Genomic DNA, 72,089 nt, shown 5'->3' on the forward strand with positions numbered 1-72,089 from the left:
TAGCATAACAAAGAACCTAAAAAATTGAACAGTTTAGGGAATAACAGCTACTTAGTGTTCGTGAGCTTTTAAAACGAATAAGACGACAATGATAGACTTGCTTGAGAAAGGGCATCATCCTTGATTTTTTTAACACAACTTCTGAAACGGAATTGATATTTTACAGAAAGAAGCCACTTACCGACAAGTACATAAACCAGTATTGGAAAAGAATCCACTTACCGACAAGTACATAAACCAACATTGGAAAAGAAATCAGATAAACACATATGAAATAGTTGTAGATAATCTGAATAATAGTATATCGTTTGTACTTTCCTAAAGCTCTCAATATATTATCTACATCAATACTTTCAGCCATGTTGTACGGTAGGCCTGACATGAATTATCTACTAGTAGTGTATCTCTTGTACGTGGTCAGACATAATTAATTATTTGAAGTTACTAAATTTCGTGTCCTTTACTGTTGGATAGTTATTAAGCATTGAAATTAACACAGAAAGGCACTTGTTTTAAAAGTTAAGTAATTGATAAAATGAATAGCTATCCCAAATGACTTTTCAAAGCGTACAACTAGGTTCCTTTACGGAAACCTTGAATATCATAACAATAACTACTTTCTCATGTTTTGTTATGTTTTGTCTAGTGGTTATCATTAATAAGGAGCTGATAAACCACAGTAGTAAAAACATACAGGTCTGAGCTATGCCGCTTATCTATGGTGATGACACACAACAAAAGACTAAACGAAAGAAAGAATGTTCATCGGTCTAATGTTAATGATCCTGATTACAAAAATAAGAAGATCATGTGGTATGATTGCCAATGACACAACTCTCCACCAGAGACCATATATTCTCTATCGACCCTTTACCATTGTTTCTATGAAAGTCAGGATTGCAAAGACAATCTATCGTTCAACATATGACGCCAAATTAAGTACATCATATCAACAAATAGAAAATTTCTGTATTCAAGAATGGGGAACACCTGTTTCTTACGGATACAACACAATGAATGGTATAGGAATTTGTCAAGTTCCTAGGTGTAGTATTACCAACAAACTAGAATTATAACACCGCGGCCAGAAAAAGAGTCACGGTCATCACAAATATACACCAGCTGCAGTTCACAGCGCTTCGATGGATGGAATTTTTTTTATCTGTTTAAAAACCTTTCGGAATTTGCAATACTCGTATATAACAGTTTTTCATAATATTATCCAAGCTGAATTCGTTATTTCTAGAGACAAAAACACTTCCGTTATTGACACAAATTCTGTTAAGGTAGATGGGAGGTCTAAATTAAAATCCATAGAATTTTTTAATAATTTGTAAAAATGTAGTTTTTATCATGCTTTTTTCAAAAATATGATAAAAAAGTATTTTGTGTGATAAAAAGAAAACTACACCATAGAATTTTAAGATAAAATATGAGAAGATAGCTCTAATGATATACTTTCAAATAAGAAAAAGAAAAAACGGGGTCAGCGGACTCTTTTTCTTGCTACAAAATAAAATAGGTAAATTCACAACACATTCTATTGTAAAAGTTACTTTATCTGAGTTATGTCCCCTTATGTGGCAAAGTTGAAAAAAAAATAATCAAACAATAATATTCTGTTTTTTGTAAAAAAATTCATGTGTAAGAAAAACAGCCGTAAATATGATAAAACATATATCTTTCTATATTAACATGAAAAGTCTTACACATGAATTACATAAAACTCTCGAAATTTTCACATTTCATTAAAGATCTAGACCGATTGTTATCTGCTATTTCAAAATCCGAGATAGAGGAAGACACCCCAGCTACCTTAAGTACAGACTGCTGCAAGAATTATCAAAATTGCTCATCACAAACAATATTTTCCATTTAATGTCTGTACAGAAAACTCTACCGGATTACTTCAATGACAAAACTGCACCTGTCACCTCATACATATACAAACATCAATAACATCGAAGATTTTCAACCACACGATGGTATTATAGACCTTTAACCTCAAGGATATAACATTCAAACCTTCCGATTTCGTCACCTTCTTACAGATATATGTTTTGATGAAAATGAAAAAAGGGAATTTTAGGAATGTCCCAAAATATCGAGGTCCACAGACCATCAACTCAAGGTTTTCTGATGGATGCAGTGGAGAACTGTGTCAGAAAATGGGTTAAGCGCAAAGCCAGATGAACAAAAACTGTACTCTTTATCTAAATGGATCAAAGCTGTCCTGTAATGCATGTAAAAACTACGATGTATCATGAACACGCGAGTTTTTAACGCTTGCAATGAGCCAGACAGTCGGTATTTCTATCTGTACATTTGTGCATCCTTACTAGCCGACTTGTTGTTGTACTCATACGAAGCAGAGTTCATACAGAACCTTCGCAAATACAAAAGAAAAAGCATCTTTCCATATTCTATTTTTACTTTCAGATAAATGGCGGATGTCCCGTCACAACAACCCACATTTCAGTAAATTGCATCTTATATATCCCTGCGAACTTGAAATTAAGGATACTGCCGAAACTAGGTCTGCTTCACATCTTGATCTTTTCTTTGATGTTGACACAATTAGACGACTTCAAACTACATTTTTTTTTGCAAATGTGATGAGATAAGCTTTCAAATTGTCAACTTCCAATTGCATATATAGTAACATAGAATACATATCTCAAATATGTTACGCTTATGCATATTTACATTATACGGACTTCATTAACAGGGGCGTACTCCTGACACAAATAAATACTGCTACAACAGAGTAATGAGGAAAAAACTACTGAAATCGACACTTAAAAATTTTTACGGTCACTAACACAATTTTTTTGACCGATACGGTGTGCATGTCTCTCAACTAATTAGGACATGTTTTCGCGACCTTAAAACTTAAGATTACCAGAAAAGTCCTCTGATTTGTAAATTAACCTTTTGTGTCATATCCCTGATTGTGAATGAATAGCAGGAGATACCTACCGGAAGGACCCCATTTGGCTTTTTCTTGTGGAGTTCATGCGATTCCATCTGGTTTTGTTAATCTTGATAATTGATTGATTCTCTTTATTTCCTCCATTATACTGAAGATTTACATTTTTAAACACAAGTATACTAATTACAAGAAATGAACAACATATAATCACAAACTACAATTAAAGCACAATTATAAACCCATACATTTTACATATATCTGTATATATGTAGATCTGTCTGCTACATTTGTTTGATGCAAATATTTTAGTGTCCAAAATTAAAGCTATGCTCAGATAATTCGCCTTTAAATTTTCCGTACAGATGAAATATATGATCTGCCAAGCAGCACATCACGTTACTCCAGTTGTCAGAGTTTACAGATTGCATTAAATCTGTAATGCCATCAAGTAAGGCTACAACTATATAGCTATCATCCTGCTGAAAAAAGCGTACAGATTCCTGGACTGGTAAAACATCAACAATTCCGTAAAACATGTTATTTCTTGCATCCAAAAGTTTTTCACAGTATAAAATTAAGTGTTGAACGACATCAGTGGAATGACAACCGAATAAAGAGCACTGGCCATCCTTTATTGCTATTGAGCCCAGTTTTACCATGACTAATAATTTATAATTCAAATCGGATAGACAACGGCAAGACGTAAAAGTCTGTGAACAGTTAATCTGTATTGAATTTTGTAGTATCGACAAAGTTCTGGTCTATATAGACACAGAATAGATGATTTTCAAATATTTTCTTCTCGGATTTCAATTGATTGATTCACAATTTTGGACCATAATTTTTTATCCGGGATATACAGATCATCCATACAATTGAGAATGGAAATGGGGAATATGTCAAAGGGACAACAACCGAAGGCCACCAAAGGGTCCTCAACGCAGCGATAAAATCCCGCACCCGGAGGTGGTCCTCAGCGGGCCCCTAATTATACCCCACGCAAATTTTTTGCGAAGTGTATAATGTTTTTGACCCGTCCGTCCGTCATCGCAACTCCTCTCAAACCACACAACAGAATTTCATGAAACTTTGTAGATAATAAGGACATACTATGTAGATGTGCATATCGACAGGGAATTAAGATTCAATTTTTTTTCTAGGAGTTACGCCCCTTTGAACTTATTTGCTTTAATGTACTACTGCAACAGTTTGTCATCGCAATTACTCTGAAACCACACAACAGAATTTCATGAAACCTTTTTAGATAATAAGGACATACTATGTAGATGTGCATATCGACAGGGAATTAAGATTCATTTTTTTTTTGTTGGAGTTACGTCCCTTTGAACTTATTTGCTTCAATGTACTTCTGCAACAGTTTGTCATCGCAACTCCTCTGAAACCACACAACAGAATTTCATGAAACTTTGTAGATAATAAGGACATACTATGTAGATGTGCATATTGACAGGAAATTATGATTTAATTTTTTTTTCTTACACTTATTTTATTTCTCCAATGACAATGTGGGGACGTGGGGTATGCGAGCGCGCTCACTAAGGTTCTTTAATTAAATTGTGTACTAGTTCAGTGAAAATGGACGTCACACTAAACTCCAAAACATATAAATGAAAATTAAAAAACATACCAGACTTACAAAGGCCAGAGGCTCCTGACTTGGGACAGGCGCAAAAATACGGCTGGGTTCCATATACCTCTAGCCAATGTAGAATAAAGAAACACATAGCAATACGCACAGTAAAACTCAGTTTAAAAGAAGTCCGAGTCCGATGTCAGAATAGGTAACAAAAGAAACTAAGCAAAATGACAATGATACATAAATGAACAAAGGACTACTAGCAGTTACTGACATGCCAGCTCCAGACCTCAATTAAACTGATTGAAAGATTATGTTTTCATATGAAAATCAAGCACGATCCCTTCCGTTAGGGGTTTAGTATCATACCATCATAAAATGTATGAGAAGAACATAACCCGTATCATGCCAACAAATGGTTTTAGAATAAATGTGTTTATTTCCGATGCAAAGAACCTATGAGTGAATCAATATTAATACCAAAATATGCAATCCTTAATGACTTGACAACAGTATCGTAACTATATCCTTTCCGAACAAGTCTGTTTAAAGGTTTGGTTAGTTTTTGAGGTGAATGCCGACATTTTTGTGCTTTGTACAGAATATTACCATAAAATATTGGATGTGAAATACCTGAACGTATAAGATGTCTGCATGTTGATTTATATTTACGAATGATGTCCTTGTACCGATGATATAATTTAGTAAATGTTTTGACTAGTATGTGATATCGAAAACCCTGGTGTAATAATTTTTCAGTAATACAGAGATTTCTTTCGTTGAAATCAAATACGTTGTTACATACACGAGCGAATCGAACAAGTTGAGATATATAAACATCATAAGATGGCGATAAGGGAACGTCACTATCTAAAAATGGATACTTAACAATAGGAAATGAAAAATCATCTCTTTTATCATAAATTTTGGTATTAAGCTTCCCGTTAAAGATAAAGATATTAAGACTCAGGAAAGGGCAGTGTTCATTGTTAGTATTAGCTTTATTTAAAGTCAGTTCGGCAGGATACATCTCTGTAGTGTACATATATGTAAAAGTTTACACAAACATTTGATCACTTGATCACCGCCATATAGTATATGTTCGTTAGTAATACGATCCGGTCCCGGTGCTTTCCCACACTTAAGAGTATTTTATTTTTTCACGAATTTCTTCAAAGGTAACTTGTTTTTAGATGCTTTATCACTATTTTCAAAGTATGTTTGCACTTTCGACGAAATTTCCTGGAAAAAAGTTTCATTGAAACATTCAGTTGGTTGCTCAGAGTATAGATCGCGGAAATATTCACTCCATAATTCACATATACTATTATCGTTTGTAGTTTCAGTACCATTGTATGACAACTTTGTAGTTGATGGACCACTTTTTCGCATACGGCGTACACGTTGATAAAATTCACCAATATCCATTTCAGCAGCAAGTTTTATATCCTCGAATTTTTCCTCCTGCCAAAGTTTTTCAGCGATTCGTTTTCGCTTACGAAATTCTCGTTTTTTATTTTTATATTCGACATAGCTGAGATGAGTTTTTCTATTGTTTTATTGTTGTTTATCCATTTACGTCTTGCATATCTTTGCTCAAAATGACAGTTATTAAGATTTTGATTTTTCCAATAAGGTTTTAAGTACGGTCGGAATGTTCCAACTGGAATACAAGAATTTGCCGCCATATGTAGGGCGTTTATTAGTAGAGAAGAAAATCTTTCAACGTCACCTTTTGTTAAATTATCAGAGTGTGTCTCAAAGTTTAAAAGTTTGTCGATTTCGGTTTGATACATCTTAAGTTGAAAATCATCTGCTTTTGACCATTTCAATGTCTTTTTATTTATGTTGTATACGTTTGACGTCCTACTTATCAGATCAATATTCATCTGTACAAAGACTGGATAATGTTGGTAAGTCAATATTACAGTCACCACCTACAATAATAGTACAATCTTCAGAATATTTGTCATAGCATGTACATAACTCATCAATATAATTCATATAAACCTCCGAAGAAAAATTTGTGGAGGGTAAAAGTACACATATTAAGCAAATGTCATAATATTTATCTGAACAAAGTTTTACTCCACGCATTCTATCATTTGTAATATTAAGATTTTGTATTTTAAAATTTAATGATTTGGTACTAAAATAGCCGTTCCACCAGAACCTTTAACTGTGTTATTACATTTTATACCAATACTGTATATCAAATGGAAATTACCTGCAAAAGTGCTCAAAAATGAAATATTGTTTTCGTTTAACGAATGTTCTGTTAATAAACAAACTTCTGATTCATTTAAAACAGACTAAAAGTATGAGGTGCCATACATTGTACCTCTCATATTCCTTGTCGAAACCCGCAACATATAAGTAATTACAAAAAGTATAAATAATAGTTTAATTAGTTCCATTGTGAGTCTGTTTGGATGTTGTTAGGATTTGAGTTGTAGGGGACGTAATCCCACCATTTTCGCACATGTAGTTTCAGAGACGAACATTGATTGATATTTTTTTTTTTTTTTCTTAAAGGGAAAATTAACAATTAAACCAAAAGTTCGGTTCTGCGAAGTGGGTCTAATGAGATGACGGCGGGAGATTCGATTGCTTCTAGTTGGATAAGGGCAGATATTGCATCAGGTCACCTACAGACACCTCTCAGGGTGTTGCAAGGTACGATAACGTGCAGGGAGCGTGTCTTTCTCCCTACACGAGCTATAGGCTATTATGTTCCCATTCCGACTGGACGTTACTGTGTATTTATATATTTTACACAGGTAAACTGAGCGCCCTCTTGAACATGGGTTTTATTGCCGCGCGGAGGGGTCCTGGGAGGAACTTAATTCTATACCCAAAATAAAGACCAAGATTTCCATGTCAAAATATTAAATGATAAATGAAAAATTTAAAAGACAATTTTAAATTTGCTTGCTTTATGAAAAATTACGAATAAAAAAGTAAAATAAAAATACCGAACTCCAAGGTAAATTCAAAAAGGGGAATTCCATAAAAACTGACAAAATAAAACGTTCGACTTTATCAACCAATAGAACGAATGGAAAGACATTGTCATATTATTGCTAACCTGTTATTGGCATTTTCCAAAGAAAAAGCTGGTTAAACCTGGTTTTATAACTAGTTAAACCCTAAACTTGTATGACAGTTGTTAATAGGTCTGTTATATTGACAAAATTGGATGAGCAACACACACAGACATAATAGGTTAATGTGACAATAATTGGGATCCAGAAGCCAAAACTGAGTAAACATACACCACAGACATACAACACTACTGACTAAAAAAATCAAACAAACGCACAAATAAATGTAACAAAGACGCCAAAAAAACTTTTTTTTTTAGATGATAGTAAATTCGACAAACAAATAACTGGATGTGCCATTCCATTTGTCATGCATCTTTTCTTCCCCATTTAGTCATTATATTCGCTGTAACATTTAACTTATCATCGAGATTTTAATCCTCGTACACGTACATTTGCACAACTAATTAACGAAACAGAACTACATCATTGGTGTACAACTAATTAACAAGACCTACATCTTTACTGTACAATTACATCTTATGCTGTACAAGTATATGTTTTTATTGAATTAATGAAAATATTATTGTCGTTGCAATCTTGGACAAACTGAAAATAAATACAAATCATTACAGACAGGCTCTTGTCCAAGATTGAAATGACAGTAATATTTTCATTATTTTAATAACGGTAATTTTCCATTCATAGGCCGCGTACATGTAGGCAATTGAACTGTTTTTCATATGGGCTTCGCTCTGACCAGTTGTACACATATAAACTTACATTACATAGGTTTTATGATTTCTGCCCAGGTAACCGTATTGAAAGCACTGAGCACTATTTAATTCATTGCGTCCGTTACACGTACTATCGGATTACTCTTCTACTTGGTATTAAGATTCTGATTTGTCTAGATATAAATATAGCAATGTTGCGGGATCTATGTCCGAACTATCTGAGCAAAATTTTAATAGAAGGTAGTGACGATTTGTCTGCCAATGATACTAATTTAGATCTGACACCAAACATCTATTTTTAAATATTCTTTTAAGAACGATTTTAATTGGTAATTTCTTTCCTTAACTTAGTTTTACTTATTTAAGGTGTTCAAAGTCTTTTCAATGCGATTTAACAGTATTAGTAAAAAAAATTACACCTCTATCCCACTCTTCCACAAGGCAAGAAAGATCGAAATTTTAATTTTCGTACATATGCTCGCCTCCGGTACGTTTTCTGTCACAAAATCTAGTTATTTTCAACAAACTTGGACTTGAATGGTATGAAAAAAGACTAACCTTTTCGCCAATGTATTTGTTTTGTATCTACAATCTCCCAGATATCCAGAATATTTAGGTATTTATCACTTGTTCGGCTCATTTTGGCCCAAGTCCATTGCCACTAACGGAAGTCGGTTTTTCGCGCATTTTTGAATTTTCGCGCCGTTTCTACTTGAATTCCGAATGCAATTACACTTAGGATAACATACGAAGAATCCCGAAATTTTCCCGGACTTTCCTTTGGCGCAAAAATATAACCGCTAAAAGAAAGACGACAAAAAGGTGTTAACGCCGCCACATTCTTTATGAGCTTGTAGTTCAGTGTTGTCGTTGGTTCATGTCTGTCATATTTGTTTTTCCTAAATTGTTTTGTTATAAATTAGGCCGTTGGTTTTTTTCAGTTGAAATGTTTCATATTTTACATGTCAGGGCTTTTTATAGCCTACTATACGGTATGGGTTTTTCTCATTGTTAAAGGCTGTACAGTTGCCTTTAATTCCTTACAATCCTCTTCATTTGAACTTTGGTGGATAGTTGTCTCATTGGCAATCATACCACATCTCCTTTTTTCTATATTACTCAATGTAAGATAATAATTTTTTGTTTAATAATGAATACTTTTGTCAGTATTTTTAGTACTTTTAAAAGAAACTCGCATGTACTTGTTATTCAAATAGTGTGCGTATTTTTAGAAAAGAATCACATGGCAGAGTCTGTGTTCCTTGTAATATAAAAGGTGTTTCGGTTAAGGTCGTATGGACCTAGGCCTATCATCATCAGGTATACCTGGCCATAAGTTTTCGTTTTTGTAATATTTATAGAATTGAGAATAGAAACGGGGAATGTGTCAAAGAGACAACAACCCGACCAAAGAGCAGAAAACAGCCCAAGGCCACCAATGGGTCTTGAACGCTGCGAGAAAATCCCGCTCCCAGAGGTGGGCTTCAGCTGACCCCTTTACAATAATGTATACTAGTTCAGCTAAATGGACTCCACCGAAATTACGAAGTTTGTGGTTGAAGTTAGCAACGTCCATTGGGCAGCATTACAGAGATATAAAGGACGATGCTGTATATTTAATTATTCTTGATCTTTCCTGTATCCTTTCTCGTCTTTTTCATTAAGCCCATTAGGTTCTAAAGTATGGAGCTGGTGGATCCAAAAGTTTTCCTTTCTCCTTCACTTCTATGATTTGAAAAGTGACATTATCGAAAGGATGTTTTTTTGGGCGAAGATCTTTTTTTGGAAGGGGACAGTTTTTGTTGGTTTTGTACCATGATCGGTGATTATTTAGCCGAATATTAAATTTGTCTATTGTTTCTCCCACCTACTGAATGCCACAGGTGTTACATGTGAGTTCTCCGTTTTACAGCTGGAATTTGTGTAGATGGTATAACTCTGTTTGAGTTGGAGTAGGTTTGTAGTAACCAGGAGGTGGAGTATGTTTGTAGTAACCAGGAGGTGGAGTAGGTTTGTAGTAACCAGGAGGTGGAGTAGGTTTGTAGTAACCAGGAGGTTGAGTAGGTTTGTAGTAACAAGGAGGTGGAGTAGATTGCTTTGTTAAGGTAGTACGATACCAAATGGCATATCTCCCAATTTCTAAAATTTTTGGCACACTTGTACTTTGATTCGAGTTACATCGGAATATGAAATAAAAAATGGGGTCACCATTTTTGGTTGTTTTTTTTTGTAATTTTCATAAGAAAACGTCAATTTTGGCGACAAATTTACATAGCTGTATAGGGAAAATGCCCTTTTTTGTATTTTTTTTTTTAGGTTTTTCAATACATGGCTTTGCTCTTATATACGAAGAAATACTAAAAACTAACATAATATCCAGGATTCTATACTGAATCCATTCATGTATAGAAACACATATGTCACCATCCTTGTTTTTTAGATAAATTGTTTCAAAGTTGATCGATACGCTTAGAATTCGACAGAAAACGTTTGACGTTACTGAATACGAATACGATATCAAATCCAATTAATGGACCTGTTTCCGAGCAAATACTACTAAATATTCTGTAATCTTATATTATATTTCATTGAAAATAAAAGAATGGATAACAATCCTCAATACAAGACGGTGTTTAAAATAAGTAAATAGAATATTAACCTTTTGTAATACATAGAACATAATCTATATCACTACTGAATGTACATTTAGTATTTAAGAATGCAGAATCACGTTATTTTTACTCAGACACATATTGAAAAAATATGTAACGGGATCTGAATGGTGTTTGTTATTTTATTTTCATTTCCCTTGTAGGGTTTTGTAATTTTCCTATTAATTCAAAATAACATTCTACTGATTATTTATATTTCGTCCTGACCAGATGCTCATTTAGCTACTCAAATCTGAATCTTCAACTTAACCCTACACAACTAAACAAAGGTGATGTCACCGCAGCATCCATGCATGAATAAAGAGCTTAAAAATGATTAAGTAAACAGTGATGTTGAAGAACGATTCAATTGAATGATTGATGGTTGCTTAACGTCTAGTGGCAAATATTTCATGCATGTTCAGAACGATATACAATACAAATTGCAATAAATGTGTCTAAAAGACACATTTGATGCACCCGTCAAAAAAGGTTAAACATTCTGTTAGTTATGAAACTCATTAATAAAATCAATATCCTAATGAAATACACATTCTTAATGTAGTATTGTACTCTATATGGTGTAAACCGTAACGTGTGAGTTGTGTGCGTAGTTAGTCGGACAAACCTTGCAAACTGAATGCAAAATTTCACTTAAAAAGACCAAGTTCAACATTCTGTCATTCGTGGAAAACTATAAAAAAAAATGCTGTGAATATATATGCACCCCTTATATAAGTAAAATACTCTGTGCAATATAAAAGTTCAAGCTTGAAATTGTGCATGTAGGACTGAGGAGTGAGCCAGACTCCGTACTCTGCGTGCCTTTATATATTATCAAAATGCCAACCGGTCATTTAAAAAAAAATTCTGACCATATGCGCACCTTTATTATATGTACTAAAAACTAGGTACATAATTTAAAAACTGAAGCTTAAAAACTGTCGTCCTAAAAATTAGCCTAGTAAACCCTATATATCAAGTGCGGGACGGACAGTCGAAAAGACATGGGTAAAACAATATGCTCCCGGCATTTTATCGAGTGAAAAAATATATATTAGCATATATGATGATGTTCTATTTTATAAGGCATTTGGTGACAAAATTTCTTTTCGAATAAGCAGTTCATAGTGGAATGGTAATTGGGAGATCTCATATATATAGCAATGTAAGCAAGCTAACATCTACGTCATTTTGTCTTTGATGGAAAGTTGTCTCTTTAGCAATCATACCACAGCTTCTTATTTCATAAGGGTTTGAGTATTCTCTTGAAATACAAGAAGTTTAAAGATTTGAACAAATATGAACCAGGAGACTGAAATATGTTACTATTATAATTAAAATCTGACTATTATATTGTTGTGAACATAAATTATGCATAATTCTATAGAATTAACACTTGCTATACTAAATATACTAATTAACTTGCCAATTCAAGGGACCAACGAATCTGTTACTAATTAATTTACAAATTAGTAGTATAAAATACTCGTCTATCCTGCATTAGTCACGTGTTATCTAGATGTCTTTGGTTTTATGTGTTTAACATCTTATTGTATATCCCACATCTCCATTTATTCACACAAAGAAATACCAACACTTTTTTCATACATACTTGTATACTTGTTATAAAAACTCCTTATAAGACTGTGAATACCCTCGGGCTTTTTCCGACGCCTATGTGAGCAATATGTCCTTTTCACAAAAAGGCACCCGTGTTAGAATCATGTGCAAAACAGTGTAGCCGAGACCATTGATTGGCGCGCTAAAATATCCCATTGACTGGGTCAGATTAGGTGAACGTTCGTCTGTAACGCCCACAACTTACGACGTATTTATTATAGACATTTAAACTGTGGGGTCACCAAAGGGTCTCAACGCCTAAATAAAATAATTCGAAAAACTAATCAGGAATAACCTTTGTGTTTTGATTTATATTGAATACTTAAACGTTCTTTACTTGTGTTTTCGTTATGTTTTGATAATCAATTTTTATGATATCGCACGTTCTTTCAGCAAAAAAAAAAAGGATTTAACTGGCTTTAAAAGTTACAATGCATGTGTTGATTATTATCTTTTTTTTTTCGGACGTCAAAGCGATTTAACAATTGCGGTTGTCCAATTATGTCATCTTTTAACTTTTATCTGGTCTAAATTTTATTTTAGAACGAATGCATGATCAACTTTAAAAAGTGTGCGTACACAAAACATATAGACAAAATATACTTCTGTCCTGTCTTTTTCGTACTTGCAAGTTATTAGACAATAAAAAGGCTATTTGGATCAAGCCTTGTGGAATTTGCATTTACGTTTTTGAATAGGTAAAATGTATAGTTTGGTGAACTTTTCTGCTAACTACTATACTTGTGAAAAACCCTTGGCAACAGAAACATATTCAGCTTTTTTTTTAATCGACCCAATTTAGATAGTAATGGACGACTTCGTACTTTTATGATCGCAAATAAAATATGTATATAATATACTGTGCACTGTAGTTCGTATATATACTGAGACCCTTTGGCAACCCCACAGTTTAAATGTTTATAATAAATACGTCGTGAGTTGTGGGCGTTACAGACGAACGTTCACCTAACCTGACCCAGTCAATGGGATATTTTAGCGCGCCAATCAATGGTCTCGTCTACACTGTTTTGCACATGATTCTAATCGTCTGTGAATTGTTTTGTCTCCCCTCTTTGTGAAATTTGAAATGGTGCGTTTTTCATCATCTGTACTTATACATTATGTCCGACGCAATCCACCACAAATTCGACAGGAAGACTTAGTTTTGAAAAATATCTTTTTTCATAAGTCTTGTGAACATGCACACAAAAGAACCAATTTATATTTGGTAAAAGTCAATAAACTCATCATGGACACGTGGTCAGGTTTAAATTTTTGTACGTCAGGCGTTACGACTACAAAACATTAAAAAAGGCCAAATATAGAACAAAGTTTAGGAGCATTGAGGACCCAAAATTCCGAAAGGTTTTGCCAAATACAGCCAAGGTAATCTATTCCTCGGGTTATCCTTAGTATTTCGAAAATTTCATAAAGTTTATAATAGGACATTCACCCAAAAAGAAAGAAAACGATTAGAAAAGCAACTAGATGTCGGAGTACCTCAATGATGAGCATGCTTCAAAATCACCTACCACGTGTGAAATCAATGTTTACGCATGCACGTAGTTTTCTTGCGCAAGAAATAGTTAATGGCAAGCATACGCACTGATATTCTGGATAAGAATATGAATTTGAGTCATCACGTATATTTATTCTATAGATTCAAATCTAACGTTAGTTGAATTCAGGTGTCAAACCGCTTACCTCAAGTGATTTGACTCCGGATTCTTTGCCATTAAATCCGGAATTTGTGTCAACACAACACCAATATTGTTGTCAAACCAGATTTAAAATCCGACTTTATTGTGTCGTGTAAACAGGGTGTAATAATAAGTGATATTATGTAAATAAACGACAAGACGTTTGTACGATAGCTGGTCAACACAATGCATACAATTTTCAAAATCGCACAATCATTGCAAAGATTTAGATGCTATAAGTTTGAACTATTAAAAAAAAAGAAAAAAAAAAAAGAATTAAAATTCAATTAATATACATTCCTAACAGTTTAATAAATCTTTTCCAGAAATTTAAAACATACTATCAATAAACAAAAACGTCAAGTATTTACTTATGGCATTTTTTTTTATCAAATCAATCTCTTCTTCAATTCTAACTTTGTATTTTATTTCTATACAAAATATAAGCAGATAGTTTTCAAAACATACGTAAACGGTATAAAATTAGTAACGTGTATACGTAGTAATTATGATTATTGTAAAATATTATATATATAATTACGTTTATTGTGAAATACAAGGATTCAAAATTCTTCTGAATTATAACCATGCAACTATTTTTTTCATTCCCTACAGTTTAAACATTAGATACTAATTTATTTGTGTTCATTCCTGATAATTGGTACTGATTTTCATAAATGTATTCACTGTGTAATTTAAACCCTCGGGATGATAATATAACATTAATTATATTCTATTGATGATAAATTTAGTTTTATGTTAATCTTTAATCATTTAAATGAATGTTCCCTTGGTCTGTTAGTATCTATTAATGAAAATAACTATTTTAGACACAATACTGTTTAATAATCTTTCTGTTTTCCGACCTAGGATAAATATTTTTAACAGTAATATCATTTTGTTCATTTTCTTCTTGTATTCCGACATTTGCTCAGGCTATGGTGGAATTACAAATATGACATGTTAAACGTTCAGAAATAATCAGTTTATTCTGGGACATAATTTAATGTCAGTATAGTATTCCCATGTGTATTGTCACAATGGACAGTAGCACGTTGTAATACTACACAAACAATGCGTACAGGGACCGTCTCAAAACATAAATTAAATACACTTTCAAATAAAAACGCATATGCAGTCAAAAGCAAATAGGTTGTAATATATAAATGGCTTTCTTACTGCAATCTATTCTTTATTTTTTTATTTTCCGATCTACAAATGAACTTTAATTTGGTTGTCGAAATATTAATACAATGTCACGTGGTAACAAATCAATAGAGGGACTGTATGAAAGACATAGAAACTACCTCTATAAATGATTAAAAATTTCGAGACGTTCCGAGAATCTTGTTTTCGAGGATATCGAAGATCTCGTTGGTTTTTTTTCAGTTTGTTTCTGCCGTTTGAATAATATAGGTTAATGAAAATATCTCTTTATAATTTTTGCTTTCAAAGCGCTTCTTTGGATTCATCAAAGTACCGATCATTCATCTATTGTGGAGCCACGGTTTTTTAATGAATAATTTATTTCAGAATGGAATTGAAAAAAATAATAAATGGATAATGTGTCTATGGGCCACATATGCCCCCGCTTGTAAATATGCATGAGTCAGCTTCCAGATACAGATGGAGGATTCACGTAGTTAAGACCGTTTTGTGATTATAAGCATTGTGTATAAGTATCATAACATTTTGTTGAGGCAAACTAAAGCTAGAGAACGGAAACGACAGATTTAGCAATTTTTCCATTTATAAAGGGGCATAACTCATGAACAGTAAAAGTGACGCCACCCAATTTCAAACTTGATCTGTGTTTTGTGGTTATAAGCAGTGTGTATAAGTTTTATAACATTTGATTGAGGTAAACTAAAGTTTGGGGACGTACGGACGGACGGGACGGACAAATGTAACACTTAATGGCCCCTCCGCTACGACGGGGGCATAAATATAACGGGGTCTGAATAATTTAATTTTATTTCGTCCTAACCGAATACACATTTACTGTTGACATCCCATATTTTTAAGCCGTAGTTAACTTTCTCCTCGTTCCGATGTGGCTGTCCTGTGGAGACTGCGCTTATACGATTACAATACTGGCACTATATTTTTAACAAGCTTCCGAAACCATAACGGATTTTTTCTGTACAGTCCAATAAATTTCAGAGACTGTTTACACTCGGAACATAGGGAAAATTGTTATGCCAAATAACCAAATTCATCTATTCTTCTTAATTCTATGCCAACAAATCATTTTCTGTTCTAGTTCCAACGTCTGCTTGTACTGCGTTTTTTTTCTTCGCTAAATTATGTCCGTGATCTTTTCCAAATGAATTTCCTTTTTCTATTTTGCTATTGGCGTTTTTTCGGCGACCATTTAAAAACAAGAGCTGTCAAAATGACAGTAAACCGGATTCTTTAACATTTATTTGTGTTCTGGCATTAATCAATATCACAAGGACCAAAACTCCTAATAGGTAAAATTTATGATCATCAATATCAAACTTGACTTCCATGTTGTCAACAATAACAACATATAAACTAGATAGAAAATGACCCTCTAGCAGGACAAACTGTGTGCCCTTAATGCATAAAGTAAAAAAAAATTACTAAGTCCACCTACCTAGGATTTTGAAAATATCTAAAAAAAAAATGAATGAATTGTATGGTTTTTAAATGGAAAGGCAAAAATCAAGCTTGACCTGTTTGACCATCTAGTTATCATAAGTGACATCATTTTGAAATATTAGAGAGCATATAAGTACACACACGTTTGTTCAGCAGGGGTGGGTAGGCAGAAATCATGAAGTCAAACAAGGAAGAGATACGTTTATGAGACTTAAACCTTATAAAATATGAAAACATAGTATCTTGTGGTCACTCCAATAACTTTCTAGGCTCCCACTTTCAAACTGTTGTTGTCTTGTAATATAGGCATGGTCAATGGAAGAATGATTGTCTGTGGTTTCATCGATATGAGCTTGGCCTAAATTAAGTGCATGCATAGTACTCTGAAGTTTTTTCAACTGCGTAGTTTGTTTGAATTGGTCAATATTGATATCTCCAAGAAGAACTGTGTAATGATTGGGTGTCACAACAGAATGTATTGTATCACAAATGCTGTCCACATTGGTTGATGGATGACAGTATATTGATGTCAGACAATAGTGTTTTTCAGATAATGACACTATCAACTGTATTCCCTCTATCCCTTCTTCCTCAATGAATTCTATTGAATCAACCTGTAGTCCTTCTTTTACATATGCAAAGATGCCACAATGAGGTCTGTGTAAATGTATTGCGTGTGGGTAAAAGTCAATGAGATTAAAACCATTCAACATATAATGATCTAATGAATCTGACTTTTTAGCCCAAGTTTCTTGTATAAATATTACATCATTCTGATATATACGATCATCATTTCTATAGTCGTCTATGTATTTGTGTAATGATCTTGCATTATGGCATAAGATAGCAAGTTTTGGCTTTGCAAGTGGCAATTGACTGTAAACAATCTGTTTCTCATTTCTAAGTCGGGATATCTCAGTTTTGACATTCTTGTCAATTGTGATCTTGTCCTTGTTGAAGTCGAGAAGATGGAGACCCTGTAGTGAGGTAACTCGACTTAATGCCACATATACCATGTGACTTTGGATGCGTCCTTTGAAGGAAACAGCAGCATTAGAAAGTGAAATTCCTTGACATTTGTGTACTGTTGATGCTGCAGCTGGTTTCAATGGGAACTGTTTGCGAACGATTTGAACATTTTTGTATTTTCCTACTTGAAATTGTCTGGTTATGAAATGTATTGGTGTCCAATTAGGACTAATTGTTCCTTTGTATAGTGATTTGCTTTTTTTCCTTTGTGTCGCACCAATGTCTTTGTCCAGAAAAACAACCCACAAAAGTATCGGTTTATTGTTTGATATGTCAATATGCACAAGTTGGCAGGAAGCTCCATTGGTTAGACCATCTTTTATATCTACATTTTGAATCATCATGTAGTTTGCAGAAACTTTCAAAGGTAATTCTGAGAGCAAGTTTTGAGTTTTTTGTGGTGGAAGAGTCTTAGATATGTTTAATATAGAGTCTCTGACATTTGTTGTTACATCTCCAATTACATTATCAGAGGCCTGAGCAACATATAAATGACCCTCTATCTTTGATAATGATTATACATTGTGCTCATCAACAAGTGCATTAGAACTGAACAGATGTATGTAATTGTCTTTATTAGATTCCCTAGGTGATGAAACAAGTCTTGTGGATAATGTGAGAATGTCATTTTCTGTTTGTATCCCTTCTCGGACTCTATTGAGTATATGTGCAAATTGAGCATCATCTCTCTGACGCATAACAGTCTTCAGTTCATAAAATGTAACCAAATCTTGCCAAAAATTAGTTGCTAGTTGTCCATAATCTGCTGTTGACAATGAAAAAATCCACTGATCTAGAACAGGGCGTAACTGAAAAAGATCACCAACTAAAAGCAGTGATATACCACCAAAGGGCTCTTTTGATCCAAAGATATCTTGGAGTCGGTTACTTAGGAAATTAAACATTTGAATGCCAACCATGGACACCTCATCTATAATAAGGACTTTTAACTTAGCAAAATGACATCTCAGAGTGTTCAAAGTGCTGTGGTCTAATGGTATATAAGTTTTCAAAGACTGGCTAGCAGGAATGTGGAAAATCGAATGCAGCGTATTACCTTTAATGTTGTATGCAGCTTTGCCTGTTGGCGCTCCTATAACTACCTTTATCTCATCTGGATTTTCACCTGCAGTGTCAAAATATCGCAATAAGGCTTGATAAATAGCTTTCAACACATGACTTTTACCCACCCCTGCTCCGCCGGATAAGAAAACATAATAGGGTTCATCATTTGTTTTAGTTGTATTCAGAATGTAGTAAAAGAAACATTTTTGCTCTGGATTTAAAGAACGAACTAGTTCCAAATATTCTTGGTCTGATAGCTTATTTGCTATAACAATTTCAGTGGCTTTTTTTGCACTATTAGAGCACCCAATATCTTGTCCTATGTCATAATGTGTACAGGAACTATCTGCAGGCTGGAGTATAGATTTCCATGTCTTGTCTGAGCTGTTCTGAATCATCCTCTGTTTGTCTTGCATTTGGAGCAATATCATCTATTTCATCATTGACTATCTGTTGGTTGGCATCTTCGAAAATTTCTTCAATGCTTTCATCTGAGGTAAAGGCGTCAAACATTGCCTTAAATGAAATAATGTGAGCTTCGTGTATTTTAAACTCATCTTAATAAGTGGTACTTTGTCCTTTGAGAGCATTTTCCTCTCTCCATGGAAAAAAGAGCATTAATTGCTCTCGATAGTATAACTCTGGATCTTTTTTAAGACTATATCTCACTGAACGTATTACCTTTGGGACCCTTCTCTTGACCAGCCAACTTCCATCAGGCAAATGAATTTTCATACCTGCAACTATCTCCTCCACATTATTGTCTACTCCATCTATTTGATCAACTGTGTCAGAGATACCTTTTTTCCTGTCAACTTGTTTTTCAAAAGAAGATGCAAATTGTGACAATATAATATTTTCCATCGAAGGTGGACGTTCTGAGTACCTATCAAGGAGTCAAGCACAAATTACTTCTGTAGATTCATCAGGGAGTGTTTTGAGCACAGATGCTGGCTTCAAAATACCAATACGCTTCTCTGGTGTAGAGGTGTTAATGAAAATGACATCTCTAGAACTCTGTGTCAAAGGAAGTTGGAGCAGCAGATATATTGCTTCTTGTGCAGAAACTTCACAGTGATTCAAGAACTTGTTAGAAATAACTCTCATTTTCTCCCTTACACTGAAGTTTCCTCTTTTCACTTCATCCACTGCATTTTGCAAAAGCATACTCATACCTCTTTGAGATTTCATAATATAGCTAGCTATATATATGCACACAGCATACGGGTCAATAACAAACTGGAGATCTGTGTTTGCTTGCCATATTCTTAATACTTGAAGATTGTAAGAGTTAATTCTGACATCATTCACAGCTCTCTTCAAGAACACCTTTTTCTTTGACAATGATGAACGAATAGCATCTATATACTGTTGGTTATTTAATTTACATTTAGTAAGGAAAGTTTGAAAGGTCATATCCTCATCACCTGTCAGGGTTTCTAATACTAAACTAATTTTTTTGTAATTGCCCTTATGCTTGAGAATTTCTGTTTTTGAATGATCTGCAGGAAATGGTTCTAAAATCAAGGTTTCTGCCATGGGAGGAATAGGAAATCCAAAGCGACATACACGCTTGCCTTTCTTTTTGCATGATTTGGAATGTCGATGTTTTTGCAATTTTACAAACTGTTGATCTTCTTCTGAGACATTAGAACTAGAAGTTATGTGTGCGTCTATAAATTCAAGGATATCACTCATTTGGCTAGATCCATATATTGGTGAATTTTTAATCCAAAACAAGCAATGCAAGTGTGGAGAGCCTCGCTGTTGAAACTACACTCTTATGTAATAGTCCTGTAATTCTCCTAATGGGGAGTTTTTACATTTCAAAATATTGTTTAGAAATATCTGAGTTCTATAGTGAAAGTGTCTGGCACATGTTGTTGGGTGCTTTTGAATCAATTCACATCTCTGCATCCAATTCATTGCAATAGTTTCTTCCACAGAAATGTTCCGTTTATATTCTTTCTTAGCTAAGATACATAGTAAGTCTAACCATTGAGTCTCAGCTGCTGAAAAAGTAGCAAAGAAAGTTGGCAGGCCTAGCTGTCTCAATATTGCAAATAATTCCTTCTGCTTGTTTTGATAATAAGGTGGTGATAACCTTAGAGTCTTTAAAAATGTAAATCCCTGGTCATTTTGAAGTAAACTGTTTATATTTTCAGATGATTTCAATTGTCCAGCTGTATATGAATTATTGTTAGTTTTACGTAAAGCAGTAGTTTTAATGTCTTTGACTTGTAATGTTTGAAGTTTCTTAAGTTTAAAGAAAATATTGGGTACAGATGTTGAAAATCTAGTGTCTGCACTCCTCAACTCTGCCTTGCAGATTGTGCTGAAAGTTACTGGAATTGTTCTCTGATGATTTTCAATTTTTTTTTGTCCAGCAAATAGCACAGGGAATGACTTTTCCTCTGCATATTTGTCAAGGAATAAGCTTAGAGGATGGTTTTTTCACCAGGTGCAATTTGTAAGGCATGCCTACCATCATCTGTAAAGTCTAAATCTTGTAGTAAAGTGTCCTTGTTCCCTGAACCTGACACTTCTTCATCAGATTGTTCTACCCAGTTATCATCATTTTCATCTGAGATCAATTTATTCTTTTCTTGGTTCTGTTTACTGTGTGGTAAATTATTGCCTTGTGCTCTTTGATTTTTTGCAGACTGCATTTGCACTAATTTTTCATGGCTTTCGATCACTTCAATGTCAGTTTCTGATGCAAAGTTGATGATATTTGTATTTTCTGATGTCCAAGAGGTATCCAATTGTATTGCTTCCTCTTGATATAATGGACTATTTCCAATGAAATATTTAACTAATTCATAAATAACTTTTGGTCTCACAGTTTCATGGAGGATGGAGGATTTGTACTCAAGTTTTCTTTTAAATAACAGATGAATAGTAGCAGTGTCTTCAAATCTTCTAGGAAGCACAGATATAACATCAACGGATCCATTGGTACATTAACTGTATTGCCATATATCCCAAACTGCTTTCCTACTCCAAGTTATTTCAGTTGCATGAACGGTATGCGCAATGCTACAGTTCTCTCCTCAGTTTGAGTTGGAGACAAGTGATGTAAGTAGTCTGGTAAAGTGTTGTACTTAAATCCATTGTTGTAGGCCGTGGGTGGCATTTTTTTTTCCATTATATATTTATGGCATGTTTTGCACACCCATTCACTTTCTGAAACACTTTTAGTTCCTGTAAGAGTTTGATCCAATATTTCTTGTGGAATTCCTTTCTGCATATAATGTTCTTTAGAACAGGCATAAACACTATGCTGGTAAAATGTTTGCATACAACATGAGCAAATGAAATCATCACTTCTTTTGAGCAAATCTCTAAATATTTGAATTTGGATTTCAATGTCACTTTTCTTTTTTATCCTTGAATGTCTGTTGAGATGTGTTTCTTTTTTGTTCCTGTTATAGGTATGTCGCCATTTTTGTCTACTTGTTTTTTCCTTATCTCTAACTTCAGGTATACCTCGTCTATTTTGACGAGTTTTTCTTCTTTTAGCATTACCCTGATCTCTAACTTCAGGTAAACTGCGTCGTTTTTGACGTGTTATATTACTCCTAGCACTTTCTTGTTCTTTAACTTCAGGTATACTGCGTCGTTTTTGACGTGTTATATTACTCCTAGCACTTTCTTGTTCTTTAACTTCAGGTATACTGCGTCGTTTTTGACGTGTTATATTACTCCTAGCACTTTCTTGTTCTTTAACTTCAGGTATACTGCGTCGTTTTTGACGTGTTATATTACTCCTAGCACTTTCTTGTTCTCTAACTTCAGGTATACTGCGTCTATCTTTACGAGTGTTTTGTCTTTTAGCATTACCCTGATCTCTAACTTCAGGTATTTTGCGTCGTATTTGACGAGTTATATTTCTCCTCACACTTTCTTGTTCTCTAACTTCATTCATGCTTTGTCTATGTGAACGAGTTTCATTCCTTCTAGCTTTTTCCTGATCCTTAACCTCAGTCATGCTTCGTCTATGTGAACGAGTTTCATTCCTTCTTGCATTTTCCTGATCCTTAACCTCAGGTATGTTTCGTCGTTCTTTGCGAGTTAAATTCCTCTTCGCATTTTCTGTCTGTCTATTCTGAGGACACTGCCTTTTTTTTCGTCTAGATAAATTGTTTAGTTCTTGTTGTGTAAGTCCTTGAAGAGAGGCATTTAGATTTTTAGAATGTTTTGGACTGTATAAACTTTTCTTATGGATATTTCTCATGTCTTGATCATTTAAATATTCACAGAACCAATTCAGTTCTTTGGTTCTAGCAGGTTCTGTAGGAATATCTGTAGCAGAAGTGGTCGCAAACAAATTAGTATCCTGAGTTTTTCTCTTTTTCTGAAAAGATAAACAAAAACTCTTGTGATTCATTTAGTTGAGGGAACTGTAATGATAGACAATATATAGTACAACATAATTTTGTATACCCCGTCTATTTTTTTCTTTTTTTTCTTGTCGCATTAATTCTTTTGTTCATTTGTTTTATTAGTTTTTCTCTCTTTTTTTACTGCAGTATCTTTTCTGTCTTTTTGCCAATAAAGGGACCAGAGTAACAGACTATTGGTCATATTGTATTATATATGTTTATCATTACAAATTGCCTACTTCATTTGCTTTAATATTATATCAATCAACTAAATCAAAATCAATCATATTATGTACTTTGTTTAACCTATTTTAATTTACTTTACATTATGTTTGAAAATTATATTGTAATTATTCTGCTCATTTTGGGCGCCGTGATTGGCAAATAAAATATTTGTTTGTTTGTTTGTTTGTATTTTTGCCACTGTAATTCCAGGTTTAAATTGTATATAAATTGTACTAACCTTTTGACTGTCAATTTTAGAAGTTGTTGGCTGTTGAATTTGTGAGTTGGGATTGGCCACAGTAAATAGTTGTTGAGATGCTGGTCTTGGAATGTCAGTATCCTGATTTTTTCTCTTTTTCTGAAGAGATAAACAAAACAATCTTGTGATTCATTTAGTTGAGGGAACTGTAATGATAGACAATATATAGTACAACATAATTTTGTATACCCCCTCTATTTTTTACTTTTTTTTTCTTGTCGCATTTATTCTTTTGTTCATTTGTTTTAATAGTTTCTCTCTCTTTATTTACTGCAGTATCTTTTCTGTCTTTTTGTCACTGTAAGTCCAGGTTTAAATTGTATATGAACTGTACTAACCTTTTGACTGTCAATTTTAGAAGTTGTTGGCTGTTGAATTTGTGAGTTGGGATTGGTCACAGTAAATAGTTGTTGAGATGCTGGTCTTGGAATGTCAGTATCCTGAATTTTTCTCTTTTTCTGAAAAGATAAACAAAAAACTCTTGTGATTCATTTAGTTGAGGGAACTGTAATGATAGACAATATATAGTACAACATAATTTTGTATACCCCGTCTATTTTTTTCTTTTTTTTCTTGTCGCATTTATTCTTTTGTTCTTTTGTTTTATTAGTTTTTCTCTCTTTTTTTACTGCAGTATCTTTTCTGTCTTTTTGCCACTGTAAGTCCTGGTTTAAATTGTATATGAACTGTACTAACCTTTTGACTGTCAATTTTAGAAGTTGTTGGCTGTTGAATTTGTGAGTTGGGATTGGCCACAGTAAATAGTTGTTGAGATGCTGGTCTTGGAATGTCTTTGGATTCCTCTGTACCTAGTTTCTGTGAAAAGTGAAGAAAAATATAGCCTAAGCCAGATACAATGTCACATGATTAAGTATTATTAGTGAAAAATAAGAGAAAAAAATAGCCTAATGCCAGATGCAATGTCACAAGAATAAGTATAATTAGTTTCTGTCAGTTTAAAGAGAGAGAATTTGATTTTGATAAACAATTTCTGAATTAATAAAATTGAGAATGGAAATGGGGAATGTGTCAAAGAGACAACAACCGGACTATAGAGCAGACAACAGCAGAAGGTCACCAACAGGTCTTCAATGCAGCGAGGAATTCTCGCACCCGGAGGCGTCCTTCAGCTGGCCCCTAAACAAATATATATATGCCCCTATACTATATATATAATACATACATGACGTTCAAGCCTCTTCCGTAGCTTGTCTTCCCTATTCTTCTGACTGGGTGATTTTTTGTTCTGCTTAGGCATTTTGATGTGTTTCAATGTTGCATATCTAAAAAAAAAAAAAATTTATTACTTAAATTATACATAAGACAGTGAAAATAAATACAATTTAAATGTTAAATAAAATTTCTGTCCAAACAGTATACAAGAAAAAAAGATAATGATGATTCATAAAAAACATCAGATTTACATATATATGCATATACAACAATTAAATTAGTACAAAAAGTTTGTGATAATCAATTATTGTGAGTCTGTATTGGATGGTGGTTGTGCAGCAGCTGAATTATTTAAATCATCCATGTCTTCATCAAACGACATTGCATGAAGAACTTCCTGGCTAGAATCAAGGTCTCTCTTCAACTTTTTGCATTCATCTTGTGCCTCATATTTTTGGTCACGTCTTGCCTGAGAATTTTTTTTCCTTAAACTTAGGTTTTCATTCCTCAAACCCTCAATTTTCTTTTGAGCCTCCTTTAACTCTTCATCAGTTTTAGTTAAATTGGTTTTAACTGAATCAGCATTATGATTTACATCGTCCATCAAAGTTGTGATTTCATCTGTCAAATCACTGACAGTATTCATATGCTCTTCTGAAACTTTCCCATTTTTCTTTACTTTGAAAAGCATGCCTACTATTTGCAGTGATATCCCTTTTGCTTTGGTGGCAGACTTTTTAATATTATTCACCCTTTCCATTATCTGAATAAAGAAAAATGAATTAAAGTAATTTTATTTGAGTGCAACAACCCTGCTGTGATAGGGCCATCGGGGGCATACAAATTGCCTTATATAACTATAAACTACAAGAACCCTGAATTGCTCACATGGGAAATCACTATAATCAGGTATTGTAATAATTAATATTTTCTTATTCAATGTCTTTTAAGTGCTATTATTACATGGTTTGATTCAGAACTTGGTTGAAATTGACAAATCAGTTTAGGAAAGGAGATATAAATGTGAAATATTAACAGATGGATGTATACAAATGAACAAACATAAAACAGAGTCAAAGTGATGAAAAAAGCTTATACTAGTGATTGGCTAGGTGAGCCAAAATAACCAGCATCTGATGCCATGAAAAACCAGCTCACTAGAGCCATTAAAGTGTGTGTAATTTGCAGACTAATCCCTTCAGTATCTGCATTTGTAGAGGAATATACATCTGTATAACTCCAGTTATTATGATCCACTGTATAAAAGAAATAAACCATTATATTTGTCCATTTGCAGCAGGAACAATCTACATCTGTCAAGCTAATGTAATCAACAGTGTTACATTTATTAAAATTCAGAACCAGAATTTAATATATTTTATAATGATTATGCCAAGTGCATGACAATACATGTATTGCAAACAAAATATGTGAAAGTGCTAAATGAGAAACAGTATACATGTTCATATGTTACAATAAAATTTAAAGTATGATGATGGTTGAAATAAAGCATGGTTGGATGATATAAGCTTGACAGGTGAAGTGATGTCATTCATTTCTAAACAGGTAAGAAATAAAAAAAAATGTTAAGACATATAAAGACATATAAAGCATGGTTAATTTGGCCAGTGATGCACATTCTAATAAAATAATACTATATATATAGCTATTTCTAACAAAGCTGAAGTAAAGTTAACAATTTTTTTTATTTTTTTATATATGAATGTGAAGGTGAATCAGTGTTACCAGCACCTTACCACGAGGAGGATCTAAATATGCAATACAATTAAAACTACATATTGAGACTTAACCATGCAATGTGATACCTGGCACATGTGATAGCATTGTATATAACATTTATGCATGCAAGTGTAAATTAAATAGTGAATAGTGACTATAGTTATTTATATATCTGATGAAATTTGAATATTAAGCAGGAAAGAAGGCAAAGTATCACATTCAGTAAAGCCTGAGATTTAATGTTTAAGGCCAAAATCCATCAGTCATGCAGAAATACACACAATTACCATTGAAGGAAATTTGTTTAAATCTCAAACTGTACAAGGTGCCACGATGGAGATTGCAAGCACAGTAAAAAGAAAATAAAAAAATAGTATTACCTTTATCAATCATAGAATGCTTCTAAAGGTAATGAATCCCATTTCTGTTGTATAATCTGCCAATAATACTCGGGTAACACAATTTTTCAATCTTTCAAGAACCGAAAGGTTTGGTTGAACGGTTCATGAGTAAATGCACGGACACGACAATTTTTAAACTTTCAAGAACCGTAACTCCTGAATGGTACAAGTCAAAATCGTGATTATTGAACTTGACCTCCATTTTGTTGTCAGTAACAACATGTTAAAATTTAAAAAGGTTTGGTTGAACAGTTCATGAGTAAATGCACGGACACGACATTTTTTTAAACTTTCAAGAACCGTAACTCCTGAACGGTAAAAGTCAAAATCGTGATTATTGAACTTGACCTCCATTTTGTTGTCAGTAACAACATATTAAAATTTAAAAAGGTTTGGTTGAACAGTTCATGAGTAAATGCACGGACACGACATTTTTTAAACTTTCAAGAACCGTAACTCCTGAACGGTAAAAGTCAAAATCGTCATTATTAAACTTGACCTCCATTTTGTTGTCAGTAACAACATATTAAAATTTTAAAAGGTTTGGTTGAATGGTTCATGAGTAAATGCACGGACAACATTTGGTTGCCGCCCGCCCGCCCGCCCGCCCGACCGACCGACCGACCGCCCGCCCGCCCGACCGACCGACCGCCCGCCGTACATCCCCAAATCAATAACCGACATTTTTGACACAAAAATCCGGTTAAAAATGGGTTTCTTTACGGAACTGCATTAATAGTGGTACAATTCCCCGTATTTTCACACATTATCCTGCGTTTCTATAATTTGAATTTCTAATTTAAAAACAAAATTTCATCGGGGAATAGCGTGCAACATACATCAGCATTTATTGCAAAAAAAAAAAAAATAAATAAAATAAAAAACTCAGTCTGTAATGCATAAGAACATATTTAGATAAATCGTACATAATGCTTCCTTATCAATAGAAACAGAACATTTAAATGTAAAGAATGAGAAAAAGAATGGAAGGAAGAGGACGAAGCAATCAATGTCAAATAAGTATTGCATCAAAGCTCTCGGCACTTTACATCCAAGTTACAATTAAAAATGTTTACCATGATAGATAAAAGGTTATTTTATTATTTTAATAGTTCGCGATAAAAGTACAGAATATATAATTCCTATATGTATGGTGTCGTCAACCGCCAGAAACACGACGGGGCTCAAGTAGGATATGCGATACTATAGTTATAGAGGCACTCAGTTAGACGGGTATCTATGAACGTTGTTTAATAACGCCAGGAACAATAACTCATAACGTAACGTCATTTGGTATCGTGCTAATTTGTCACGGATGCTTTTATGTCTTCTGAAGGCCGTGACTGGGGGTGAGAAAAATACTTGTTTTTCAAATTGGGATCATTCTCTATAATTTTCCAATGCTTTCGAACAATAAATGACACATTTTTAAAATCAGGATGATAAGTGAGTACAAGAGGTGTTCTGTTGACTCCTTTATTCTTATCCGTGTACTCCAGAAGGTCTTGGCGGCTAGTTTTGTTTGCTTTTTGGAAAGCTGTATCAATACTGTTGTTATTGTATCCTCGAACAACTAGATGTTTACGTAGTTGTCCAATTTTGTTTATTTTCAGTTGAGCATATTCTCTTGATTCGCAATGCCTGACTGAAAGGAATACCACGGAAGCAGTGTTTGGGATAGCAACTTTTTGGAGAGAGAAATTAATGGTTGTCTGTTTTCTTCCTATGGAGATTCGTTATCATGTTTCCCTTCTGGAGGTATCTCGTAGAATCAAGGAAGTTTATTTTCTTCATTGATGTTTCGTGTGTAAATAGAATGATGGAAAGAGTTACAGTGTTCTAAAAATTCATTCAGATGGTCTTGTGAACCTGTCCATTTAAAATCAATATCGTCAATAAATCGAAACCATGATAATAACTGGTATGGAGCTCTAGCCAAGAGGCGTTTTCAAGTTGGCCCATAAATATGTTGGCATATAATGGGGCCATTTCTGTGCCCATGCTCGTGCCGTCTATCTGTAGATAGTGTTTGTCATTGACAGAGAAGTTGTTGTTGTCCAGCACTAGTTTCAGACGTGTAACGAGGCGGTCAGTTGGAGGATTTTTGTCATTGCGATTGTTCCATACCTCTTCACACGCTGCTATTCTTTCATCTTGTGGAATATTGGTATATAAGAAGACACGTCCATGGATGTCAGAATAGTATTGTTTGGTAAAGGATTTAGGCTTTCCATTTTCTTTACAAAATCAGTCGTATCTTGAATGTAAGAGGGGAGTTCTTTAACATGAGGTCTTAAGTGATGGTCTACAAATTCAGATATCTTTTCAGTTGGGTGACTATTTGCTGAAACAATTGGTCGACCTGGATTGCCACTTTTGTGTATTTTAGGCAACATATAGAATCTTCCAGCCTTGGCTTCGTTCTAAAGAGGTCGGAAATAGTCAAAGGTGTCATTATCGATATGCTTTTGGTCGGACATCTCTTGAAGGGTGGTTTTGATCTTTTGAAAAGTATTTTGTGTTGGATCTGCGGTTAATTGCTTGTAAAAAGTGGAGTTCGGCAGTTGACGATTCCCCTCTTCTATGTAATCTGTTTTATTCATAATTTCTTTTTCTAGGGGCCTTAGGGTTTGTAGTATTGATATCATTAAGTACCTGTCTTTGTAAGAATCATGCAGGTTCCTGTTGATGGGCGATTCATGACCCCTCTTCAGATGTCTTTATATTTTGTTTATGAAGAAGGTATGGTATGAAAATAAGTTTCATATATTAATTTTTTTTCTATTGAACCTTGGTTGCCATGGAAACCATCCTTACAAAATTTTGCCAAAATACGTACAAAAGTAGCCTTTGAAAATTGAAATATAAGGGATTTTAAAGAACCATTGAAATAAAGTTAATCAATACACTTGTTTTCCAATCCATGTATTGTATTGATGTACGTATTTATTTATCTGTTTCTAAATAAAATATTGTTTACACTACAAACAATAAGTATATTTACAGTATTGACAAACAAAACCCCAAACTATACAAAAACGTTAAAATTTTGAATTTACGACATAGTTTGTTTCCATAGCAACCATTTAAAATGTGTTAAAATTCGAAAATGAAAATTTTAAAAACTCCTAAATTTTAAATCTGTTTATCTCCCAAGACCAACCATACAATTACATGTCAGTGACAAATTTTGAAAGACAACACTCTATTTATTCATAAAATAAAAAGAAAGTCGTGTTTTTTTTTTTTTTCTTTTAACAAATAATTTTAGTAAAAAATTGTCAATTTTCACCAAAATTCAGATTACCAAACAGATGAATAATCAAACATTTTGAACTTAAAAAGCTAAAATATTCCATTTGTATGTGCAATTCTGACACACATTTGTTAATTTTAAACTAGAATTTATGATTAATGAAGATATACTTGTACAAAACGAAAACTCATCGCTCTGGGTATGGTGCACCCCCACCTTTTTTTGGAAAAAAAAACATTTTTTTCAAAATTATAAAATTTGCTGACAAAAATGTGGAATCTTATTGTGTTTACTTGTGAACTAAGCATTTTAAGAATTTAAGCATAACATTGCTTCTATAGTTATAGATTTCTCAGAAGTTTGAAAAAAATGGTAATACGCATAACCCGTTGTCGTGCCTGGGATTGATGCTGTAAGTGAAAAAGAATTATATTGAACTCCAAAAACATTTAAGTCTGTGTATAAAAATAAGAGGATGTGTTGTAATTGCCAATGAGACAACTCTCCGCAAGAGACCAAATGACATAGAAATAAACAACCACAGGTCATCGTACAGCCTTCAACAATGAGCATAACATGATTGTCTGTAAAACAAATCTTAATGAACAATTTAAAAAAAAATGCCCTAGACTAAGATCTGCTAAACAAGAATGCACACCCTGAAATGTCTGGTTGGTTTTATTTATCAATGAATTACTTTTGAAACTCTGTTATATAAAGATTTTAATACAAGTATCATATTAACTTAACATTATCAATGTTCTAGGAAAATGAGATCAGGGTAAGATGAACTATATCAGACAGACGAAAGAGAGAGAACGGAAACGAAAAATTCAGCAATTTTTTCCATTTTTAAAGGGGCATAACTCATTACCAGTACAAGTTGTCACCAATACAATTCAAACTAGATCTGTATTTTATGGTAATAAGCATTGTGTATAAGTTTTAAAACATTTGGTTGTGGCTAACTTAAGTTAGAGAACGGAAAAAAAAAAGTCAGCATTTTTTCCATTTGTAAAGGTGTATTATAACTCTAGAACGGACGTACTTACGAACAAGGGTACAACTTAATGCCCCCTTCGCTACGGTGGGGGCATACAAATTCTACGTGTTCTATCTGAAGAAATATATACCAATGATCTATCTTAAACTGTGCAAGACTTTGTCAATGTTTGTATGGTATATGATGGAAAAGGACAGCTTGTCTATCAATTTTTTTTTTAAATAACCTAACTGAATTATTATTTGTATAAGGCAGAGTTATCGCATCTTTATAGTTCTCAAAACATATTCTCCTTGTGGGCCTTGAGGAAAATTTGCTGGTCCTAACTAGTATATACTGTTTTGATTCTCAAAACCTTAGGACCACCATGTGCAAAGATCATTCATGGAATTTTGCTGCTCAATTTTATCAATTGTTATATTTACACATTTGTATGCCCCTGACGTGGCGGAGGGGGCATTAAGGTTTACCATTGTACGTCCCAAAGTTGGTTTCTGTTCTCTAACTTTAGTTTGCCTCAACCAAATGTTATGAAACTTAATCACATTGCTTATTACCACAAAACACAGACCAAGTTTGAATTTTGGTGGTGTCACTTTAACCGTTCTAGAGTTATGCCCTTTTACAAATAGAAGTATTGCTGTATTTTTCGTTTCCGTTCTCTAACTTTAGTTTATCTTTACCAAATGTTATTTAAATTATACACAATGCTTAAAACCACCAAATACAGATCAAGTTTGAATTTTGGTGGTGTCACTTTTATTGTTTTAGAGCCATGCCTCTTTACAAAGGGAAAAAGTTGCTGAATTTTTCGTTTCTTTTTTCTTTCTTTAGTTTGCCTCAACCAAATGTTATGAAACTTTTACACAATACTTATGACCACAAAACTTACATAAAGTACACATTTGGTTAGTGTCACTTTTACCGTTCTTCAGTTATGTCCGTTTATAACTTTTATGATATGCAAGCGGGAGAATCATCTGTGTCCAATGGACACATTCCGCATTTATTTCAAGCTCTTTTGCATAAGTTAGATTCCTTATATATAAGAATAGAAAGAACGGTTCTGTAGTTCTTCTTCAATTTCTATTTTGACACAGTTAAATCGACATAGTGACAAATAAGTGTTTGCGTAAATGTTTCGATACATGTCGAATTACATGGGAGGTAAATAGTAACAGCCGTTACATGTATGTGTACATAATCTGACTCTGCTCAATAGTATACTAGTCAACAAAAGAAACGATACAAGGCAATGTATTAAATTTTCCATATATAATGAAATTGGAACACTGTACCAAACTTAATAACTGTCCCATTGGTCTAATTTTTACAGAGTGTTATTTTCTTATCAAAACCACTGATTTAAGACAAAAGACCGATTTTTTGTTTTTTTATTTTTGTTATTTTAAAAATAGTCTTTTTTGCCAAAAAAATAATAATCAATATTAGAACTTAAAATTTTAAACTTAAACATGGTCTGCTTAAAATTTTGATTGCCGTCCGTCCTTGTGTCCATCAGGCTGCCCGTGTGTCTGTCTGTCTGTCCGGTCCTTGCAGCGCTTTCACATGGACAAGATTACTCAAACAAGTTATATATTGGTGGCCAATCGACCTATCGAGTTATTACCCTTAAAAATATTAAATTTATGGAAAGTGGCCTCGTTAGCGCTCTCGAGGGTACAAGTTGTTTATTTTTCATTTTCAGTATATTTCTGATAGAAAAAATGATTTTTTTTCAAAACAAGAGGCTCTCAAGAGCCTGAATCGCTGACCTGTATTTCAGAGAAGATTTTTAAATGTTAGCAAACTTGATGAACAAATTGTGTAAAGTTGTCTTTAAAGGGCAATAACTCCTTAAGGGGTCAATTGACAATTTTGGTCATATTAACTTTTTTGTAGATCTTACTTTACTGAACATTATTGCTGCTTACAGTTTATATATATCTATAATAATATTCAAAATAATAACAAAAAACTGCAAAATTTTGTTAAAACTACCAATTCGGTGGCAGCAACCCAACAATGGGTTGTTCAATTCGTCTGATAATTTCAGGGCCGATAGATCTTGACCAATTAAACAATTTTACCCTTTGTCACATTTGCTCTAAAAGATTTAGTTTTTGAGATATAAGCCAAAAACTGCATTTGACCCTTATGTTCTATTTTTAGCCATGGCGGCCATGTTTGTCGATGGATACAAACTTTGGATACAATTTATAAACAAAATACCCTAAGGAACATTTAGTTAAAGTTTGAAGGTAATTGGCCCAGTAGTTTCAGAGGAGATTTTTAAATGTTAGCAAACTTGATGAACAAATTGTGTAAAATTGTCTTTAAAGGGCAATAACTCCTTAAGGGGTCAATTGACAATTATGGTCATATTAACTTTTTTGTAGATCTTACTTTGCTGAACATTATTGCTGCTTACAGTTTATATATGTCTATAATAATATTCAAATTAATAACAAAAAACTGCAAAATTTTGTTAAAACTACCAATTCGGTGGCAGCAACCCAACAATGGGTTGTTCGATTCGTCTGAAAATTTCAGAGCTGAAAGATCTTGAACAATTGAACAATTTACCCCATGTCAGATTTGCTCTAAAAGCTTTAGTTTTTGAGATATAAGCCAAAAACTGCATTTGACCCCTATGTTCTATTTTTAGCCATGGCGGCCATGTTTGTCGATGGATACAAACTTCAGATACAATTTATAAACAAGATACCGTAAGGAACATTTAGTTAATGTTTGAAGGTAGTTGGCCCAGTAGTTTCAGAGGAGAAGATTTTTAAATGTTAGCAAACTTGAACAAATTGTGTAAAATTGTCTTTAAAGGGCAATAACTCCTTAAGGGGTCAATTGACAATTATGGTCATATTAACTTTTTTGTAGATCTTACTTTGCTGAACATTATTGCTGCTTACAGTTTATATATATCTATAATAATATTCAAAATAATAACAAAAAACTGCAAAATTTTGTTAAAACTACCAATTCGGTAGCAGCAACCCAACAATGGGTTGTTCAATTCGTCTGATAATTTCAGGGCCGATAGATCTTGACCAATTAAACAATTTTACCCTTTGTCACATTTGCTCTAAAAGATTTAGTTTTTGAGATATAAGCCAAAAACTGCATTTGACCCTTATGTTCTATTTTTAGCCATGGCGGCCATGTTTGTCGATGGATACAAACTTTGGATACAATTTATAAACAAAATACCCTAAGGAACATTTAGTTAAAGTTTGAAGGTAATTGGCCCAGTAGTTTCAGAGGAGAAGATTTTTAAATGTTAGCAAACTTGAACAAATTGTGTAAAATTGTCTTTAAAGGGTAATAACTCCTTAAGGGGTCAATTGACAATTATGGTCATATTAACTTTTTTGTAGATCTTACTTTGCTGAACATTATTGCTGCTTACAGTTTATATATATCTATAATAATATTAAAAATAATAACAAAAAACTGCAAAATTTTGTTAAAACTACCAATTCGGTGGCAGCAACCCAACAATGGGTTGTTCCATTCGTCTGATAATTTCAGGGCCGATAGATCTTGACCAATTAAACAATTTTACCCTTTGTCACATTTGCTCTAAAAGATTTAGTTTTTGAGATATAAGCCAAAAACTGCATTTGACCCTTATGTTCTATTTTTAGCCATGGCGGCCATGTTTGTCGATGGATACAAACTTTGGATACAATTTATAAACAAAATACCCTAAGGAACATTTAGTTAAAGTTAGAAGGTAATTGGCCCAGTAGTTTCAGAGGAGAAGATTTTTAAATGTTAGCAAACTTGAACAAATTGTGTAAAATTGTCTTTAAAGGGTAATAACTCCTTAAGGGGTCAATTGACAATTATGGTCATATTAACTTTTTTGTAGATCTTACTTTGCTGAACATTATTGCTGCTTACAGTTTATATATATCTATAATAATATTCAAAATAATAACAAAAAACTGCAAAATTTTGTTAAAACTACCAATTCGGTGGCAGCAACCCAACAATGGGTTGTTCCATTCGTCTGAAAATTTCAGAGCTGAAAGATTATGACCAATTGAACAAATTTACCCCATGTCAGATTTGCTCTAAAAGCTTTAGTTTTTGAGATATAAGCCAAAAACTGCATTTGACCCCTATGTTCTATTTTTAGCCATGGCGGCCATGTTTGTCGATGGATCAAAACTTCGGATACAATTTATAAACTACATACCATAAGGAACATTTACTTAAAGTCTGAAGGTATTTGGCCCAGTAGTTTCAGAGGAGAAGATTTTTTAAATAGTTTACGACGACGGACGACGGACGCCAAGTGATGGCATAAGCTCACATGGGGCCCTTCGGGCCCCGGTGAGCTAAAAAATAGGGGAGGGGGAACCATGCCCAGAGAGAAAAGTTTCATTCTCTACCAACATATCTCTCAATAATATATTCTCATTTATAATTACTTAATTTGTGTCAGAAATGCACATATAAATGGAATGATTTAGCTTTTTAAGTTCGAAATGTTTGATTATTCATCTGTTAGGCAATCTGAATTTTGGTGAAAATTGACAATTTTTGACTAAAATTATTTTTTTTAAAGAAAAAAAAAACAAAAAACACGACTTTCTTTTTATTTTATGAATGTATAGAATGTTGTCTTTCAAAATTTGTCAATGAAATGTCATGGTATTGTTGGTGTTGGGAGATAAACGGATTTAAAATTTAGGAGTTTTTGAACTTTTCATTTTCGAATTTTAACACATTTTTAAATGGTTGCTATGGAAACAAACTATGTAGTAAACTCAAAATTTTAACGTTTTTGAATAGTTTGGAGTTTTGTTTATTAACAATGTAAAACCCCTAATTGTTTGTATTGATTAACTTAATTTCCATGGGACTTTAAATTCCCTTATTTCAAATTTTCAAAAGGGTCTTTTTTCACATATTCAGGCAAAATGTTGTTTTGATGGTTACCATGGCAACGGGCAATATACAGGGAAAATAAAGACAGAATTTTACCAAAGTTCTTATGATATAGGGCCAAAAAAATTACTTCTGTCACATGTCATAAATAACCCTCAGCATGGTTTTTACAAAGACAGGTACTTAATATGCTAATGTGAAGGAACATTGTGAACTTTATCTCTTCCTTTTTTTTCCCTTTTGTTTGGATTGTTCAATTTTTTCGATATCTTCGAGGCGACATTTTATTCTTGGTAAATCGTCATTTCACAATCGTCACGTGAAATGTGACTACTTCTGATGATATCAGATAATTCATTTTCAATATTCTTGAATTTGTGGTCGTAAAAGAAAGTAAACATTGAAGTAGCCGCGTCTTTTATGTTTCTGTAATACTGGCCAAAGGACGTTGCAAACTTCAACCACAAATTTTGTAATTAGATAAATAATCTTGAACTTCACCCAAAATTTGAATAATTTATAAGGCAGCACAATTCAATGTACAATGAGCTGCAAAAATTTCTTATCTGCATCTGATTTCACCTGGATAGATGCACGCTCGATGAAGCTAGTTTGTCTAGCGAAACATTGCGTTTATTTTTTACCGCATTGTAAATATTTTTAACATTTTAATATTTACATATTAAACAGTGTCTTAAAATTACATTGTTATGCAATTTATATTTATGTATATATTTTATTTATATATATTTTCTAAAGATAGAACATTTGTTCACAGATCTTTTGCCCTTTTTATTTCAAATAAAGAATTAAGATAATCACTGAATTCTGATATAAACTGCATGTCATCAATTTACATTATCCAGATCAAAAGATCGTCCTTACTCAATTTCCTCAAGTTATGAAATTTATGAAAAATGTTATTAAGATATGGTTCTCTAACATTATTATATAGAGGGCATGTAAATAAAAATGAGCTTCATCTTCAACCATGTTGAGTGAGCAAAACTTGCATATTCTATCCTGACGAGGTAATACAACAATTTTTCCTCGACCATCAAATATTCTTTCATAAAGACCACTGTCAATTCTGAGACTATGTTTACTTAGTCTAAATCCACATAATGTGATTCTTTTTTGTTGGTTTTTGATATTAACAAAATTTTCAAATTCAAAGTTGAGTTTGAAATTAAAATAGATATGGAATCTTTTGTTTTTCCAATTCTAAATAAGTATAGATAATATGCTGCTATTTTCCTGATACTTTTTTTGTTCGTTTCTTCGTGATCTACAATATCTCCTATATGCATTACATTTTAATCTGTTCTAAAATTTTTAAATGACCTCATATTATCATTTTAAATACTATAAGTATTTACAATCGAAGATCCCTAGTTAATTTGAGGCTCAATAACGGAGTTGCCATTAGTAAAGTGACAATTTCAGGGAAGATCACTTGAGCTTAAAATAAAATTTCTCCTATAAATATATGTTGAAATCTTTAAGGTTGATATTTATTTCTTTTACTATTTTTTTCTAGAGTTACAGTTGTTTATTCTTGTTGTTAGTTCTTTTATTGACTGAGGCAATTCTTTGCCACTTGTTTCGGGTAGTAGCAGCTGTAAAAGAGTTGATATTACACAGAAAACTCCAAATATAATCCCGGGTCCCCATTCAATATAGCTCGTCTGAAAGAAAAAGCATATCCAATGTTATGAATAATTTTAATTGTTTAATTACTAGTAGTTATTGTACTTTAACAATTTGTTTGTTTGTTTTGAATAGAGTTAAAATAATTTCTTTATTAAGGGACAGAATTACAATAAAAAAATTAGTGCAGCATTTCATTGTCTAAAAGTCTTATGTGCAGTTGCAGCTGTCGCAAATAGTATACGTTTGGCCTGTTAATCCATACTATGTTCACGTGAATAGGCGTATACATTTGGCCTGTTAATCCATACTATGTTCACGTGAATAGACGTATACGTTTGGCCTGTTAATCCATACTATGTTCCCGTGAATAGGCGAAGCTTTGCTCAATTATTGATTACATTCTCAAGCTCTTATCAATGAAATAATATATTCAGAAGTTAAATTAAACAATTGTCTGCTTGGAATTAAAATGTCGTATGAAGCATTCAAAACATTTTCGTTTTATGCTATTAAAAAATGACATGTTAGATTGCCAACAATTGACAGTCTTTATAACAATAAGGGTGATGTTGTGTTGAGCACTGACTATGCGAAATAGTACATGTAGCCGGGTACAGGACGTTTGCGTATGTTTACCTGTAGCACGAAAGGACATTTGCACTTTACATTTTGATACACCTATTCAAAATTGACGGGACATTTGCGCTTTTTATCTATAATTTAAAATAAACTGTTACCTGTAAACGGAATTATTACTTTTACATATACAACAAACTTAGTAGTAACTGTCTTTCAAAATTGGTTGTCTATTGATTTGTACATCAACCAGGCCGATGAATTTTTGGTTTGAATTGTTTCACATTTCTCAAATGTTTATGGTATGTTTCAGAATTTTATGGATGGCATATTCAAATACTATAGTAATGCCATAAACTCTACAAACCGATTTATACGATTCATGGAATGAAAATGGAAACTGCACTCCTCTTGTTTTCATGTAAACTTTGAAGAAAGAGTCATGGTTGTAATAGGAATTTATTTCCACCTGCCCTTTTGAAGTGTTTTTGTTTTTATCTGTTAGCAAAATATTCAGACATAAGTACACATGCATTTTTCAACCTATATACCTCTCTATATATTTTTTTATTTAACATATCCTAGAAAAGAAAGGATATGGGGTATCCATTCATGACACAAAATCGGTATGTGCACAGTCAGCAAAAAGACAAAAAGCAAAGGCACAGAGCTTTTATTGCTGTTCTTCATCTCAAAGTCACAGTGAGGCCTTCAACACTGAGCAGAAAAACTCACACCTCACTGCAAGTTTATGACGGCCTCTAGCAACGGTTTGACCGGAATTCTTTTTTTGTTCAAACTGACGACCACGCCACACTGTGAATTGAAGAACAAAGCCATGGAGTTATATCAACGAAAAAAAAAAAAAAAACCAAACCATGTACTGTCATAGCTTAGCCCGTATTTTTTGGGAGAGTATCCCTGAAAGCAATCCGTCAACTACAGCATCATTAGATATATCAAATATAATCATAATAAAGCGCAAATATCCTTCAGAAAAAAGCTCAACTGTCGTTTTATTTTAAATCGCAAATGTCAATTTAAAAAACGCAAATGTCCATTTAAAAAGCGTAAATATCCTAATAGAAAGCGAAAACGGCCGTGTCGATGTAGACAAGAAATAATGCATAGTCCACGACCCAAACGCGTAGCCAATGCCGAACACAATCATTTAATAACTACATGTAATTTTATACGCTGAATAATATTAACGCCATTCAACCATTTTTAATATCTCTCATATTATTCTGTGAAAATATGATTGTCCGTTGTTTGCTTTAAACATCTCGTAACACATTTTTCAAGCATAGTAAGGAGAACAATTCTACAATAAAAAGATTTTGCAAAATAGTTCGAGCAGGTAAATAAACAGAACTGTAGACTGCTACTGTAAAAAATACGATGTGTTGGATTAGGGTTGATATAAAGCCTTACAATAGGTCACTTACGGCCCGAGAAAAGAGTAATTGCTATGTTTTTTTACTTACAGAAAACAACGTCCACATTCTGACCGGTTGTAGCGACGGGGTAATAGATCCCGCAAAGACAAACGGACGCTACTTTTTAGCTTTTGCTTATTGTTGGATGGAAGAAGTCCAGATGACCATATATGTATACCCTGTCTATCCTTCTGGATTTTTGTGAAAACATATATTTATTGTTGAACTCAGTGGATAACTGTTCGTTGCAGGCTTGAACATACAAAAGTGCATGTATACCCTAAATTTATTACAGTGATATGTTATCACAAACTCGTACGTTTTCAGAAACACCTATTTTTACTCTTCCTTTCAAAATTAATATACAATTTACTACATAGTATTATACATTCTCGTATATAGAGTAATTACCAGAAAAGAAGTATATGGTGCAAACATTCCTCCTATACGAGCTGCAATCAGTCCTATACCAAAACCAATGCTCCTAAATGCACAATATTTATATAAATTCAGGAAAGGAAAATGTATGGATTAGTAAGTATTAATACACTATCATAACATTTTTATCTTAATTTTGTCAAGCATAAAAAGAACTATCACCGTAATCCAAGATCAACTTTGTAAATAGCCATTTCTCAGATTGAACACCTTTAATATTATAAAATAATATTTATTTTCCCGATATCAATGAAAATTTGTACTAATGGACTCGCATGTCTCTCAAAAAGAGGTAAAAGATCCTCTTACTAAATCACAAAAGTATTCGGTGAGACTATTCCGCCTGACCATTTTTTTACTCTTCTTTCTTGGTATAACCACGTTTGTCCCCTCTTAAATGCATTATTTCCATACAAAACACACATTTGATGAGCGTACAAACTGACGTACTTGTTTAATTTTTTGTCATATTTATTATTTTCATGAAGTTACTTTTATAATCAATTTTAGTATGATCCTTGCACTAGATATTCATGTGAGAATTCCAACAGAAACCATGGTTACTTAAACCGTAATCTCATATGAAAAAACAATTTTGAAATAAATTTCGCTTGTCCGAATAACTTTTCTGGATTTCTTGTCCGAATAACTTTTCTGGATTTACCTTCATCAGGAACGCTCAAACCTAAAAATTCGCAAGCTATGGATGTAGAAACGCCTGGAGCTCAATTAACCTCATCGGTAGTATAATTGCCCGGATGACCAGGACGAGAATTCGACGACACAGTAGGTTTTACTATGTTATACCGATTTCAGTGTGTGCACGAAATTGTGCTTCAGAAATAACCTTTGTTAGGTACACTCTAACAGAATTTTGGGAAGGTACACACACTGGTGTCTGAGTATAATTGACAACAAAATAAGATAGAACGGTAAGGTCCGCCTAATCTCAAAAGATGGATGAGGATATGGATGGGAATCCTTCATTTCTGTATTAATTGTTTGGGGCATTTTTCCTTACCTGTAAAAAATAACGCTTATTCTGTAAAATCCTCATAAAAATCATTTTACTATTAGATTTATTTGCTATTACATGATTTCGTAATTTTTATACGTGTGCATGCAAAACAAATTTCTTGTTAGAGGGGTCTAAATACAGCACAAACAACATTTTCCAAAAGACCAAAAAAAGTGAAAAAGTATATTTTAACAAAACGCATTTGACTAACAGGTCGAACAGCAAATGTTCTTAAACCCTGCTGACTGCCATTGGCGATTGCCAAATAAACGGATCACCGATGTAATAAATATATATTTATTACATTTCAGAAAAATACTTTTACAATACAAACTTGCCTTAGATTTGTAGGATACAGTTCTGTTGTAAACAGACCAATTAAGCAGAACGATCCCGTGATACCAAACTTTGCTATGTAATTAAAAATAATTGATGCCAAGCCAAAACCACTTGTCATACCTTAATAGAGAAAAAAGGCTCACATATATATGAAACACACACAACCAACATTTTATTTGACTACACTTGAAAATTTGGAAATTTTCGTTTTAAACGCTTTACACATTCTTTTAAATAACATATTTTCTGATGGTGATTGCCTTTGATATTTTAAGGGCATACGATACAGTAGCAGGGGCAGATAATAACGTTTTTAAAACTTTTCGTGTCGTTTTCGCGACGTTGTTAATCAGAACGTTGTAATTTCGCGATGTTTCTAATAAGAACGATTACATTTCGCGACGTCGCTTTAGATGTAGTCACATTTGCGGAAATCCACTGACGTCATAATCCCGATTGCGCGAATTTGAAAAAAGTACCTGCAATGAAAATCGGCAAAATCACGATAATTATTCCTTTATTCATTATTAAGGAAGTCAACAATATTAACTTCGAATGGGAAAAAATCAAATCCACATTCTTTATTTTGTATGTCTGTTATTTCATATAGAAAATGAATAAGAGATATGAAACACATAAGACATCGATGAGAGAGAAACCCAACTACACAAAATTTTTTTTTTATATAGTTACTTCACCATTTGGCTAACTCTAAATCGTAATGAGAATTGTACGGATAAATTTAACAGAGACTATCAACAAAATGACAAAAAAACGTAATAAATAATGACAGCGCATCTTACTGCTCCTGACTTTGAAAAGGTACATTAAAGAGTTTAAAAAACATTTTTAGAATTTAACCCGTGGAATATATAAGTGTATGAAGGAGAATTGTCAGTTAAAATGACTCAGTTATAAGCCCCGTATCATAGACCAAAAACAAAAACGCACCCGTTGATGTGCTAAGCATATCCTCTGTGTACATATTGAGAGAGAAAAATCGGCACACAGGAATAAGGTATTTGACAGACCAGAGTTGCAACTAATTGATGTTAAGTTACTGACCAAATACGAAGTCTTTTTGTAAATTAGTTTCTCTGATAAGAAACAAAATATTTGTTGGACCAGACAATCAATGTGGTTGCACTCACTCCTAGATTGAAGGTATAATACAGACAAGTAATTCAATGATTATATGTACCGTAATAAAAAAAAAACCTGAAGACAAGCTTAGGTAACTTATCTATTGATACAGAATCATTAAATTTCATGCTCTAATATCGACTGCTGTATGGAATGTTATACTACACTGTAATTGACTAAGCTGACCCGATTTAATGTGGGTATGATTTTGTGTTCATGTAATGCCTATAGAGTAGGTCGTTAGTTTTCTTGTTTGAATTATTTCACATTTTCATGTCGGGGCTTTTTAAAGCTGACTATACGGTGTGGCTTTTTCTTTTTCTTTTTTTTTATTGTGTTGAAGGCCGTAGGGTGACCTTTAATAGCGTTTATATTCGTCATTTGAACTATGGTTGATAGTTGTCTCTTTTGCAATCATACCAAATGTCCTTATTTCTATATCATCCCCCTAACTTTATAATTTTGTCATGTCGGGGCCTTTTGAATAATTAAAACTATGTTCAAGCTGTGTTGTCTACATGAATTGTATGACTAATGTCGGACAGAGAGGCAAATTAATTTTTTTTATTAAATATATCTGTTTTGTTTCCGAACATTTCTTTTCTAAAAGTAATTTACTAGAATAATTTTTCTATCCAAGTTTCGTAACAATTCATAAAGGTTTGGCAAATATGATGCTATTTTACGAGGAGTCAGCTTTATTAATTTTCATGATTAATATCATTGGTTTAAAAAAAACACCTTGGCAATACCACTGAAATTGACAACGTAGTATAGTGAACGGCGGGAAAGATTTCACGACGTTGTTGCGAATAAAACTTATTCAAACGTAGTTTGGCGCCTTATTGGCAAACGTCCCGTTTGCCAATAAAAATTAAGGTTTATTGCTTTTATTGAAAAAACAAGCACATGGACCCCCAGTTTTTTTCTTTTACAATCGATCAAGTTCTGTTTCAAGAACGCTCCGCCAAAATTTTAAGAAAAAATCAACGATAGAATTTTTTCTGTACTTCTGTGTAGACGCAAAAATATTTTCAACTTCTTTATTTCACTTGTATTAAAAGAATTTAGGATATAATTATTTATTTCAACCGTTAACTTGTTACAACATGCTGATGCCATGGATCAAGGGAACATTTTACAAAAAACCCGGTTAAAATATGACTGTTCGTTCAAAAGTATTGGTACTTTCCTTAAAAGTCCTTATTTATGAAATTTCAGGGTTTTTCCTTCAAATATGCAAATTTCGAACCAAATTATCTCAAAAAGTAAGTCATGAAGGTATATTTTTCTTTGCATATTTCAAAAGTACACATCGAAATTGACCTTCTACCAAAATTTCAAGAAAAAATGAACGAGGGATCTCTAATGTATCGTATGCCCTTAAAGCATTATTTATTTTTCTGATACAAGGCGTTTAAAATGCTATAGATATCGAAATTCGTGTAGGTAAATAAAGTAAGTAATACCTTTAAATTGTCCAAGAACAACAGATAATATAAGCGATATTCCAGCTATCAAAAGAAATAAAGCTAAAACCGCTTTCCTTTTCAATCTGTAACATAAAAATCTTCCTTTTTTTAAACAGTAAAAGTAGCAAATTAACAACGTAATAGTAAGTTAGCGTAGTAATTTGCAGGGTGATTATTCAAATCAAACAAATATCAACGACCAATCCTATGATAGTCAAAGTAACAAGAATGATAAAACAATGGTCAAACATACAATTAAAAGAACCGAAAAGGCATAGTTTTCGTTGAACATATTTTGAAGAAATCGCAGACAATAATTAATTATGTAATTATTGATTGCTGCTTGTTTAACGTCACGTGACAAGTAGGACTAACCTTTTAACTAAAAACATGTATGAGAGTACTGCTGGTAAATCGATTGCAACAGTTATGAAAAAGTTAAAAAATCGGTTTCCTGCCATCTGGACTGAATTAAATGTAAGTCCATAGTAAACTAGAGAATGAGTTATCCTGAAATTAAAAAAAAATCATTTGCTCTTAGGAGTCATAGACAGTTATATGTATATGTATGTGCCATTAAGAAAACCGATTGTCTTGTGGTGCAGGGTCAAATGTACAATACTACACTTCTTGTTTAATTTGCTACAAATAGAGAAAAAAAAAATTATTTAGGACAATGTGATAAAATGTACTTTATATGTAAGTTGTTAACTTCTATGTCATTTTGGTCTCTGGTGGAGAGTTGACTTATTGGTAATCATACCACACCAGAACTAGTCCAATTACAACTTATTCGATTAGTTGAGATTCAATGGATGCAACTACAATAATCGATTGATTGATTGCTGAAACTCTAATAATCGATATCAAACATTAACAATAAGGTGTGTTTAACGATTGCTGAGTGGTGGTGTTAATATACCATGGTGATACAAGTGTCATATATTCAAAGCTATCAACTACAGACGTCAAATTTGTACTTTTCTAGGATAGCCAGAAAAATATTCCTAAGACTTTTGGCGTTTTAAACTTTAGATTTAAGTTTTGTAGAGCGATTTTAATTTTTATCCATCTACAATTTTAATAATAAAATATTTTCAAATGTTAAATGTCTATTCAGGACAGGTCTGATAACAGAAAAATTTGAGAGAATAAATGGAATCACATTTAGGGTAAGAACACATTGGTTGACAAGGTAACGCATCATCTGTCACACGATTTCTAAGTCCATTATGTCTTAAACGTCAAAGCACAGAACAGGAAATTCAGTAACTATATATATATATATATATATGTGATAAACATAATAGATATTTGGGATCTAAGATAATATAATGATTACCAAATAAACGTCATAATTGCTGAAATCTTAAGAAGCGAACGGTTTGTTAGCACTGTTAAGAAATTTTCCTTTGTGTCCGACTTTTCTAAATGTGGCTGTTCTTGCTCTTCATTGACTTCATCTAATTTGTTCAGTGGCATAGTTACTTCAGATTTAGATTCAAGTAATGGTAAAACGTCTTCAAGTTTGATATTGTTGATTTTTGCAATTTTTCGTACCATGCATGACAGTTGCTTGTTTCATTCGTTTGTTAGCTACTAACCACCGTAGAGATTCGTCCAATATCCTAATTGAACAGATTTAATATTATAACAGTAAGGGAAGGTGTATATAATTCAAAGATAAGTCCTATTTTGCTGCGAAAAATACCCACAAGTATTCGGATTAAAAAATAGAATTATATGCAATAGCTGATGCACAGTGGCATTATTTTCGAAAGATTGAATACATATTTCGTTGAAAGATCCTTATTAAAGGAGGAGTTACGGATACACAATCTTATGATCCTAAATCCTATGGATACTTATATTTTGGCATTACACAAGGGATTGCTATTATCAGACTGTTTGTGATATCTTTACATTAAATCCATTGGAAGCGTACTGATTGATATTTAAGTCCAGGAAAACGTGATTTATTTACAAGTTTTAACTAGCTTTCAGTATCTGCGAGTACACTCAGATTGGTACTTTTGGTCATTTTGTAAGTTACTTTTTTTTTGTGCCATGTGCCGAACTGATGAGTCAAGCAATTTCAAACTGATTTTTACAGTTTACTCTAATGTTGTGCTGTTACACAACTGTAACAGATTAAAGGATGATTAAGCGCTCGCAAGCATGTTTAATCCCGTCACAAGCCAGAAGCCTGTAATTCAGTGGTTGTCGTAGGTTGCTGTTTTGTTTTTCGTAAGTTTTATGTTGGTTATCTTGTTATAATTGTTTAACATTTTGTCATTTTGGGACTTTTTATAGCTGACTATGCGGTATGGGTCTTGCTCACTGTTGAAGGCCGTAGTTACGGTGACCTATAGTTGCTTACATCCACGTGGTTTGGTCTCTGGTGGATAGTTGTCTCAGTGGCAATCATATCTCATCTTAGCTTAATATTTAATTGAATTGGTGAATGTATTTGAAAGTGACCAGGTAATGTCATTGGGAACTTATTATTCCATGAAAGACTCATAAAAATCCAGATGAGTTGTGGATATGAAGTACAATACGACACAACGATCGCAATTTATTGCCGTTATTGGTAATCGGGAGTAAACGATTAGTTTAAATATCAGGATAAAAAAGGAAAAGACCAGCAGACAAACAACAGTACACAAAACACAACATAGAAAACTAAGAATGAGCAACACGAACCCCACCAAAAACTGGGGGAGATCTCAGGTGCTCCGGAAGGGTAAGCAGATCCTGCTCCACATGTGACACCCGTCGTGTTACTCTTATAAAATACGCTGAAAAGTTATATCAATTGATTGAACATCATGCAATAGCGGATTGGTAATTGACTCTGATCGAACCCTAAGACATCACCAAATTCTAGACCATCGGTCATGTAAAATTTTCTAACCCTGAAACTTGACCTAATGTGAAACTTTTTGAAATTGAAACACGTTAAATGCATTATTGAAATTTAAAGTTATGACGAGAGATTTGAAAGATAGTATCTAAAATAATTACCAATAAGCACCAATAACATGTATTCCCACAAGACCTGACACCATCTGAACATAACGCCAGTTCAAATTCCGCATAAGATATCCTAACCCAGCTATCACTGTCACGTTTATTCCCCAGGAAACGGACCCTATAGCGCTTATAAAGCTGCGGTTTTCTGTTGGCACTTGCTCTAACACATACACATAAAGAGTTAGTCCCGCACCCTGTAAAATGATTAACAGTTAAAAGATAGTGCTTTTCATCATCAAAAATTGCTTTTTTTTAAAGTTATGATTATACTATTTTGGTCAATCATTGCGGTTTTTTTTAATGACCATCAGATCGATAAACTATAGTATAATAAAAGACTAAATTTTTTTACCTTGGTTAATGTATTGATATTCTATACAGTTTGTTTAGGCAGTGCACAAGATGGAATCTTTCAAAACAATAACAGTGCAAGCCCCTCACATATTAATGTGCATTTCTAAAGTAAGGAATTCGGGAAGTTTGTGTTGTTGACAGACCTTTGATAATTTCTGTTAATATTAATTACTTATTTGCAAGACGTTGAGCTTGAAATATTTACACATGTCTATTGTTCGAGACCGTATGATGACCTATAGATGTATTCTGTGCCGTCTGGTGGAAGTATATTACCACTTCTCCTTTTAATAATACCCCCTTTCTAAAATTTTTAAAATAAAGCTGATATAGTTAGTCTAAAGACGAAAAACAAACTAACATAGTTTAAAGCTCAGATACATTTTGTTTACATAATAAATCAGCAATGAGGTATGGTTTAGTTGAAAACTGGTGATACATTTCTAAATGTTGAATATAGTTGCTGTATACATACGTTAAACAGACCATACTAAACATACTCAGATTATTGCTCCCCTACAGCGTGAATATTTTCAATTGCATTTCACTATATACTGTAATTTAAAGATTTTTTTTCATAATATTCATTATACGTATTTTAGGATACCGAAGCACTTGTATTAAGAAGGAGGTCTATTGTGGAGGAAAGTATTATGTTGTTATTCTGAAAGGATGAATGGCGTATTTAAATTTCCAACAAAAATAACTACAAACCTCTTGAAAAGCTCCTATTATAGTTCTGAGAACGATATATGTGATGTAATTATTGGAAAACATGGCTGCAACAGATAGTATCACAACAATAAACATCGTACAAATACAGATAGGCTTTCGTCCATATCGATCTGAAAGGGAGGGAAAGATAAAAGCACCGACTAATTCACCTGCTGTCCACAGTGTTTGTGTTAGTTCTCCTAGACCGGCTTTGTCACACACTAAGTTCCACTGAAACAAAATCATGTCTTAGATATATATCTAAATGTACACTGTTAAGGTCTTTCTAGTGTTTCACTTTGGGAGGTAAGCAATATACAAACTACGTATGTGACAATATTAAAATTGAATGGTTTTAACATTCTTTGCTGGTCCATGAACTAGAGGTAATATCTCACCAGTATCAGTTTTACATTTTTAATTATTGATTTTCTCGTAATCCATTTATAACCCATCTATTCACATTTACTGGTTACCAATGATTATCAGACAAAACTATTTAATCGGGATGACATTGTCGCCTTGTAATTGCTGTGTATGGTATGGCGAACCTATGACCTCTTTAGTCCATGGTTCTACTTTTGTTTGTTTACAAATTACGCAGTGTTTTAAATTTTGACACGAGGTTCTACACCTGTTAAGATATAGGATACTATTTATTTACAAAAAAAAAGATTCTATATTCTAGGAACAATCATTTTTACATGTCATTCTATCCTTCTTATTAAAATTAAGAAAGGGCATTTTAAGAAACGTTTTGTTTTTACTTATAACACTTCGTATTTCCTTAAAGCAAATCATACAAATTTTAAAATTTCAATTTCTGCTTTGAACATAGAATGATTTGTGTATCTACAAAAACAAGCTTTATAATGCTCGAAATTACCCTTGATCAGAGATTGTTATATCCTAAAACTAATGTTTTACAGATAAATGTTTCCGTTTACAAGTTTATTACCCCCAATAAACCCTTTGTACTAAAAGAAGATGCATCCCTGTGTACGCATCTCCTCTCATATCTTTTGGAATTCATGCAACCATTACCGTTCTCATTCTGATTATTTACCTCGACTGATTCATATTAGGTAGTTGATATTACAGTAAATTATTTGATATGATCCAAACAAAAACCTGCATAATTTGATACTAAACAAACCTTTTTATATAAAAATATGAAGATGTGGTATAATTGCCAATTAGACAACCCTCCACCAGAGACCTTAAATCTTTTATTTTTCACTCTACTTTATTTTATGAACGCATTTACGAAAAACAGATGATATATCAAATTTTATGTCTAGTATCAAAGACAATTTTTTGTAAAAAAAATCTTTTATATTATTAAGAATCGATGATATTTCGATTTGTAGTTTACCTCTGTAACAAATGTATCTTCCTCAATATCATAGTCATACCCCTCTGTACATGGCACTTTCATAATTGTTGTGATATTAGATATATTAACAGATAGAACAGTATGGCATTTCTCATAAGATAACACATTATGTGTTATATTTTCTTTATCTGTCAAGCCATAATGGAAAAGGTCTTTTGTTAACGGCTTACACTGGTGTGGTGGTGTATATCCTGTGAGATACAAAACAGTAAATGTCATCGAATATGAGTACTCTTTAATAGTCATAGTTACGTGAAATATATTCGTGATTTTATGACGAATTGGAAACTTTTTACCGACTATAAATGGAGAACATCCGTGATTTTGCATTCAGTCGTCTTGGTCCCCGAAAATATTTCTTATTAAATTGTTGTAGTGCACCTCAAGCAAAAGCAACATCCCTCTTTAAAACAAAACAAGTGGTGAGTTGAAATCACCCAAATAAAAAAAAACGTACTTCCCTTTAATTTTACTGTGTTACAATGATTTGCATTTTTTTCTTTTTATCAGCTCATAATTTGTGCAGGTTTCACACAGGAATTGATTGCACACGTATTTTTTAATTATTCACAAGAATCTTGTTATCATGTTTTTTTTTCTCAAGTTTTTTTTTTAATTAAATAGTATCTGTTTCAACTAATTTTCAACAATGTCATGTATTATATTTGTCAAAATCGTTTTCGCATTTAGAAACAGTCTTATTAGATACTTACCAACAAAAACGTATACCAACAAAGGAAAAACGAACAGATACAAACAAAAAAACTGGGTGTAAACTATCTGTTGAACTGTATATCGTTTGTATTTTCCTAATGCTCGCCATATATTATCCACGTCAATTGTACTGGTCATATTGTCTTCACTTTATCAATAACGAGTAGATTAATGATGATTGTACAATTCAGTGAGGTATCATGCTACAGCATATATTATGTATGTATATTAACATAATGAATAATACCACATGTGAACATAATTATAACACTTTACAAAATAGAAAAATATGAACATAATACTTTATAAATTGTATGAGTTTGAGGCAAAATTCTGAGTTTACCATAATCAGGAACGTCTAAAGCCGAAACTTTTGAAAGCCAATGATGCATAATGCAGAAACACACGAAGAGCGTTATTACCAAAAGGGACATAAAAGCATTGCAAACACCATTTAAGGTCAACTTTGCCTGAGGATGTTGGAACCTTGGTTTCTTAATATATTTTTAATTTATCAACGACAATTAAGAAAAGTATGTTATAAATCATACCAGTACCGAAGCACTTACTACTTAACAGATGCCACAGTAGGCGAATGACAGTCCAACAACAGCGGTACTTACCTAGTGCAAAAAAAAACTGCAAATTACACTTCATAAATTGTATAAATCCGAAGCGCTTTTCTGGATTTACCTTCACAAGGAAAGCTTAAAGCCATTAATTTGGAAGCCAGAGATGTGCAAGTATCGAGGCAGGTGAAGAGCTATTTGACCAAAAGGGACATAAAATACCAGCCAAATCCATCTAAGTAAACTTTGATGGAGTATGAACCTTAGTTTTTTAATAATATTTTACACCCAACATCATGACAGTTGTTACAAAGCAACTTGTCGAAATCAATTTTATTTTGAACCAGTAGTCCACAGCTTCCCATTACCTTTTGATGTTGATGTAACTGTGTCCTCAAGCTATTACAATGCCATTAAAAAAATTACATTCGCACGCCAATCTTTATCATAAAGGACAGTTTGTTGGATAAAAGTGATGGATTGCCACGCATACATAAAACTGAGGTCCTATGAAATGACTTCAGATAACTGACAATATGGAGAAAATATTCCAAACGGATACATTTAGATTTAGTTGGGAACTAGTATTCGATATTTGAAAAAAGTTTACATAGTCATTATTGATATCTCTAACATTCCACCTGAAGAAATGCAAAAATCTGCAAGTGTTGTGATTTTAAAAGAATTTCAAATTTTCAACAAATTTAAAATTCTCATACAGAATGATTTTATTTTAAATTTGTTTTCTCAACATTGTCTGTTAACATGAGCAAGGGGGAAAAAGGGGGCAAGGGGTGTCATCCCGAATTTCCTGAAAAAAAAGGCTGAAAACAGAAATCCCGAAAAAATAAAGCATTCTTTCCCGAAAAAATATAGGCCACACCCGATATCCCGAAAAAGGTTTGTTCTAGAGATAAGTTTATTTAAAATTTCATTTATTAAAATCAAACAAAAATATTTTACACATATTCGTCTTCAGACACGTAAATTGATAAAGGTTACTAGCTGGTCTGGATTTTGATAGAAAATAACCAACGAAATGTATAAATATCTTATGTCATGGGTCACGCACGGACTGTCTTACTTAATAGGGATGCTTATGCGACACATCAAAGATAAAGATTAATTTTTAACCAGACATTTACCCATTGTACATTAGAATGTACCACATAACTAAAATTCCCTTGAATATATTGACCTCTTATCTTGTCGACATTGAACACTGTGTCTAAACTACCCAGGCAAAAAATGTTTAGACTCGATAGTATCTAATGTCCGGTACGGTGACGGACAATCAACAGACAGAGAAAAGGTAGAATTTCTATTTATTTATTTGTTTTTTAATGACATTGAAGAATAAACATACACATTTAACTATTTTCGATTGTGTGATGTAATATTTTCTACAACCGTTCTAGATTAATGGAGAAATAAGTAAAAAGGCACATGAAAATGGTGAATTGAGTGAACCTTGCTACGAATTTGTTTAATTTCTTTTTAAATTGTGCACATTGTACGGAAAGAAAAGTACGGAAAGAAAGATATTAACACAGAGATTGCATGGCTAGTCACTATGAGCACCTCAATATTTGCATTTCTGTGCATGGAACGGAAGAAATGGGTCATGTCAAAATGGAAGGACCCTGTTTCGTCAATGTTGTTTATTACACAAGGACCCTGTTTTGTCTCAGTATAGGACCCGGTTTTGTTTTGTTTTGAAACCACAAATTTATGAAAAGCTACTTTAGCACGGATCTGGACATTGCCCATCGGAAGAAATTAAATATTTGAGTCAAAAAGATGTTATACAGATGTTATTGCAATACAAACATGTGTTAAAATATATTTCAAACGGGAACTTTTCGAAATAGGGAGTAGACATTTTTGAATGCTATACGTATACCTTATTGATCTTATCTTCGAACTAAGTTTCAATGGAAATAAATACTTTATATCATGTACTTACATTAATTCCTTATGATAGAAAAAAGAAGATGTGGTGTGATTGCCAATGAGACAACTCGTCACAAGAGATCAAATGACACAGAAATTAACAACAGTAGATCGCCGTACGGCCTTCAACAATGAACAAAGCTCATACAACATAGTCAGCTATAAAAGGCCCCGAAATGACAAGTGTAAAACAATTCAAACGAGGAAACTAACGGCCTAGTTTATGTACAAAAAAAAAATGAACGAAAATCAAATATGTAACACAGCAACAAAGACAACCACTGAATTACAGGCTCCTGGCTTGGGACAGGTAAATATATACAGAATGTGACGGGGTTAAACATCTTAGCAGAATCCCAACCCTCCCCCTAACCTGGGAAATTGGTGTAACAGTACAACATAAGAACGAACTATAATCAAAGTACTGAAGAACTAAACATCAGATGACCGCAAGTTATTGTGGATGTCACAAGCACTTGTCTCAGAAAAAAAATCACATCTTTATACATGTACCTGAAAGTGAGATTAATGTACAGATGTATTTTTTTTCTGAGACAAGTTCTTGTGTGGAAGATAAATAAATGAAAGGGAATTCAACATCACCGTAATAACTATTATATATATATATATATATATATATATATGTATTGTAGTGATACAAATCAATATACTCTGGTTTATATTAATATTAATATTTGTATATTACAGTTACATGTATATATAATTTTCATCCATTTGTATACCATTCTATTCTACTAATTATTAATAGTGCAGTGCAAGTGCATGGTGGACACTCTTCTATAATAATTCGATTTTTCTTATAGATTGGATTTGAGTAGGCATTCATATTTTCCCGCAAAACGAGAGAGCAAGGACCAATAACTCTGCATGTATCTGTATATAATCTTCACATCCTTTGTAGGAGATTGCAATCGTTCTTGAGATATTCTTCCGCATGGGTTAACACAATTTTTCTGTACGTCTGCATAGATAATAATAATTTTTACTTACATACATATAAAACATTTTAATATTATCAAATTATGTTCTAAAAAAAATATTTGATGAGTATTCATTTAAGAAATGAATATATAGCAAGCGATAAGGAATGTTATTTTGCACTCGATGATGTCGGCGTATTTATCATGTTTATAGATCGGTTAAAAACCCAAAACTAATTTACATAATGGAAATTTAGGCGATAGCAATACACCGGAATGACCTCACGGTCATCCGCTGTAAAAATCAGTTGAAAAAGGCTTAAGTCATCAGATGGATACAAATAGAAATACATCTCAAAAATGTTTGTTTGTTTTCTATACTACTGTAATGATGTAAAAATAAGAAGATGTGGAATGATTGTGTTACCATATCAATTTATCAAAAGAGTAAGGATAGTATGCTTTATTACACTATACGCTATGTTTACAATATATTTACTCATTCGTTCATCCATTGACGGACAGTGAGAGAAAAAGCTCCGTTTTGAAGGCCGTACTTTGACCTATAATGGTTTACTTTTACAAATTGTGACTTAGATGGAGAGTTGTCTCATTGGCACTCATACCACATCTATTAGAACGTTTTGGATATCTCAAATCACAATGGTTGCCTTTCGAACGTGTATTTTAAGTCCGCTTCGAAATACACAAGTTCTAAACTTCCCCATTAGAAACAAAATAATTCTATCATGCCATGCTCTACGCTCATTTTAACATAGGTAGGCATTATATTTGTCAATATTTTATACCTGGCTAACGCTTGGTTTAAAAATTTTAACAAATATAATGCCTTCCTATGTTAAAATGAGCATTGAGCATGGCATGAAAGAATTATTTCTTTTTATAAATAAAAGTTGGTTTGCAACATTATAACGTCCAATATCTTCGTCTTCGTCTTCGTAGAACAACCTAATTGGCAATTTAGCCCGTGAAAAATGACGATGAGACAGCTTTCCATCAGAGACCAAATGACGTAAAAGTTAACAAATATAGAACACCGTATGGCATCCAACAATGAGAAACGCCCATACGGCATAGAAAGCTAAAAAAGGCCCCGAAATGAAAACTGTAAAAAAAAAACTAATGTGAAAACTAACGACCTAGATTTATGTACAAAATAAAAAACGAATAACAAATACATGTATGATATACAGCAACAAAAGACAACAACCGATTTACAGGATCCTAGATTCGGTCCTGGCACATACAGAATGACGGGGTTGAACGTGTAAGCCCCTCCGCTCCCCTCCAAAAAAAAAACAAGAAAAAAAACCTGGTGTAACAGCACAACATATGAACAAACTATAAAATTCAGTGAGTTGAAAAAGGCTTAACTCATTTGATTACAGAGCCCCTATAGTAAATATGCGATTGGCGGCTGTCTCTATTTTTTCGTCTTTTATTAAATTCTATGATGGTATACGATATAGTTACATTATATCAGTGGCGGATCCAGGGGAGTAGAGGGAGAACGCCGACCCCTCCCCCCTTTTGGTGGCTAGAAATAATTATTTTATCATGTTTTTTACGATTTATATATGATTTTTTATTTAGCATAAAATCGTTAAAAAAAAGTTCCCCTTGCAACGCTCGGCGGCATAAAATCCTTTTATGAATACGCCCCTTTAAAAAAGTCATGGCCTCGGTCCGCCCTTGCATATTGACAATTTTAAACTTGACCAAATTGGTTAAATTGTAGAACATTTGTCAATGTACGATAATCATTATACAATGACGAGATAAACCTATATATAATAGTTGTACTATATAGGGCAGTTGTTAACAACTTGATACTAGTGCATTAAAGAATTTGTTAATGTTAAAAAAAAAAGAAAAAAAAAGAGAGATAAAACATCGTTTATTTATAAAAATTACTAATCAAATAATCATTATTGCAATTTCCGGATGGCCTAAGACTTTTATACTAATTTATACTTAGTATTATTGTAACAAGGAGGGTAAACAGATTTTTAACGCACTATTATTGTGATCCTTTGCGCCGCATGGAAATTCCTTTTTTTGGGCGATTCTGCATGCACATACATTTGTCTTATTCTCTTGCTTTATAATGAACGTTTAGTTTCAGAATATTTATTTTCAAACGATTATTCTGTCTTCCCTTTAAGTAGAGCGGACACTAAGATAACCATCTTGTTGTCCCAGAAAATCCCATATCAAATGTGCGTCCTTAAATTTTCAAAGCCGTACACTAATTAAGTTTGAACACTTAAATTTGTATAGATGATACAATGTGCTCAATTTAAAGAGAAATTAAACAAATTCGAGGCAGGGTTCACTCAATTCACCATTTTGATGTGCCTTTTTACTTATTTCTCCATAAATCTAGAACGGTGGTAGAAAATATTACATCACACTATCGAAAATAGTTATATGTGTATGTATATTCTTCAATATCATTAAAACAACAAATAAATAAACAGAATTTCTACATTTCTCTGTCTGTTGATTGTCCGTCACCGTACCGGACATTAGATACTATTGAGTCCAAACATTTTTCACCGGGGTAGTTTAGATACAGTGTTGAAGCCCGTCAGACAGCTGGCTTAAATCCGCGGAAGAGACTTTGATGAAATTTGAAATACAAATAACTCCTAATTTTCACGGGAACGAAGATTTTGCAAGTACGCAGTAGTGATCAGATCATCAATGAAGTAATTTTAAAAATTTTAAAAAAAGTAGCTGTAGCCCATAACGAATAAAATGCGAATTGTCTTGAAGCAAGAATGTATCCTCAAGAACCGAAGTTTTGTTTGTGGACAGATTTTGCTGGTGGATAAAGTCGCACCGACTTTAAGCAATGCAGGGTCTGCAGAGAAATGACGATTTACGGGTATGTATTATTTGAATAAAAATATTATCTTTGTTGAATAATTGCTGTCATTTCAACTTGATTCAACCTCAATTATGTATATTTTATTGGTTTTTTTTCACTTCCCCTCCTGAAATGAATTATTCTTCTTCAAGAAATTTAGAATCAATATCAAGAGTTTTAGTGCTAATTCATATTGTAAAACTATCAATCTTTCTATTTAGCCTTATTTTTTTGGTTTTTACTCAGATTTAAGAATATGCTCTCTGTTTTGTTTACATTTCAATTGTATCTTCCAAATGTTTTGCATTAAAAAGTAATAAAACTTCATTTTGTAAAGTTATGAGACCATTCCAGCTCAGTTTTTCTAATAAATTCATGTTTTTCGACATATTTTTTATATATATTTTAATTCAGTGAATTTCCGGATTTATTTCTTTTCCCGATACGAAGTTAATTTACTTTTTATTGACGAACCGCTTCAGCACTGCATCATAGCAGTGTTCGTGTTTGTGCCAAGTAAATATGTTAGGATTGATATTTTTGTATCATAGGTTTATTGAACAATGTTTTAAAAAGTTTTTTATTGATAATTTTTTGTCAAAAAGACATTTTATTGTGTTTTTTCTAAAGTTTTATTTTTCCTTACAGTATCCGTCAAATTGGAGCGCTTATTAAGTGTTATTCCAGGAATATGTCTACTTTTAGGAGTCCACTAATGCTGACATCTTTGCAATCTAAAAGGAGCCGTGCTTCAAAGAACTGGAATTTTTCAATTATATATCAGATTTAAACAAGTAAAAAACTTTCCTGTCCAACTACAAAAGGAACCCTTTATAATGCTCTGAATACAAGAAAAGAAGTTGTGTACCAACGACTCCATGAAGATAGTGTAGTTCGCCTTATGATGTTGATATATAAGGGTAATACTATCATTATCACAAATCTGGTAACAAATCATACACTAGTATAGTAAATTTAGAAAAGTTTACACAGACTGATATTTTAGATGACCATCTAGATACTTTCCTTGCTAATGATCAACCATGTTGTTCCTAGTCTGTTCTGACCAGATAAATGTCCACGCCTTTTGACTGGACTGCTAGTTTTGTCTGCAAGCACATATCGTAGAAACGCGACACACATCTACATTATACTAAAACAGACGAAAGACTCCAAAACACAATAGAAATATCGGACAACGACATTTAGAAATAAAATCACTCCTTTTTCACAAAAATTTAAAACAAAGGCCTTGTACTAAAGAACTTGCATAGTTATTTATTTTACTAAGCATTGCGGTAAAAAATAATAAAACGACGAGTTGAATGTTTTACAAGAAGGACTCCCAGTGCATCATTGTTGACATCCATGAAGACTTTCTTGTTCACAAAACGCCTATGTCATGTCTTTTCATTTGGAAAAATACTGTTCACGAATTGAAAACAACGTACGCTTCAGCCAAACTAAAGTTTAGGTAGGACCAACATTAAGGAAAATATATCGTTATACGGAAACAGAAACGGCAGTAAGAATCAAGTGTAGGATTCAGTAGTTCAATCTCAATTTTTGAAGCCATTCAAACAACTTGCAATTTAAAATCTAGATAAATACTGTCAGAAATTAAAACTGATGTTGAGACAATAACTATAAATAAAGACCAACTGTTACATGCAGCCGCTTAGACATTTCCCAGTGAAATGCAGTCCTTAGATATATCAAAGGGGACTTACTCAACACCATTTGGAATATCTATGTCATATTCAACACAACACACTCCTTGCTTACTTACGATATTTTTGTTGTGAATAATTGATGAGTATGCTTACAATGATTAGGGTAATGCTTCTGAACTTCGACGACAGAATATGAAAAGTCTTGACAATAGCAGAATGTATAGTTACATTAAGCAGCTTATTTTAACTTTTGTTACCCCATTCCATCTTGAGTTTGCATTACAACTACAGTATGAGTTTGGATACAAAAAAATAAATGACAATCAAAATTTCCATGGCTTTTGTGAATCATACTCGGAAGTATGAAAATATTTTCACTAGCTTAGAAAATTTGGAAATAGGCAGAATCCAAACATGTCATATTTACTTAACAGTATTGCTACATTTGAAGAAATAATGTTTAGGTATGTTCAGCAAAGTGCAAAATAAACGTTTTACCAGCAGTTGTATGCTGTTGCCCAACAAGAAAAATGGTCTGTGGCAGACGTTTTATACCCCCACATTAATAGAAAATGAGGATTTTATGGGCTTTCATCTTGTATATAGCAACAGTTGGTAACTTATTAACTTCAACTGGCTATATGACTTATGTTTTGACTCTGGAATTTATGCTCCAAATGCAGTAAACAGATTCTTATTTGCGAACAGTTGAATCGTGGTGGTGGTCCAGAATTAACACTGCCTTATGAGACCCTCATGGTCCCTTTGTTTAAAGCGTTGTTCAAATCATTCATAGACAACAACTGTATAGAAAGTATTGAACCAAACGTATGGAAGGCGTTCCTTGACTGTCATAGTTCATTTTTTTTTATCTCATCCAAAAGCACTTAAGGTATAGAAGATTTCTTTACTGTTTTTAAGGACCACACATTGGTTGGAAATACCAATTTTCGAGAATTCTTCATTATTTGTGGAATATCAATTTTCCAGGATTCTTCATTATTCGTGGAATACCAATTTTCGAGGATTCTTCATTATTCGAGGAATATCAATTTTCGAGAATTCTTAATTATTCGTGGAATACCAATTTTCGAGAATTCTTCATTAATCGTTGAATACCAATTTTCTAGGATTCTTCATTATTCGTGGAATAACAATTTTCGAGAATTCTTCATTATTCGTGGAATACAAATTTTCGAGAATTCTTCATTATTCGTGGAATATCAATTTTCGAGAATTCTTCATTATTCCTGGAATACCAATTTTCGCGAATTCTTCATTATTCGTGGAATATCAATATTCGAGAATTCTTCATTATTCGTGTATTACCAGTTTTCGAGAATTCTTTATTAATCGTGGAATACCAATTTTCGAGAATTCTTCATTAATCGTGGAATACCATTTTTCGAGGATTCACCATTTTTCGTGTATTACCAGTTTTCGAAGATTCTCCATTATTCGTGGAATACCAATGTTCGAGGATTCATCATTTTTCGTGTATTACCAGTTTTCGAAGATTCTCCATTATTCGTGGAATATCAATTTTCGAGGATTCATCATTATTCGTGGAATACCAATTTTCAACGGTTCATCATTATTCGTGGAATACCAATTTTCGAGAATTCTTCATTATTCGTGGAATGCTAATTTTCGCGAATTCTTCATTATTCTCGGAATACCAGTTTTCGCAAATTCTTCATTATTCGTGGAATACCAATTTTAGAGGATTCATCATTATTCGTGGACTGCCAATTTTCGAGGATTCTTCATTATTCGTGGAATACCAATTTTTGAGGATTCATCATTGTTCGTGATTAAAATTTATATTTCTAACTTCATGAAAATATTAACAATAGAGATATTTAACTTGTGAGATATAAAAATAAGAAGATGTGGTATAATTGCCAATGAGACAAAATGATATAGAAGTAAACAAGTCTCCGTACGGCCTTCAACAATGAGCAAAATCCATACAGCTTAGTAACCTATAAAAGGCCCCGAAGTGACAAATGTAAAACAGTTCAAACGAGAAAACTGACGGCTCGATTTATTTAAAAAACAATAAACGAAATACAAATATGATATACAGCAACAAACGACAACCACTGAATTACAGGCTCCTGGCTTAGGACAGGCACATACAGATGTTTACCTGGACTACACAGTGTAGACACTGATAACAAGTTATCTTTAATATTGAGTAATTTAGGCATTGTTCATAATATCAAGTCCGGAATTCGACATCTGCTACTTTGACATTCTGACTTCAGAAAAATGGTGGGTTGAACCTGGTTTTGTGGCATGCCAAACCTCCCGCTTTAATGGCAAGGTCAAACACAACACCAACACGACAACATCACATGACAGGACCACAATACAAATAAATGGGAGAACATATAGGACAAAGAAACACACGAATAATAGCTAACAAAAGGTACTAGGCTTAAAATTCAAAACGCCAGACGTGCGTCTCGTCCACACAAGACCATCCAGTGACGCTCAGATGAAAAAAGCTTGAAAGCCAAAACAAGTACGAAGCCCAAGAGCACCGAGGACCAAAACTTCCAAAAAGTTGCACCTAAAACGCTCACTATCAGTTGGCTCATTATGTAGCTTTCTAGACTCTTTACATTGCGAAGTCCTGTAACTGACATAATATTTCCAAAAATCGCCCTTTTCTGTTTTAAACTGTTGCGACTGTAGCCCGCATGCAGTGATAAGCACAAGATGTAGGCGTATTAGTAATCTGATCTACGATTCATCAGTGACTGCTTGAAAACGGCAGATCGTTATTGAATTTTCACTCTATAGTTAACATCAATTGATCGCTAATATATGCGCGTTTGCTTCAGTATCAAATTTATGGTGGGTTTTAACGCATTCATTATACGACATTGTATAATATCCAAGACCTTTATTGTCTATTATTTTCTGGGGCAAGTTTGACCTCAGTTCAGTGGCGGATCCAAGGGATTTGGGGGAGGGGGGATTTCAGGGTTTGGAACTCCCTTTTTTGGCGATCAAAGCTTTTGAATGGGGACATATGGCTTTAAAAAAGGCTGGATTCGCCCCTGCAGTTATTTTAAACCCTCTCGACATCGGCGTCCAAAGTTCTATATAACACCCCTGCATACTAAACACTCCACTTAGATAGGGTGTTTCTATATCACCTTGCGAAATAGCTTTTTTAAGGATAGTGGTGTCTCTTCCATCACGTTTCAAGAGTATGATTAAACCTAACAACTCATGTTAAATGTTATACAAGCCCGATCGGTCATTATTTGGAATTGTCGGTTGAACGATTGGCCATTAAGATGTCTACAAATTACAGCCCTGTTTACAAAAGAGCAGACCCCGTTTTTTTTCGTGGGGTTCGTGTTGCTCAGTCTTAAAGTTTTCTATGTTGTGGTTTGTCTTTTCGTCGTTGTTCTTTTTTTTCCCATGGCATTGTCAGTTTATTTTTGACTTATGAGTTTGAATATCCATTAATTATATGTTATGTTTCGCCTCTCTTTTTGGAAATATCATTGCCTTGTTTGGTTTTGAGACTTTCATTAAGTGTTAAAACCTCAAATTTTCAAATTCTATGTCATATCCATTCTCCTGTAACCAACCTGAAAAGTAAAATTTTTAAATGTACTATTTTTATTTATTGTAGATATATTTGTACATTTTTGTTAGAAATGATAATTGATTTTTTGGTTCATGGTAAAATTGTGGGCATAATATGCTTACCTGTGATAAAATCAATATAAATTCAAGCCTCTGTGAATGTTAAAAAAATTCTGTATTAATATTTGCATATATATTTACTGAGGGCTTAAATATCAGCATAAACTGTCAATCCTTGGTAAAACAATAAAAATTCAAGTTCCATACATTATTTAATATTACAAAATTTAAAGCCTTGTATCTTAATTAATGAGTTTAATTTTTACTATTCTTTTACAGTACACAGAAGGTGATTCAGTGAAATTTTATTTACCCCTTTATATAGTGGAGTGACCAAGCCAACACATTTTCAACTTTAATGGACCACCCGAACTGCAGGCTAAATTACGATTTTTCGTTTAGAGAAATGGTTAAACTTTAATTTTGCCTGGTCGTAGAATCGAAAAATTGTGCAATTTAAAAAAAATTAGAGGCCAAAGTTCGGTAGTTGAGTTTTTCGTTAGTGTTTTAAAATTTGCACATGGGGTTATAAAAAGTCAGAAAATAATATCGGGAATGTGAAAAAGGTAAGACGTTACTGCTTCAACGGAAGGATAAACAATATCAATTCATTTTCGAGTTAATTTGAAAACAATGAAATCACAAATGCCTATTTATAGGGAAATTCAGGTTAGCAATAAGAAAAAGCGAAAGACGAAAGAGGAAATGGCTTGCAATTGATATTTTTCACAAAACATTTAAAGATAAATTTGTTGATTTTAAGCTGCTTCTTATAAAAGAATCGAAGTTTACGTGGATTCTGTTTAACTATATACCGGTTGCCAGCGGCAAGTATTTCACTAGGTAACTGAATACAATGGTTTAAATAAAGTACTGATTGGTTAGCATATATTTTTTTGTAATGACTATTGCGATTGTATAGGTAGGAATTGTGACATCAGCAGCCAACTATGGAGCCCTCAGAAAGACTTGCTGCAAGGGTCCTTTAACTTGCAAGGAGCACAACATTTTCAAGGCTTCTTATTTGTCATCTCTGGGTTTAAACATTCCGCATAGTCAAAGCTGTATCCATGCTTAATGAGTTCTACTTAATATATTTGTAAGAAATCATTTTCTCAATATTTCTGACTTAACATATTTGAATCAGACATCGTCGTTTTCTTAAGAAAATATTTGGTCATTAAATGATTCCTACTCCTATTCTGCAAACCTCCACATGATCAAATAATTGTAAAAGTCAAATTCTGTGTGTAACATACTCAACTTTTATTTCATGCTCTTCATCCTTGCATGTTAAAAATAAGGTCTTGAAGGAACTCTGATAATAGGTCCCTCGAAGAAAACCGGTTTGTGTTCTTAATTCTTCAAACAAATGTGTGGTCTTTAAAAACAGCAAAGAAATCTTCGATACCTTCAGTGCTTTTGGATGAGATAAAAATAAAAGAACTATGACAGTCAAGGAACGCCTTCCATACGTTTGGTTCAATACTTTCTATACAGTTGTTGTCTATGAATGATTTGAACAACGCTTTAAACAAAGGGACCATGAGGGTCTCATAAGGCAGCGTTAATTCTGGACCACCACCACGATTCAACTGTTCGCAAATAAGAATCTGTTTACTGCATTTGGAGCATAAATTCCAGAGTCAAAACATAAGTCATATAGCCAGTTGAAGTTAATAACATACCAACTGTTGCTATATACAAGATGAAAGCCCATAAAATCCTCATTTTCTATTAATGTGGGGGTATAAAACGTCTGCCACAGACCATTTTTCTTGTTGGGCAACAGCATACAACTGCTGGTGAAACGTATACTCTGCATTTTGCTGAACATACCTAAACATTATTTCTTCAAATGTTGCAATGCCGTTAGGTAAATATGACATGTTTAGATTCTGCCTATTTCCAAATTTTCTAAGCTAGTGAGATATCTTCGTACTTCCGAGTATGATTCATAAAAACCATGGGAATTTTGATTGTCATTTATTTTTTTGTATCCAAACTCATGATTTAGTTGTAATGCAAACTCAAGATGGAATGGGGTAACAAACGTTAGCTGCTAGAACAGACTAGGAACAACATGGTTGATCATCAGCAAGGAAAGTATCTAGTTGATCTTCTACAATATCAGGCTGTGTAAACTTTTCTAAATTTACTATACTAGTGTATGATTTGTTACCAGATTTGAGATAATGATACCTTTATATATCAACATCATCAGGCGAACTACACTATCTTCATGGAGTCGGTGGTACACATCCGCTTTTCTTATATTCAGAGCCTTATAAAGGGTTCCTTTTGTAGTTAAACAGGAAAGTGTTTTACTTGTTTAAATCTGATATATAATTGAAAAAATCCAGTTCTAAGAAGCACGGCTCCTTTTAGATTGCAAAGATGTTAGCATTAGTGGACTCCTAAAAGTGGACAGATTCAAGAAATAACACTTAATATGCGCTCCAATTTTACTTTTACTGTCAGGAAAAATATTTTTTCAACTTTTAGAAAAAACTCAATAAAATATCTTTTTGACAAAAATTTATCAGTCAAAAACTTTTTAAAACATTGTTCAATAAACCTATGATACATAAATATCAATCCTAACATATTTACTTGGCACAAACACAAACAATGGTATGATGCATGCGCAGTGCTGAAGCGCAATAAAAGGTAAATCTTCTTCGTATCGGTAAAAGAAATTAATCCGGAAGTTCACTGAATTAAAATTTATATTAAAAATATGTCGAAAAACATGAACTTGTTACAAAAACTGAGCTGGAATGGTCTCATAACTTTACAAAATGAATTAATATTACTTTTTAATGCAAAACATTTGGAAGATATCGGTGTAATGTAAATTTACAAATGTTGTAACCACTCCGTGGTATTAAAACAGAATGCATATTCTTAAATCTGAATAAAAACCAAAAAAATAAGGCTAAATAGAAGGATTGATAGTTTTACAATATGAATTAGCACTAAAACTCTGGGTAAAATGTGAAATCAAGAGTTTGAGGACTTTATAAAAGAAACAAAAGTAAAATATTTTGTCGAATTGCAATTTGAATGAAGAAATTAACATGTCTTTTTCTTCCAATTTATGAAAAACTGCACCTTACGAAAGGACTTTATAAAAGAAACAAAAGTAAAATATTTTGTCGAATTGCATTTTGAATGAAGAAATTAACATGTCTTTTTCTTCCCATATATGAAAAACTGCACCGTACGAAAGGGCTACGACCGGGCAAAAAATTAAGACCAAGGTATTGGCTTTGCCAAAAAAAAAAAAAAAAAAAACATTTTTAGCCTGCAGTTATGCCGGTCCATCCAGAAACTTGAATTTATATTGATTTAACCACGCCCTTTATGCAGATGTTATATACCTCGCTATCGCTGGAGGTAATATATTTTGTATAAAGGGTCAACAACCATAGTAAAAATCAGTGATAATTCATATACATTCCTCTTGAATTTTATAAACTAGATATATTTTGTATAAAGGGTCAACAACCATAGTAAAAATCAGTGATAATTCATATACATTCCCCTTGAATTCTATAAACTAGATTATTATGAACCTGATGAAGCAAAAACCAAAACGTGTGTTATAAGCAATTATCGTATTATCTGCAATATTCACTTAAAATGTATTGGATGTTGAGATATTGTTCACTGTCGTTTTGACAAATAACGCATATCCTTTCTTTTGTAAACTCTTTTGCTGCTACGACCTATATAGTTTATTATCAAAAGATGTGTATGTACTTGTATCAATTTGTTAAACTGATACATTTTTCAATTCATCTTTTATCATAATTTGCAAACCCTTTTGGATTGATCAAGTGTTTAATTTGTCACATTTAATTGTAAGTGTAAAAAGGGGGCGGTTAAATATCTTTTACAAATGCATGCTTTTAAAGTTCTGGTAGTATACTGGTAAATACACCCATTTGCAAAGGGAAATTGAGGTTCGAATCCGCACAAGGACACATTTGATGCATGTCATATGTACATGTACATATGATGAACATATGGATAACTTTATTAAACCAAAAAATCATTTTATATTTTGTTAATAATCGCAAAATCAGAGTCATTTATTTTTTTCAATCACAGAGTGGTGCTTATGATAAAATATTTGGCATAAATGGCATAAATGGTTAATTCATTGTATCAAAATTCCATTCAAATGATTTCTTAACTGGTAAGTACCTCTTATATGTAATATCCCCTTCCCCCATAAAGTGTCTGTTTGTCTGATTTTTCCATTCCTTGCCTCGGAGCTGTATTAACAAAGAAACCTACTCCACGTCCTGGTTACTACAAACAATGTGGTAGAAGGATTTTTTTATTTTGTAAAGCTGCCAGTACTAGTAGTTCTTTCATCAGCTCCTTTACAAAACAAAGTTATACCATCTACGTTAATTCTAAATGTAAAACGGAGAACTCAATGTATGTAATAACATGTAACACCTGTGGCATTTAGTACGTGGGAGAAACAATTGAAAAATTCAATAAAGTCTTAATAACCATCGATCATGGTATAAAACCAACAAAAATTGTCCCCTCACAAGACATTTTCGGTCAAAAAACATCCTTTTGATAATGTTACTTTTCAAATTATAGAAGTGAACACTGAGTGGGACACCACGGCGAGGAGAGGAGAAAACTTGGATCCACCAGCTCCATACTTTAGAACCTGATGTTTTAAATAAAAAGACGAGAAAAGATACAGGAAAGATAGAAAATAATTATTTATCAAGCAGCAAAATTCAATGTACAATGAGCTGCAAAAGTTTCTTATCTGCATCCGATTTCACCTGGAAAGATGCATGCTCGATGAAGCTAGTTTACCTAGCCAAATATTGCGTTTTTTTTATCGCATTGTAGATATTTTAAACATTTTAATATTTACATACTAAATAGTGTGCCAAAATTACATTGTTATGCAATTAATAATTTCATTTGTGTAGTGCTGATAAATCCACATTCAAATAGATTTGTATGTTATGTGTTGCTATTTTTAGGCATTTTTTGCGTGAACCCCTGAGGGTTCACTCATATATATTGGTTGATGTTAAAGTCGTTCGGAATACCGGAAATGCCTAATGTCTTTTCGGAATAAATCTGTTCTTTTCTATGGCCACCTGTGGAATAGGCAATGAATTGATCTAATGAATATGTATTAGCTTCCAGCAGTTGCTATAGAGATAAGTGTAAATCGAGACTGATTGATATCCTACATCAATAGCAAATTAAATATATTTAATCGCATATGTTAAAGTTTCTGAAATACAAGCTGTGTTCACATTGGAGATCAAGTAGATTTTAAGCGAAAAAAAGTGACCGTCAATGGATAGGACGTTTTTACGATTTACAAACTGAGCCATTCTAGCGAAATTAAAAAAGAATAAAGTCCGTCTAAGCAGCTATTAAAATTCTACGTCCAGGAAAGATGGTAAAAATCAAGGTGTTTCTAAAATTGTTCCTATTTTGATTAAAATAACAAAAACGGAATTATTATAATCTCATATTATTTAACTGGTAAAATATTGGAAAGAAAATACAAATTAAAATGAATTAAAGAAAAATAAACTACATTTAAGTTATAAAGATATTTTTAGCGGTATGTTAACAATTCGGAAAGAATAATTAAATGTTTATGCTTGATGTTTGTGAGGTCGTATTTCAGAAAAAAAATGATTATGCATATGCAATAGCAGTAGTGAAATACTAATACAGGGTCAGAAATGAAATAACGAATATCTTTCTTAGAGACTGAGTGATGATAGATACAATCAGAGATAGAAAATGAATTTCTATTATCGGAAATTAAGGCTCTACATTTTATCAAACTTAAATATAAATAAGGAAACAAAAGCAATAATTATAATAAATGACAACGCGATGAAATCAGGTAGTTAGTTTTCTTGTATAAACTGTTTTACATTGTCATTTTGAGGCCTTTTATAGCTTACAATGCGGTATGTGTTTTGCTCATTGTTGAAGGCCATACGGTGACATATAGCTGTTAATGTTTACGTCACTTGGTCTCTAGTGGAGAGATGTTTCATTGGCAAACATACCACATCTTCCTTTTTTCTTTAAAGAAACCATACTTATCTTATAAAAAAATACAAGTTAACCCTGGAAATTAGGACGAATTATAAAGGCACTTTTTATGCGTGTTAAATGTAGAAATTACACGTCACATCGAAACAGTTCATAAATGAATACGGGTTTGAGTCCTTAAAATAATTCTAAAGATATGAAAAGATTTACAGACACTGAGTGATATTCTTTGGAGTTGAGGCGACAACTCTCTATTTATTTAAAACTTATGGTCAATGAAATAAAACAAATTGAGGTTTGATATATTCCTCGATGTTTGGCATTGAAAACTATTATAAATTACTACCGGTATGGGGTTTGAGAGGCCAGATTACAAATTGTCCAAATACTTATAATAACAGGAAGATGAGTATTATATACTCATGATTCTTTTATAAAATTAGAGAAGCGTAACTATGTTATTTATTTTAGGAAAGTGTGTGAGTTTTCTTATGGTCACGTGTGTTGACTTCCCTCTCCAAAACATATAGTTATAAACGGCAAAGTCAATTCTTTTGTTTTCGGTATGTGAAACAAACCACGTCCCCCTCAAAATAAAATCAGATTAAAAGTTGAAGTAGCTGGTGCACAACTTCATGTCCCACCTAAAGAAGAATCTGTGCAAGTTTCTGGGAATTCCATCAATTTGTTTTCAAGGAGTGGAGCCAATCTGTAGTCATAAGCGAATTTAGAGGGTCTAGTTGACAGAGGTCTTAGAGCGTTTTTGCCGACAAATTAGTAAAATAATATTTTTCTTAAAATCAATATCGGTATAAAACGAACATGCGATTGCAAAAACAGGATTTTTATATTGCGTACTGGACATGAGGTATACTGAATAAGCCCTGTTATTCCTGCTTCCCTCTGTCTGTCACAGAATCCTATAAAAGAGAAAATCATCAACTTCATTATATTTTGGCTAGTTTACAAAAGGACAAGTTATGAAATGAAAAAGTGAGAAATGATTGAGCAAACTGATTTAAGTATAAAGTTGAGGTTTCAAATTGTTTCTACTATAAAAGTCTATTTTTTGTTTGTTGCCTGTGTAATGCATAAATTGAGATCAAGCATATCTCGAATATGATAGCCACTGACCAAACCATATAAACCAGTGTACTTGATTAACCAAAACGGTCTTGAATCAGAATTAACAAATACGAATTTAGCTTAGGGTTTTTAACTATTTTCAAACTGGATACAAACAAATAATCATGATTCATTTCATAAACTTCTTCAAAACAAAGACTGTTTTCACATTACACTTCGACTTTTGCCAGGAAGCTACCTCTAATTTCCAAAATAGCACCACAGAATGGAACAAACAGTGGTTGCCTCTTAATTAGTATATTGTAAAATCTAATTTAAATATAGAGATATGGTTTCGTTATCCTCGTATGCTTATATATGTACGAGCACGCGAGTTAAGATAGATCTGAATTTTAATCAGATTGCATGTTGTAATGTTATCTATCGGAAGAGAGAGGGATGGGAGAGAGAGCAAATATTTCATTTACAAGAAATAATACCCTACATAGAACATTAGGAATCCATGTCAGTTTTTCTACATTTAATATTTAAAAAATGAGGTAAAATCATGCTTCTTTATGTATCAATTATGTGATCATTCATGCCAAACAGGCATTTAGGTTCACGATTGCATTTCTTTTTTTAAAGAACGCAACTTGTATTAATTATTTGCTTTCGTTCCCGTCGTTCTTCCTTTCCCCAAAAAATAAAACGCCACTTCATGCTCATTATCGAAATATATTAACAAAAGCAATTAACTAAGTACAATTATGAATTTGAAAAATATTCAAAACTTTCATGTAAAATGATCAGGGAATCTGACTTTTTTATCAGTTCAATTTGAAATATTTCCTTTGTATGTACTTCCGGTTATAAAAGTTAGTTGCTGTTTTGCTTATCTTTTGGACAACAAAAGAAAAAATAAGTTAACTTATGAATCCTTTATATTGATGTTACGCTTACAGTTGGGTAGGTTGGTACACAAATATGTCCCTTTAGTTTCTGATTTCAAAAATATAGCACCGATACTCTGCACAAGCCTTGATTTTTCATTTCGTGATCGTGATCATTGGTGTTGTTTTTCGTCTTGTGAAACGTTTACAACCGATCCCTTTTTTAATAGAATGTATGCTTGAAAACACAAATATCAAAAATATGATCAGTATAAATCAGAGGCCAAAGCAGTTTACCGAGATTCACATCTCATAATTCCAAAAAGATACAAATCAAGGTTAAAAAACAAAAAGACCGAGGGCGTAAAAGAAAAAAAGTAGTTGTCTGTTAGTTGTGTATGTTTGTTATTTTGTTATGAAACATCGAAAGAGAAGGGGTCTTAGATCTGTACTAGTTAATATAAACCTTGTTGAATGTTTGCTTCTAATTATTGCTCTTACAAGAAAATGTAAGCATCATACAGAGATTAGATGGCAAATATAGTGGTAGGAGGACAGTAGTTTAAAAATGCAAATCAACTTAAGGAACTAAGTTGAATCTTGTGAGAAGTTATGAACATGAATTTTATAAAAAGAAAAGCACCCTTAGTTTATTTAGATTTCATAAGCGATTCAGGATATATCATAATTGTGAATGTTTGAAGAGAAAATGTGCATAACATTGCATCATCAGGTTTTAGATTGAAAATTTGTCTTGAAAAATATCAAAATGAAATAGCCAATCTTGTTGTTTGTTGTAATATCGCTCGTGATATTGCTGTTCGAGGAAGGGATTTTTTTAATACGGTCTCATTGTTGTGACGGGAATTATTGTCGCAGTTGTTGAATACCTATCATGTGGAACAGTCCACTTGTTATGATGGGACTATGATTGTGATTGAGGATTTCTATATTGATAAACATGATTGTCATCTTCTCGCTTGCCAAGAACTGCGGTATTTGTAGGTAGAAATAATACCTTGGGACTACATGTCGTTGTTTTGGGCTGGCTTGGCAGCGAGAGTGGGACTCACGCCTTCCGACCTTTTTAATGAAATGAATAAGACAACTCAATTTGCTGGTAGGAACAAGGATGTTTTAATTATTCTTTTCTTTTCTTTTTGATCATAAAATTTTATAGTGCATAAATCATACAGATTAACAATAGATAACATTATCAGTTGACTATAACACATGTATTTCTGTTTCAAATATTGGTTAAATCACAGAGGATGAAATCATTAAAGCGATTAAAATTTGAAAAATTCAAAAGCACCTGGCATAGATAATATTGTAAACGAATACATGAAAACAATTTTATTCAAATGTTTACCATACTACCATAAATTGTTTAATCTAGTACTTGATAGTCCTGAATCGTGGACATTAGGAATTATCAAAGCTATTTACAAGAATAAAGGTCATCCGAAGGACCCCGACAATTATCGGGCGATTTCTTTAGTGTCATGTCCAGGTAAAGTGTTTACTACAATCTTAAACACAAGATTAAATAATTTTTCAGATGAAGCGGGTCTTATCACTGGGACACACGCAGGTTTTCGCACTGGATATTCTACGCAGGATAATATTTTCATTTTGTATTGTTTAGTTGCACTATTTTTATCAAAGAAAAAAATATTCTGCACATTTATATATTTTAAAAAAGCA

At 32.9% G+C, this 72,089-nt stretch overlaps 1 protein-coding gene and 1 pseudogene across 1 annotated transcript; both read right to left on the minus strand.

Moving 5' to 3' along the window:
* Nucleotides 1-10,216: 10,216 nt before the first annotated feature.
* LOC127733382 (uncharacterized protein DDB_G0284459-like) lies at nucleotides 10,217-25,736 on the minus strand. Its single transcript, XM_052242753.1, has 7 exons — nucleotides 25,641-25,736; nucleotides 24,569-24,688; nucleotides 24,211-24,330; nucleotides 23,852-23,971; nucleotides 22,772-23,360; nucleotides 21,489-21,818; nucleotides 10,217-10,449 (listed from the first exon to the last, which is right to left on the minus strand). The coding sequence occupies exons 1-7, from the start codon at nucleotides 25,734-25,736 to the stop codon at nucleotides 10,217-10,219; spliced, it is 1,608 nt and encodes a 535-aa protein (XP_052098713.1).
* A 12,149-nt stretch (nucleotides 25,737-37,885) lies between these two features.
* Nucleotides 37,886-49,979, minus strand: LOC127733383 (organic cation transporter protein-like; annotated as a pseudogene).
* Nucleotides 49,980-72,089: the final 22,110 nt, after the last annotated feature.

This window comes from Mytilus californianus, unplaced genomic scaffold (genome assembly GCF_021869535.1).
Source record: "Mytilus californianus isolate M0D057914Y unplaced genomic scaffold, xbMytCali1.0.p SCAF_3, whole genome shotgun sequence".
NCBI lineage: Eukaryota > Metazoa > Mollusca > Bivalvia > Mytilida > Mytilidae > Mytilus > Mytilus californianus.

Coding starts and splice junctions, on each gene's coding strand:
- LOC127733382 (XM_052242753.1), bottom strand. CDS start 25,736: ATGCTTTTCAAAGTAAAGAAAAATGGGAAAGTTTCAGAAGAGCATATG. Junction 23,972..24,210: donor CTAAAATTGACAGTCAAAAG/GTTAGTACAGTT, acceptor TTATCTCTTCAG/AAAAAGAGAAAAAATCAGGA. Junction 10,450..21,488: donor TTTAGACTTTACAGATGATG/GTAGGCATGCCT, acceptor CAAAAATTTTAG/AAATTGGGAGATATGCCATT.